This window comes from Leguminivora glycinivorella, chromosome Z, assembly GCF_023078275.1.
Source record: "Leguminivora glycinivorella isolate SPB_JAAS2020 chromosome Z, LegGlyc_1.1, whole genome shotgun sequence".
NCBI lineage: Eukaryota > Metazoa > Arthropoda > Insecta > Lepidoptera > Tortricidae > Leguminivora > Leguminivora glycinivorella.
The window spans coordinates 7,374,549-7,446,637 of record NC_062998.1 but is presented as its reverse complement, the minus strand read 5'-3'; the positions used below and the strand labels follow the sequence as shown (position 1 = coordinate 7,446,637).

The following is a 72,089-nucleotide window of genomic DNA, read 5'->3' as shown; positions in this document are numbered from 1 at the left end:
TTTATAAACAATTAAATATGCCGTCGTACTCAGTTGCCCTCACTAAAGAAGATAAAAAAATGTAACGTGCGTACCGAGCTGCTGGGTTGTAAAGGATCGGGGATCATATTATTATGGTCTTCTATAGAGCAACTAGTATTTTGCGGCATTTCACAATTGACACTTGTTGAAGTAGTCGTCAATAATATTACTATCAACATTAATTTCAGCGATCTGTACTTCTTTTGTCAAGATTTTTGTATAGATAAGTGTCTACAAATTTGTAATGTTAAAGAGACATAAATAAAACGTAGTAGAGTAAATAATGTGTTTTTTTTTGTAACCCAAACAAAATACTTGTAGATACGAGTGCGGAAAAGAGGAAAATCGATACGAGTAGCGATAAATTAATACACGAACGAAGGGAGTGTTTTAAATCGACACGAGTTGTGAATGTCCTTTTCGCACGTGTATCGTATGACGATTTTCAGTACCTAAATCTGAGCTAAGAGTTTCGGCCAGACAAGAAATGAATCATTGCTTGATTTGCTCCCACTACTGCGTGTAAAAAGCAGCATCTGTACTGAAAAAACTATCATTGCGCAACAGAAATTCTATTAATATCACAGTAAATACTCTATTTCATTTGATTCCTACTTTTATTGTGTAAAGCAACACTGCACTTCATTTTTATCAATAAGAATTAAAAATTATATATTTAATACATTAAGTAACTATAAAGTGCTTATCTATTTGTATTATCATTCTGCACTTTTCTTAACTTTCCCACATTTCTATAAAATGTCGAAGAGTGCTTAAATGGTCGTCGTCGTTTATTATTATTTAATTCGCTCATATTTAAATGATTCAAAGCAACCAGTCCACAACTTCACAAGAAAGTTTGAGAAACCTTCGTATTTCAGATTGTCATTTGCGGTTACAGTGGTTTAGGAGCAGTTCGGTAATCAGACCTACACATGTGTGTACAAATTCTGTCAATGTCACTGTCAGAAACCGTTCTGACAGTGACAATGACAGCCACAAATTCGTCCACATGTTGTTACCGTTATGTGTGCAAACGTCGACTAATAAAGTGTCGTTAAAAGTCATTCTGACAGTGACATTGACAGCCACAAATTCGTACACATTTTGTTACCGTAACGAGTGCACACGACGACTACATTTTGTTATTGTAACAATACGGTCGCATTGTTTGCACGACGTTACCACGCGTTATGTCACATTTGACAGTTAGTTACTGATTTGAAGATTTTGCGACTGAAATGGTTGTATGGGAAACTATCCTAAGATTGTTAAAGTTTGGTTTGAAAGAAAATATTTGTGGAAGTTTATACTTCAGCACGGGAAGCGTGCTCGCGCGATAGACGATAAAATATCAGGCCGTCCCTATCGCACTTACAAATAGTGCGACAGTGGACGGCCTGCTATTTTATCGTCTATCGCGCGACCATGCTTCCCGTGCTGGGGTCGACTAAATTATGTAAGTAGTATGTAGGTATAGGCAGCTATCTTTTGAAACGATAAAATGGCTATTTTATGTTTTTTTTTTCATTTGAAGATTCTGAGCTTAGTTTTTATACACATCTTTGTGCTTAAACTAATATAAATTACAGTCTGTTCGGAAAGAAAAGAGTCGTGGAATGTATGGGTCCTAGAAACACTGTGGCTCTTTCCGCACGGATAATAATTAAGTTAGGTTACAACATGGTTAATTATGACAATGTTAAAGTTATGGTAGGGCTAATGCTAATGGTTACCCTGAAGCAAAATGGCAAAGCTTGGAGGAGGCCTTTACCCTATCAAAGTAAATGAAAAGTAAAGAAGAAGTTATAAATGTGGGACAAGGCTAAATAAATCAATAATGGTTACCCTTGAAATTTTCATTGGCCTTTATTTTCCTAATACACACAAAATTAGGCAACCCTGTCATAAAGAACCCTAATTCAAAGCACAATATCGTCAAAATTACTTAAATTCAGCACCTTTCGCCGTCGCTGCAGTCATTCATTCGGTTCAATGAGTGAACTAAATTAAACCATTCATTCGTTCAAGATGGCGGGCACAATCGTCCTGTGGCGGAATGGACAAATTAAATTTCGCCCTACTCAGATCCACGGGGTGTGATACTTACGTAATGTTGGATATTCAAAAAGGGCTTTCAAAAATTATTAGGCAATATAGGTAAAGCACAGCGGGGCAAATCCCGACTGGGTAGGCTTGTGCCGTTACGTTCGTTGATCGGAGCGCTCCGATCTCGTTCAATCGCTCTCACGAACTAGTTCGCTCTTTTAGGTCTTTTGCTCATTTTGTTCAGACAGACCAGAGTGACCACTGCGGTCGGAAAGATCAGAATGAATGGGACTAAATAGTGTCAAAATGATATGAATAATTGAATAGTCAACAGATAGTAACATTCCGGGCCGAAAGGTTGTAAGTAACCGAAGTTTAATATGAAAACTTGACTTTTTTGTTGCTCTGCTAAGTAGCTCTCGCTCGCGGTCGGCGCAGTCACACACTCGTTCTTGATCCAAACCGCTCGCGTTCGCCGATCCTATACTGAACTAAATGAGCAAAGACCGATTCTCAGAGCACGGAAAGATTCAGTTCATTTCGGTCATTGATGGGATTTTATTCCTAACAGTTCATAGTTCGTGAACGACACAAGCCTACGACTGGGGGCCAAATGCAACTGATACATTTTTTCCCTGTTTTACAATGGTTGCATTATTAAATAGAGTGTCCACCAGTTATATATGGTAGGCGTGTTCAGTGGATACATGTAGAACTCAACATCATAGTGTAATAGTGGAAAAAATGGATTAGTTACAATTGTCCCCTAATAATAGTACATTACATCAGAGGCCGGGAAAATGAGGATTTCCGGCCAAGTGGGTATATACCGGGTATATATGCCTTCTCAAACATACAATGAAATAAAAAAAATGCTCTAATAAAGGACAATATTTTATAAAAAAAAGTTACTTTGCAGGCCTAGGCCTAAAAAATAATATGAAATCCCTTTACAGTCCTCTCGAGTTGTTGCGCCCAAAAAGCGATACTTCCCAGCCCATTTTAAGGAACGTAAAGACAATATTTCATTGCATGTTTGAGAAAAATATTTTTTTGCACTTTTTATTCTTGCACTTTGTCGGCGTGACTGATATTATATACATATTGGTACCAAATTTCAGTTTTCTAGTCCTAACGGTCACTGAGATTATCCGCGAACGAACGGACAGACAGACATGGCGAAACTATAAGGGTTCCTAGTTGACTACGGAACCCTAAAAACAGTGGAATACAAATTATGCAAAAGCACGAAATACTTATTTGATGACTTCAGTTAAACCAAAGAGGATCGAGTATTATAGAGAGTTACAGTCAAAGTAAAATGTGTAATCACAGTGCATAGACTGCCATCTCTCGACACAGGCTTAAAACTTTTGAACCTCAGTTTTGACAATTTGGCCCCATATTCTTAGCTTGATATGTGTTAAAATGTCAAATATTAATATTAGCACCATCTAGCTGAGCGTACCCCAAAGGTGTAGGCCGCCGTTCCTTTTTCTGTATGGAACTGAGGTACGTTTTTTTCTTAGACTTTATCTGGCTATACGGAGTTATATATGTCTTTGGTTAAACTTAACAAAACTTCTAGAAAAAGACACAACCTTGGAAGAACTAAATTCTCCGGGGTATCTGTTCGTAGGTACGGATACTTATACTTATACCTAGAATGTAGACACGTTTCTTTGATTGCGTCCCCTCTCATGAGGCCCTTACATAGTAACGACCGCGCAAGGACCCTTAAAGTCCCACTGACCTCGAAGTCAAAAGGCAGATTTGCAGAAAAAGATTCTATGCCTAAGCAAATTATTTTTCACCACACCAACTGGTAAAGATCAATTTTGCTATTCGAAAACGGATAGCAAAATTGCATTTTATCCACAAGAGTGCAAAGTAATTTCATACAAATTTTAACTTGATGCCTTGAGCTGGCTGGTAGAATTTACCTAAAAATAATTATTTTGAATCATAAATATTGAATAGATTGCTAGATTTGATTTAAATTGATGTTTTATAGTCAGTATTTTGATCGTGTTGGTGTGCTGAAAAATGTTGTGTTTCACTCGGCGGCAAAGTTTGTTTAACCTACGTGCCTTGAGACCCTCGCAATGCTCAAGATTCCACTTTTTGAACCTCTCGCTACGCTCGCGGTTCAATATTGGAATCTTTCGCTTGCTCGGGTATCAATATTGGCACGTGCGGTTAAACAACAACTTTGCCCCCTTGTAAAACAAATAACTATTTAATTGGCGCGTCTAGAAGTTTAAAATGTAGTTTTAACCATACATATCTTGTAACGATTGTATCTATGTATGTAAGTACCTACCTACTTATTTTAAGGGTTAGAGCGGTTTCCGTTTCACATTACGTCCGGTCTGAATCCGTGTAAATATTACTTTAGGTAGGTAGTTTACGCACTATACCAGGGGCGGCTCACTCCGCGATTCCATCGCCGCGCTACAAGTACATGCTGGCGGCCGCGAGTTCGCGGCCTAGTCAGGGGTGGCGCGCGTTCTCACGGAACGCACGTTCGCACTTTCTATTGTTACTTTACGTCGCGAGATTTTTTAAAGTTTTATATGCGGTGTCGGCGTGTGAATGGCTAATAGTGCTTAGTTAAATAGACATCATGAATAAAATAGGACAATCTTACACAGATCTACTATTGCTTAAGTCCCACGGAAAAGTTCAATAAGGCTTGTGATGTTGGAGCTTAAACAAAAATATATAAATACCTACTGTATAACTATATACCTACAAATTACACAAGACTGGAGTATAATAGTGTAACATTTTATCTGAGTATTAATTCGTTTTAATCCATAGGCAACCCTATCGTCCGACGCTGCGCACGTGCGGCTCGTTTCTTTGTTAGAATTTTGTAGGCATTTAAAAGGCGGCATTTCGTGAACATCAAAGCAGTGGGCCTTCTGTACTTGTACTATTATATATTCTGTGACTATACCCAAAGAATGACGAAAAGAAATCGGACGGAGATCGGATGTAGTGCGATCTGCAATTGTGTCGCGGGTAAATCCATTCTGCTATAAAGTTGATTGTTTTTCAGATTATATAATATTTTTATACATAATCAACCTTAAAGTAGAATGGATTTACCAAGTTTGAAGTTAAGCGACACAATTCAGTGTTAGCATCATCATCATCATCAACATTTCAACCGTTAATCGCCCACTGCTCGCGGCCTCTCTTCGTTTATGCCACTTCATCTAGCTGTAGCTCTAATTTAGTTTAATATGTAGGTACTTAATGATTGCCATGAAAACCTTGAATCAACATTCAAAAATACCCACTGAATAAAATTTTAATACACAGTATAGACTGCAAACTATAAAAGCAGACTTATATACGTATTTAGATAAAAAAAACTCTTATAAATACAAAAAACAAAAAAAATACTTAATTTCTGGCCAGGATTCTAAACCCTGACTGACACCTGCGATCTGTCTGCGAACATTAGACCGACCTCGTACGACTGAGCTATGCGGAACCGAGACGCACAGTCGGGGAAATTAACGACCATATTTTACGTTTACTAACGCGAAAGAAAAACGCATGAAAACTCGAAAATTCGCGTTTTCCGGGATCTAAGGCTATGCTAAATCGATTTTTCACCCCCGAAAACCCCCACATAACAAATTTCAGCGAAATCGTTAGAACGGTTTCCGAGATATAAATAAATAAATATACAAGAATCGCTAATTTAAAGGTATAAAATTAGTGCGCCATTCTTCATTATGATTCTATTCTAGATTCAATTTGCAAAGCGTATAAATTCATCACGTTTTAAAACAATTTGAGACAAAGACGTGAATTTAATAACGTTGGATTCAATTACTGAGTATCTATTGAAGATAAGTTTTATTATTGGCTTAGAAAAAAAAAACTGTCATGACCTCGAACCCAAGGACTTAATTGATTGGATGTTTCCTCCCGTTTGTTAAATTGTAGGAGAGATTTTTGTTTTTGGATTTTGATTTTTGACGATTTTTGATTTCCGTCTCGTCTGGCCTAGCGCGTCGTGACTCTGCCTGCTAAGCCGCGGTCCCGGGTTCGAATCCCGGTAAGGGCATGTATTTGTGTAATGAGCACAAATATTTGTTCCCGAGTCATGGATGTTTTCTAAGTATATAAGTATTTGTGTGTATTATATACATCGTTGTCTGAGTACCCACAACACAAGCCTTCTTGAACTTACCGTGGGATGACCGTGGGACTCAGTCAATCTGTGTAAGAATGTCCTATAATTTAATATTTATTTATTATTTTGTATTCCACGTACAGCTACAAATACTAGAAATAAAATAGTGGCAACGTAGTCATGTCATCCCTTTCTTACCAATACGTGCGATAAAACGAGACGACACGATGATGTTGCCATCTTTTAATTTCCACTCTTTTTTGGCAGGCTGTAATCTGTAGTATCCGCTTACTTTTACTATTAGGCAGGTCTTGTAACATGATTGTTTGATGTGCTATTTAAAACAATCGTACTGAGTTAAAACCGAAATAAATTACACATGTGAAAGAAAAAGTGACCAAGTCCTCCAGTGCCTGAGGCTGGAATCGAACCAGCGTACTTTCCAATCGCGGGAAATGCCTCTTTATCCGCTCGGCCACCCAGGTCACAGCTGTCGAGGTCGAAATTATCTCTCATATGAGTAATCTATACAAGGACTCGTAGCGCCCTCTGTCCATCCCTAGGGCACCAGAGGACTTGGTCACTTTTTCTTTCATATGTGTAATTTATTTCGGTTTTAATTTATATACATAGTAGTGTGACTACTTTAAGACAGCACAAGTTAAAATATTTTCAATAGATTATAATTTAACTTGTGTTCATTAGAATCGTACTGAGATCTTTATAATTCAGTAAGCAAAAAAACTTGCTTGATTTTTGCGGCTAACGATATAAAATCGAAACTTGAGAGGATTCGAGATAATAGCAAAAACGTAGTATGCAAGTAAGGTACTTACTTGCCTCGTGCTGGGAATGGACGAGTATGCTTAATAAACCTTCTTTCTCGCTCATACAGCCGACGTGAACATCTCAGTCAAAATCTCGTGGTAGTCGTACAGGGCGAAGCTCGAAGGTGCAGGAGGAGCGGGGACACCACATTACATTTCAGTACAGATGGTTTTTTTACGCACTAGTGCGAGAAGTGGTTCATTATTTGTCAGGTCGAAACTTCGGAGGGCCATCAACGTGCGTAGCCGAATGCACAAACGCTCACGAAACGCAACGCTCGTAGATATCTATCTCTATCGCTCTTGCGTATTGGCGCGACAAAGCTGAAAAGCGTCGTACGATACACGTAATTACATACGTGCGAAAAGCTTATTCGTAACTCGTGTCGGTTCAAAACACTCCCTTCGGTCGTGTTTTAATTTATCGCCACTCGTTTCGAAATTCCTTTTTTCGCACTTGAATCGTAATGTACTATTTTACACTGATACTATAACAATATATACCAATCAGGTACCGACCAAAATATTTAAATTACGTCACCGATAAAATCATAGGTTTAGCGCATGATGGCCGCGAGAGTATGTCGCCGCGAGCACAGTATAATAAAGAGTACTATCGTACAGTATAGCCACTCCCGCTCCCCGCTGAAAGTGCTGCCCACCCCCTCTCGGTTACCTCACAGTTACCGCCTGTTAAAAACGCAAACAGTCGACCTGTCATATTTCACTCATACAAGCATAGTACGCGTTCACTTACACGAGCTTAGACTGTCTGCTAGGAACGCGCCTCTTTCATATATTTGATCGCCATTAATACAGTCAGAAGAAGAAGTGTGATCTATCTCCCGGCGACATACTCCCGCGGCAATCATGTGCTAGGCCTACTGATCATAACTAAGTCGATAATACTCTTTTCCCCTCACTAGCTCGGAAACACGTGTTTTGTCCTTTAATACCATCGGGTAAAAACGCGTTTTATCCACTAGTGGATAAAGTAATATGACCTTAAATAAGTCAAATTAACTGTAACCCTTTACCAGGCCCCAAAGAACTAGCGTGTCTTCATACGTACTACTGTATATACTGTTACAACCGTATTGAACGCCTTGTAAAAAATGCATTTACGAAAGTCGGAGATGTTCCTTTAAACCAGAAATAAAAATGTGGGTTACGTTACGGTTATCCCATCGCCTGGCCAAGTAACTAACTGTCATACTCGATTTTGTCTTATTATATTCTTTACCAGGCGAAGGTATGTATTCCTCCCACACCTTATATCGGTTACCGTAGTCAGGTTTTAACTCCAAACCTCCTACAAAATATTTTGCGAATCCCTGAAAATAGTATTTTATGATCTACATTCACAACACGCTTCTAAATCGCATAATATATCTTTGGCAGTCGTTTAAATTCACTTGACCAGTGATGTTAGTGGTTTGTTTACATATCCGAACACTATACTGAATTTAAGAATAACACAAGGAGATATATCGAATCATTTTTTGGTATTTTCATGATCTTAATGATTTTCAGGTAATATAATCAAAATCATATATTTTGCTAAATACTCCTGCGTCCTTGTGATATGACCAGAATTAGGATGTGGGATGACTCTATCCCATTGCCTGGCTGGAATTTACCTGTGTGGGAACTATTATTATTAACTATTATATATATATATATGTAACACAGTCTCACACCTAGACAGGCAATGGGATAAATACTTACCTCATTATTTTTTGGTTAAAAGCAACACAATTATTAAATTTTATGATACTATCTTCAAGAAGAAATTTTTCAGGGAAAGTCTTTAAAAGGAGATTTTATAGCTAGGTACATGAATTCACTCTAGGTTGAACACAAAAACAGTTTTATTACTAATGTGAGTTTTTATGACATGACAAGACAATTTACTGGGCCATGGGAAGAATAGCTCCCACACAGTTAAACTCTAATAAGGTCATGGGATAATGTCAACCCACATCCTAATTCTGGTCATACACAATAATGCGTAAATATTTAGCAATGTTTACGATTACATTACCTTTCAACACTCAAAATCTACAAAATGTCAAAAAATTGTTCGACCTATGTACTTCTGTTTCATAGAAATTAAGGAAAGTGTTCGAATTTCTCCGTAGTTTACTGAAATTAGCGTTCAAGTGAATTTAAACGACTGCCAAAGATATATTACGCGATTTAGAAGCGTGTTGTGAATGTAGATCATAAAATACTATTTTCAGGGATTCACAAAATATTTTGTAGGAGGTTTGGAGTTAAAACCTGACTACGGTAACCGATATAAGGTGTGGGAGGAATACATACCTTCGCCTGGTAAAGGGTTAAAATTGATAGAAGTAGGTGAATCTAGTAATAAAGATGATTTACCACCTGTGGAACTACTGGAAGCAGTGATAAAAGCGTTTTTTGCGTTGTAGTTTCCTCGCTATAGTGAGGGGAAAAGTTTTGTGTTACACTCGGGTACAAAGTGCAAATGTATTTTACTTCTCGTGTGTTTAAAAAACTCGCAAGTTCGTGGTTCAACTATAGAAACCTTTCACTTGCTCGTTTTTCAATTCCACACTCGGCTTTAAAATACAACTTTGCCCCCTTGTATAACAAATAACTATTTCAGTACAGATGGTGTTTTTTTACGCACTAGTGCGAGAAGTGGTTCATTATACGTCAGGTCGAAACTTCGGAGGGCCATCTGTACTGAAAAACGTCGTACGATACACGTACGTGCGTACTTTTTTACGCACTTGTATCGTAATGTACTATTATTATAGTTTCTTTGACCAAGTATTGCTTCTAGAACACTATTTATTTACTTTAATCGTAAATGACACAGGCAAACATGGTCGCGCGATAAACGATATAACGTCAGGCCGTCCTTTTCGCACTATTTGTAAGTGCGAAATGGACGCACCGATGCGATAAAGTTTATCCAACCGTGCTATGCCCGCAGTTCGTGTTTTTTACTTTTTAGGTATTAATCGTCCTCACAAGTCTCACAACTACACGAACAAAGAGAAAGAGACTTTATTATTAACCCGTTCCAGTGTATTTTCCAATAGTTACAGGGTAGTGATTGTGAAACATTTTGATATTTTTGATGGCTACCCTTTCGGCTGGGTACACCAAAATCCCTTCGCCTTTTCATCGCGAAGCTTTAGTTTTTTTTTCTTAGGAATCGTTAGGCTAACGATGTTTATGCAAGAGTGTGTATGTGCCAATTAGTCGGGAACTAACTCGACTAACGTTACCACGTTTCGAAACAACAGGAAGGGTAAGTAGAAAATGCGCAAACGCTTACGATAATATGTTCATCGCAGCTAGGCTGTCTCTCTCGCTCTTCGGTATTGACGCGACAGAGCAACGGCTTTTCGATAACACCTTAAGGCCGTTTTCACATTATCCGATCCGACGATATCGGATGTCGGAAGGATTTCAATAGAAAAAAATCCAAGATGGCGCCTGTAACGTATGGGATAATTGGGATATCGGTCCGACATCTGATATCGGATCGGATAATGTGAAAACGCACTAACGGCCCGGCCACGACATTGGTCTAAGCGCGATAGCGGTGAGCGGCATCCATACGTGCGAATGAAAAGTCCCATCGCTGTGTCTCGCTCTAATGTATGGCCGTCGCTAACTGCTGTCGCGCTTAGACCAATGTCGTGGCTCAGCCGTAACGCCGAGATCGCGGAGTGAGCCACCCCTGACTGTAGGCACACCCCGAACAAAGGCGATCAAATATGTGACATTATCTGGGTAAAGGGACCTCATTGTCGATGGCGCTTACGGCGTTATGAGCGATGTTCGTGTAAAAATACGACGCCGCGGGACGTAAGCGCCATCGACAATAAGGTTCCTTTACCCAGATAATGTCACATATAAGAAAGACGCGCGTTCCTGGCTTCCTGCGCACACAGTCAAGCTCGTGTAGGCGAAAGCGTACCATGCAATGTATGAGTGAGATAAAGACTTAAGACAGGTCGACTGGTCACGTTCTTAACAGGCGGTAACTGTGAGGTAACCGAGAACGTAGGTTAGGACTGGCAGAATACACATGTCGACGAGTTTTCGAAGTAACAGTGAAAGGTTTCGACACGGCGGTCGACTTCTTTGTCTTGCTTGTTAAAGCTGCTGCTAGGAAGACAAACTGTTTTCCCAGGGAATAATAAACACATTTTTTCTACAAACACTTATTTTTACAAATAGTAATACAACAATTATCGCAACTTAAACTTAACATAAGGTTTACTTAGATAAATGGCTACCATGAGCTCATAATACGTTACTCTATATATTATAGCGATAAAGTCACGGAAACTGTAATTTTCAGTTCTAGCAAAGACATATTATTAACTCGGTATAGACTAGAGATGGGCCGAATATTCGGTAAATATTCGGTATTCGGCAAGTTTTTCAATGTTCGTATTCGGCCGAATAGTTCGGTTATATTGCCGAATATTAACCGAATAAACAAAGTAAATAAATAGCGTAAGTTGTTTCGTAATTCATCGGATAATGACATCCTATTTCATTCTAAGGAACCACCCAAGGGGGTTATAAATGCGTTAAAATATAAGTACCTACAATAATTAACTCGGTATAGACTAGAGATGGGCCGAATATTCGGTAAATATTCGGTATTCGGCAAGTTTTTCAATGTTCGTATTCGGCCGAATAGTTCGGTTATATTGCCGAATATTAACCGAATAAACAAAGTAAATAAATAGCGTAAGTTGTTTCGTAATTCATCGGATAATGACATCCTATTTCATTCTAAGGAACCACCCAAGGGGGTTATAAATGCGTTAAAATATAAGTACCTACAATAATTAACTCGGTATAGACTAGAGATGGGCCGAATATTCGGTAAATATTCGGTATTCGGCAAGTTTTTCAATGTTCGTATTCGGCCGAATAGTTCGGTTATATTGCCGAATATTAACCGAATAAACAAAGTAAATAAATAGCGTAAGTTGTTTCGTAATTCATCGGATAATGACATCCTATTTCATTCTAAGGAACCACCCAAGGGGGTTATAAATGCGTTAAAATATAAGTACCTACAATAATTATGTAAAAAAGTAAAAATAACGTAGCTTAAGAAACAAAACCGTCTAAGAAAAAAACGTACTACGGAACCATCAAGAACAATGTATGGTCTTCTAGATGGCGCTACACCTTTTGGTTGATTCTCGGCTCAAAACTGAGGTTCAAAAGTTTTAAGCCTGTGTCGAGAGCCGATACACGTTTTACTTAGGAAATTCTCTATTATGTTCGATCCTCTTTTTTAACCCCCGACGCAAAAACGACGGGGTGTTATAAGTTGGACGTGTCTGTCTGTGTGTGTGTCTGTCTGTCTGTGTGTGTGTGTCTGTCTGTGGCATCGTAGCTCCCGAACGGATGAACCGATTTCGATTTAGTTTTTTTTTTTGTTTGAAAGCTGAGTTAGTCGGGAGTGTTCTTAGCCATGTTTCATGAAAATCGGTCCACTATGTCGGGTTTTTTTGTGGTTAGGTTATTTCTAGTTAGTATCCGTTTGCGGTTTTCCTTTCTACATTTTCCGTGACGTTCTCGCTATCGAGTCGCGTTTTCTGAACACATGGTAGCTACACTTATATTTATTTTAAATCTTAAATATTAAGCAAACATTTAGTCTTAGTATCCTTATATAACACAAATAGTTCGGTATTTCTGCTTTGATTGCAGTTTTGCAAATTAATCAAACAATTATTTATCAATCTTATCATTTTCTTGTCAAAGATCAATTTTGTAGTTTTTTTAGACTTTAATGAAACATGATACACATATTTACGAAATATATTGGTACGAATTTTCAAGAGTATAACAATTAAATTGTTTTTATCGATTTATAAAAGAGCTCTTCAGGCCGAGTTGATGAAATAGTTTTGGATTTTCAGTAATATGCATATTGCATAGGGTACGGGACTTTATGGCCTGTGTACGTCTTACGGTCGTGTATAGGTACAGTCAACCAATTGGAACCCTAGGCCACTGTAGAACTATGTCACAGTGACGTTATAAATCAGATTGTTAGAAATCTCTTACTGCTTGTCATTTTGACATGGTTGTAGAGTGGCCTAGGGTTCCAATTGGTTGACTGTACATATTTTTGGTACTTTGGCTATAGCCATGTCTTTGTAATGGCTGCAAGTGTAAACATACGGACACTAATGAAAAAGTACCTATATTTTGTGGAGGAGCTCGGACGCGGTACTTAAAAACACAACAAAATATTTAAAAGATAATTAGATTTGTTCCCAGCCTTGTTTCATGTTTAAACACGTAGTTTGCAGGTAACCAATATCAGTAACATCTTGTAATGTGATCCTTAGTGTTAAAATATAAAGTAATATTTTGAACGGCGTTTCAGGATAGTTTCTGTTAGCAGACTTATTCTGCTCTTGAATAATTTTTACGCCCTGTTGCACAAATATAATTGCGTCCGCCGCAATCTAGTAAGATTGCGAAAAAACCACTTACTATCTGAACTCGACTCTATAAAAGTTATTTCAGTGCTTGACATTCAAAGTTAGGAAGATTGAAGGGTTATTCTTAAGGGGTGAGATGAAAAATGTTCCGTAGAAAAACCCTTTAATCTTTACCCCACCTTAACTTATTTCAAGTTTATTATTTACATGGTGTTTATGTGATTTTCCATAAAACTTATGATTCAATTGTCTTCAAAGTCTTTTTAATCTGAAATATCAACATATATTCTGATTAAAACAGTCTTTATTACACGTGACGCATAAAACCCTTCTCTCTTGGAAAGCCACATATGATATACACACACTCCATCTAAGCTGACTCTGTCATTTTTATACAACTAGGTATGAGGATGTCAGTATAAACGCCACATTTTCATACAAATGTGATTTTTATGACGACTTTCCCACACTTTGTTATTACAAATATCGTGCAGAATTAGCTTAGTCCGTGACTAATATTAGTTTTGTGAAGAAACTACCTATTTTTTGAAAACCGACATTTATAGGGAGGAAAAATTTAAAGCTCGAAAAATGTAGTACAGTGTAGTGCAAAATGGTTTTCCATCGTAATTTTACGGAAACGTGTCATGCTATTTCAGTCAGTCTCAGTACAAGACGTACTGACGCTGTCTGAACTAGCATGACAAATACGAACGTTTCCGGAAAAATACGAAGGAAAAGCTTTTCGCACTACATCTGTACTAAGTGTTACGCCAAAGCGTAGTTGGGCGAATCAACTTTTTGACCGACTCAAATCTGTCCGCACATTCTTAACATAGTTGTGAAATTTCAGCCTTAAATAATGAATTTTATTGGTATTTTTCACTGTACCCTGTATATTAAAACATAACCCTAACTGTGAAATCCAATAAACTGAAACTTTGTTCATTAGAAGTTCGATTTCTTGGTAACTCCAGAGACATTTTGAGTAACGCCAGAGACACCAAAAATGTCGGTCAAAAAGTTGATTCGCCCAGTTACGAGTGAAATATACGGCATGAGATCTGCCATTTATCTACAGAAAATTAAAAGAACAGATTAACACATACATTTACCACCATATTATTAAACGTTCACTAAAGTTATCAAGCCGATAAAGTTTGTTTGTCCCTTTCCGACGTATTGGTGTTAAAGAAAGAGACAAAACGAACTTTATTGGCTTAATAGTTTTAGTGAACGCTTATGAATAAGGGGGTTAGGATTTTCTAGCTAGACAAACGAGATAATTATACATATTTAAATATACTTAATTATAGGAAATTTTGTGTTTATTTTAACATGGCAATGAATACAATAATGTAAAATTGTATTTATCTAAAATTCAAGGATTTTAAGCGTGTAAACATCTGTGACCCAACCCGAATCAGCATGCGATGTGATTGCAGCCTAGGTGGCCCTCAGTACGATAGTACTTTTTATTATACTGTGCCCTACGAGTGAGAGTATGGCATGGTATTCTGTGCACCCCTATGATATGATCCACAGCATGTTGAGCCGGGCCGAGGTGCACCCGGTGTAACGTGCGTCACGCAAGCCGCTATATAAGGTTGTTTCTACCACAACATACTTGTAAGTATCTATACACACAATGCGAGTTTTTGATTGGTGTGATAGTATCACATCTATGACCCAATCCAGATCACTAAACAATTTGATATGATTATCTAAGCCTACGAGTGTGAGTAACTGAGTATGGCATGGTATTATGTGCACGCCTACGATATTATCCACAGCATGTTGAGGCCGGCTGGGCCGAGATGCACTCGGTGAAGCGCGGGTGGGGTGCGTCGCGCACAAGCAGCGATGAGCAGCAGTATTGTGTGAAGGAGGTTATTTCGACCGCGACATACCTGAAAGTAATTTATATTTATAATAGAACAGAAAACATTTATTTAACGCCACATCAAAGTAGAATAGACCCTTTAGCACAACTTGCCTCGTCGCGCGCGACAAGGCAAGTTGTGTTAAAGGGGCACTGTCAGTTTTGTGACGATTATTAAGCATGAAATTTCAATAAAAATATTGTTCTTGTGTTAATTACATAAACTTTAAGCGATAATCTGCATTCAAAATGTGAAAAAAGTAAATTTTTAAGATTTTATGCTTAATTATCGTCACAAAACTGACAGCAAGTTCATTTTTGTTAACAACTTTTGCTAATTGGGGGAACCCAAATTCTAAATAATTATTCCCATTTACATTTTATGAATAAAAGTCTCAAAATTCCATGCACATTTCCTGTGCGAATTAATGAAACAAATTGATAGGAAATCTTATCACATACAGGATGTTTATTAGTCACTTGTAGAAATATACAGCTTCGTTGAGTTTTGGAATTGCCATGATAAATCAAAAACGTAGAACAGGGACTCTGATCTAACTACTAACTTCAAGTCTATAACAGACTATTCAAGCAGTGTCAGGTGGGGCGACAACGTTTTTCGAAGCTGTATACCAATAGAAATTGGCAAACCGACCACAACTCTGGCACTGGCTGATAAAGCTTGGCACGCTTACATTCAAGTGCCTTAAACCAAGCGTCGCCATGGATTTGACGTCCTTCGAATACCGGTTTACACCACTTGTTTGTCCTCGGCAAGCTCTTCAGATTTGTGGACCGGGATGTTGAAGACTAACCTAACTACGTATAAGCAAAGACATATATAACTTCGTATAGACAGATAAAGTCTAAGAAAAAAGCGTATCTCAGTACCATATAGATAAAGGTACGGTGGCCTAGATGGCATTACACCTTTGAGGTACGCTCAGCTAGATGGCGCTAATATTAATATTTGACATTTTAACACATCAAGCTAAGATTATGAGCCAAAATTGTCAAAACTGAGGTTCAAAAGTTTTAAGCTTGTGTCAAGAGATGGCAGTCTATGCACTGTGATTACACATTTTACTTTGACAGTAACTCTCTATAATACTCGATTCTCTTTGGTATAAGGGACATAAATATACAACTCACCTCAATAGTATCATCTTCTAACGCTAGTACGTAGTGCGGCGGCCGACTGGTAACTTTGTGTATAGACAACGCACCGGCGCCGCGCGGCGGTGGTGAAGGCGCGCTAGATATGTGGCCCTCTGTGAACGCCTACAACAAGAACATAAATATGTACTATCAAAAGATGAAAACAATATTCTGGACACATGCAAGTGGCCCTTACGCTAATAATAAGGACCCTCTGGGTTGGAAAGTAGCATAGCAATTGTGCTAAGCATTCTGTTAGCCAACGATTACCTTTTTTTCGAGCTAGGTTAATCTACAAGTGATATATTATATAAAGTAAAGAGATTTCTGCTTCCGCAAATGTAAAACAATATTCAGGATAAAATACTGTGAGTTACAAAAAAAAATTAAAAACTAGTTCAGCTGTTTAAGAAGTATAGCCGTTGCAAAGAGCTGTATTTTTTCCACTATCAAAATTCATTCTAAATCTTAATATCATAGATAGAAGATGTTTCTTCTTGAACTAGTAAAGTAACGCATTAAAGCTGGGAAAAAAGATAAGTCCGTTAGAACATTTCCTTTCCACTTCCAGAATTTAAAAACATTACTTTTTCTACAGCAAAACTAGCACAACTAAAAGAGTATATCTTAGTTTCAGCTGCATATACCTTACGGGGGACGTCAGGTAGTTGTCCGTCGAAGTAGGTGGCTAGTAAATGTAGCACTATCTCTGCATCTGTGGGCTTGCTGTCTTCGTAGTCTGCCGCCGCCGTTCCATTTGTAGTTGCTAACAACCGACTGCCAGTTCTGAAGTACCTTACGAAATGTTTTACCTTACGGCCGACGTCAGGTAGTTGTCCGTCGAGGTAGGTGGCTAGTAAATGTAGCATTATCTCTGCATCTGTGGGCTTGCTGTCTTCGTAGTCGCTGCCGCCGCCGTTCCATTTATAGTTGCTAACAACCGACTGCCAGTTCTGAAGTACCTTACGAAATGTTTTACCTTAGCCGCCACCGTTCCATTTATAGTTGCTAACAACCGACTGCCAGTTCTGAAGTACCTTACGAAATGTTTTACCTTACGGCCGACGTCAGGTAGTTGTCCGTCGAGGTAGGTGGCTAGTAAATGTAGCACTATCTCTGCATCTGTGGGCTTGCTGTCTTCGTAGTCGCTGCCGCCGCCGTTCCATTTATAGTTGCTAACAACCGACTGCCAGTTCTGAAGTACCTTACGAAATGTTTTACCTTACGGCCGACGTCAGGTAGTTGTCCGTCGAGGTAGGTGGCTAGTAAATGTAGCACTATCTCTGCATCTGTGGGCTTGCTGTCATCGTAGTCGCTGCCGCCGCCGTTCCATTTGTAGTTGCTAACAACCGACTGCCAGTTCTGAAGTACCTTACGAAATGTTTTACCTTACGGCCGACGTCAGGTAGTTGTCCGTCGAGGTAGGTGGCTAGTAAATGTAGCACTATCTCTGCATCTGTGGGCTTGCTGTCATCGTAGTCTGTACCTTACGGCCGACGTCAGGTAGTTGTCCGTCGAGGTAAGTGGCTAGTAAATGTAGCACTATCTCTGCATCTGTGGGCTTGCTGTCATCATAGTCTGCCGCCGCCGTTCCATTTGTAGTTGCTAACAACCGACTGCCAGTTCTGAAGTACCTTACGAAATGTTTTACCTTACGGCCGACGTCAGGTAACTGTCCGTCGAGGTAGGTGGCTAGTAAATGTAGCACTATCTCTGCATCTGTTGGTTTGTTGTCATCATAGTCGCTGCCGCCGCCGTTCCATTTGTAGTTGCTAAGGCAACCACCAACTGCCAGTTCTGAAAGGAAGGTGTTAGAATAAAGATTACGACTATGATTTACCGCCAGAGTGCTGCACGATTGTGCAGCGCACAGAATCATAAAGTAAGTTATACATACTTCGCTAGGCAACAGTTTTTTTTTTAAGTTTTCACTGTGACATTTATGCATCAGGCGGTTTATTTTAGGGTCTACCTCTAAACACGTTCAACGTATTGCTTTCCTGTCACACAATACGAAAATGCGACAAATCTGTTGCAAAATTACAAGTGCGTCAAACGGGCAACACAATTAACACATCGAATAAAGTTCGCGGTAGTGCTAAACAATTTAACCCCTAAATGCATGACCTTGACGAAGAATTATACAAATTTGAATTTTGACATGCTGTCATTAGAGTTAAAAATAGATGATGCATATATAAGGTCCTAATTTATTAGTTGCAGATATTTTAACACATGATACTTTACATTAAAATAATTAACTTTGAATATAAATTAAGAAATCTTTTCATGTAACTTTTTTGATTTCATTTTCCTAACAAAAAAATTAATTATAATTTCGTCTAAAAAAAATCATCATGTGCATTATCACATGTCACAATAACACTGTCTGTCATGTCAACAATTGTTTCATAATTGTTTGTTGTAAATGTCGTAAAGGTTCGGCGGGAAAACTGCACATGTCATTGAAGTGGCCAGTTACAGTTAAGTGGTACGTAAAAGAGGTACTAGAATCTGTTCAATGAGTTTTCATTTAATAATCACATAAACAGGGTGTTTTTACGTAGCAAATTTGTTTTTCCGTTTTCTCCAAAAAAACATCGTAAAAGCTATAATGTTTCACGGTTTAATATACTCCAGAGACCGAGTACTATCAGCTGTAAAAATATCTGCATCTAATAAATTAGGACCTTATAATATCTCGCAGGGAAATGGCCAAAACAGAGATTTGATCAAATCTCTAAGGGATATGATCAAATCACGCAGGATGTCAAAATGGCGAATCCATTTCATCATTTCTCTAGAAAATTTCAGTCATTTGACTAAATCCCTGACTCTGTTTAGTGAAATCACAAAATCGACCAATAGATATGGCACGTTTTGTCATTTCACTAGATTTGTTTAGCGATTTGATAAAATCCTTGAACCACAACAGTAAGTTGACAAAACGAGGTTATAAAGTCAACTTGTTTTATCATTTCGCGACGAAACCTGTCCATAAATTTGATCGAATCACCATATTTATTATATCATATTTCAGTTAAGACTATCATTTCCCTAAATTCGTTTAGCGAAATGTTAAAAGAAATTGACTTTTTGAGTTCGTTTCGTTTTCTTATCAAATCCCTAAACAAATCTATTGAAATGACGAAACGTGGCGTGTCTATTGGCCGATTTTGTGATTTCACTAAACAGAGTCAGGGATTTAGTCAAATGACTGAAATTTTCTAGAGAAATGTTGAAATGGATTCGCCATTTTGACATCCTGAGTGATTTGATCATATCCCTTAGAGATTTGATCAAATCTCTGTATTGGCCATTTCCCTGCGACATATACATCACTATGCATTTAAGGGTTTTAGCTCGAAAACTAAAGTATATACGCGCCCTCCGAGCAAAGTTTTGCGACATATCCCTTATTTACGTAATCGATGAAGAGCATAATATCGCTTCGCTGCCTTATTTATTTATTTATTAAAAAAGAACGGTTATACCAATTACACTGGCTATTTACTATACTAAAAAATACATTTAACAATTTAGTTACTACATATATTCAATTATTCAGTCATTAATGTAATGTAACACTATTCGCTTAGCAGGCAACGTATATTAACGAGTTCGCGATCTTGGGTTTCGCTTCTTGACTACATGTATTCGCTTAGCATCTTTGAAATCTGCGAATACAATTTCAAAATTCGAATGGCTGAAGTCCTTAGAGAAATGCCTCAAATTTGCAACTATATTCTCACCGCATATGTAGGCGCTACTACTTTTCAAAAGCTGATCTCTTTGGGCTTACCGCAGTTTGAGGTAAATATAATAATGTGTAGACGTCACATACCTTTAATCCTTTGCACGAGGTACTTCTGGTCAGGAAAAGCCTCGAGGAAAGGCAGGACGGCAGCCAGGGATCCGCAGCCAACGGTTTTTGCACTCTGTCTAAGACGCTCCACAGATACCTGACAAGGTACAATAAGTACTTTATGACAACCATACAGGACCGAAAGTATGGCTTAGTGAATTTTCCCTATGAAAGGAGGCCATTTTTTTTTGTAACATGGGTATTTTTGCACGATTCATAGTCAGAATCGCGAGGTCTTTCAATCCTGATAGAAGAAAAATAATGTCCCTTCTATACATTTTTCAAACCTTTCATTCCGTTACCGCCATACAAAATGTATGAAAAAATGGTAACGGAATGGGAAAAATACCTTGGGAGACTTGTTTTCTCCTATTAAGATTGAAATACCTCGCGATTCTGAGTGGAAACCACGTAAAAAAATCAAAAAGTAAAAAAAGTGGGGCGGACAACTTTAAAAATAATGGCTCTTATACAGACATATATCATACGGAGGGAAATATCCAGGGATCGGCACATCGCCCAATTATACCGTTCGGTATTTTAGTAAAAGTATAGTAAGCTCACTCAAATCTGCACACTGCCGTGTATAAATAAATAAATACTACAGGAATAAAGATTACAACAATACATTCTGAATACGTTGTGCAAAGGATTTTGTAGTGAAGTGCAAATGTGTCCATAAAAATATGACGATCGTTGTTCATAGTATGTGTTACTACCCTCTCGTACAGTCGACTACAAAGAGATGTATCAATTTTTTTCACCATATTACAATGCAGTTAGGTGAAAAACTGGATACATGTCTTTGTAGTCGACTGTACATAACTCCCTCTCTCTACACAACTGAATACGTTTTACTTACATGTCCCAATTTGACGTCGTGCAGACCTATTCTGGATAGCGCTTCGTCCACGGCCGCCATTTCTCGCACTAGACGCTCCAAAATCGTTACATGGAGCCACTGTAAAAAAAAAATAATAGGAGATATAACACACTGAACATATCTCAAATATATCCATGCCTATCCATTTTGCAGCCTTAGTACAGTATAAATCTTCTGATATGTTTTTTGCTTTTGTCGTAATCTGTTAAACAAAAGCCTTTGTTTCTATTATTCACGGCGTCTAGCTCCCGTCTCCACGGCACGCGCTAAAGTCTCAATGTAGTTAAAAAGGACTATCATGATAGTAATAAGGTTCAAATCCATAAAAGGCCCACTCGGAGATAACCCGTTTTGGCATCTTCAAAAAAGTTACCTGCATAACTGTTTCTTCAATTTGAACCTTATTGCTATCATGACAGTTGCTTTTTAACTACACTGAGACATTAGCGCGTGCCGTGGAGACGGGAGCTAGCCGCCGAGAATAATAGAAACAAAGGCTTTTGTTTAACACCTTCGCTGCGGCAATTAACGTAACTCGCAAAAAAAAAATCAAAATAATTCCAAATACTTACACGTCACAGTACATAGTATCTAAAGACTAAAGGGCACCGCAGTGAACGTTGACATTAATTTTCAAATTTTACTGCATATATTGAATAACAGGTGTTTTTAAAGCTTCCGAAAAATATTTAAAAAAAATCTAGATTTATTCGTTTTGGAAAAAAAGTATGTCCGCCACAGCGGACTCTGCCAAATATTGGGATACATTGATATGTCCGCCTCAGCGGACATTGCCAAACATACGGTCATTTAAAATAAACAAGTATTTCATAACATATATTTATTTTAAAAATTCACGGATATAATAATTTTGAATGAAAATCAAATTGATACCTATTTAATGTCACTAATAAGTCAAATATCATTATTTTGCCTTTTTCCGACTTTTCCGCCAGTTTTCACTGGCCGTGGTCACGAAAACTGATGTGACAGTGATGTCTCAGCAAAATGTCGCCGAAGATGTAAACAACACAAAACTACCCAATATTACTTTATATATTAATGTTCGGGGTAGACAAAAAAATTATAAATTTTCATCTACCCATTTTTGTTTAATGTTTATTGCCCACCGCACGACACGTAACATTCACGATATCCGCGCACTACTTATACCTATAAGTGACTAAATTTTAACTGCTTGGTCCAGCAAAACACGCTGTTGGATTAAATAAAAAATCTAAGCATACAAGGCACCAAAAACTAAAATTAATGAAGAAAATAAAATAATAATTGGTCAGAACACGTGTCACCACAACATTGGCAAATTCCGCCACGGCGGACAAATCGTATTTAGTATATATTTGGCACTGTCCGGTGCGGAGGACAACTTGTTTAGATGATGATTATGAGTATTAGAAATAGAGAAATACATTGAAAACATAACCACATGCCACTATTATGTAATGTATTTTATTATTTATACAACAGAAATACCCCGTCCCTACAAAAAACAAAAGAAAAACGCATAAATACTTTGCTAAAAACAATTGACTTCTGATGCGGTGTCACCTTGACGAGCAACTGTCAAACGAGTGTTGACAGTGCTCAAATAGTATTTTTCTGCGCGACAGCGGTGAGCGGCGGCCATACTTTGAAGCGAGACACAGCGATGGGACTTTTCATTCGCACGTATGGCTGCCGCTCACCGCTGTCGCGCTTAGACCAATGTCGTGGCTGGGCTGTAAGGGTTAACAGATTACGGCAAAAGCAAAAAACCATCTCAGAAGATTCATACTATAATAGAAGTATATTTCTAGTTTTTCTAGTCAACCCCCATGAGCGTTTGAGAGTGTAAGGTAAGTGCTGTACGATTTGTTTCATGGCTGTACCAGTCTCAAATTGAGGTTCCAATCGGTGAGCCTCTGAGGGTCGAGTTGAAGGCGCCACCACACTTGAGGAGCTCCGCTAAGTCCGCTGCGGTCATTGGCGCCAGAGTCTTCTAGTTTACTTTCTGTAAAATAATGTAGTAAGTAGTGGAAATTGTGCTGATAATATATATTACTAGCTTTTTTCTGCGGCTTAGCTTGCGTTAGAAAGAGACAAAAAGTAGCCTATGTCACTCTCATTCCCTTCAACTATCTCTACTTAAAAAATCGCGACAATTCGTCGCTCCGTTTTGCCGTGAAAGACGGACAAACAAACAAACAGACACACTTTCCCATTTATAATATTAGTATGGATTTGCAAGCGAATGATAAGTATTTCTACACGACCGAAACACAAGCTATCAGACTAAAGACAAATCGCATGCGTTGTGGTCGCTGCGGTAGAATGTTCGCGATCCCAGGTCGCCGCCTAAAATGGTATATTCTGGTCAAATCTTGTGTGGCTTTAGTGGATACGAGTAAGCTTAAAGCATAAAAAATTTAAATTTAAAATTCAGATAAATTTAAATTTTCTAAAATACTTTTGTCGTTCAATCAAGCTCAGGAGATTGTTGAGTAACTGCATTAAGGGCCGGTTGCATCAAACCGTCTGTCACCGTTAAAGTGTTTGTTAAAAAAAATTGTATGGGAAATTCCATAGACGTCTGCTGTCTGACGATGATGTGTTTGTTAAATTTGGTTGATGCAACTGGCCCTTAGTCTTTTTTTTAGCCTATGTATTTTGGCAACCTGCAGCTTGGCAGAGGTCTCCCCTTGCTTTTTCCACACAACTCTTTTGTTTGCACATTTCCGTCAATCCGGAGATAATCTCTAAGTCTCTTTTTCAACTAAATACTTTAAAAATATTTCAAGGGACTGTTTACCTATATCTAAGGTGGCTAGTTGGTAGTGCGGCGGGGGCATGGGCGTAGGGCTGCTAGTGCTGACGTTAAGGGAAGACTCCAGGATGCTGCGCTCTTCATATTGTCTGTGGACAATCACGTCAGCTTAGATGTTGCAGTGTTAATTTATAATAATTATAATATACAATGTAGCGTGTATTTTTTTTTTCAAGATAATTTGTTAAAATGCTCCTTGTCCTTGAGGAAATCATACCAATAGCCCCAGTAGTAAATTGTTTAACTGAAATTTACTTGAAGACTAGACTTAAAAAGTAGTACAGCTTTATATAAGGTATACCTATGTAGGATCATAAACAATGGTGGCCACGTAGAAGAGACCAAACTCTTACTGACATTGCAAAGAGGTATTCAATGCTGGCGGGGTCAAGTCTCTTTAGCTTACTGAAGACTGACCAGCTTTCTGATGATACTAAAAGCTTGGCAAACAACAAACATGAACGTGAGATGTTTTCCTGTTCCTTTCGATGCTTGCTTTGCTAATGATACAGGTGTCACTTTTTTTTTCACGAAAGAGGTGTTCGCCAAACAAACACATTCCCTAAGCGTGGGGATGCCGTGTTTGTGTTCAATGATGTTTGTCCATAGAACTAGATTTAGATATAAGAAACAAGATCATCTATTTGTATAGGGGCCAAGCGTGTTAGATTTTGCACTGAAGTTGTTACTTGCCTGTGATTCAGCAGCGGCTGGTCCATACAAGCCGATTCCCATCGGCTTGCCTAAAATTGATTACTAGTAAAGTACCTATTAATGTTAAGGTAGGTTTCTTTTTGCTCAGTGTTACCTAGCAGAAATTTTCACCATCCGCCACTACTGTGATTTTAAATATGTTCATAATTGTTGTGTTGTTGCTATTAAATACCACGTAACCAGGCATTTTTAATGTTTTTCTTGACTTCAACTTACAAAAATTGACGCCCGAAAGCTGCAAGCTGCGATTAAAGACGGACAACTCAGTGGATTTTACTGAGTTCATTTGACACGCTGACACGTGTCTGTGGTAAACAAGCGTGAGTATCCGCTATCAGAGGCATCAAACTCACTTGAGATAGTGGTCGAGCTCGGAGTAGTCAGAGATGAAGCAATCGGGAGTGGTGTCGGCGCGCGGCGGCTCCGGCGGCGACGCCGACGCGGAGCGACTGCCGGCGTCGGCGTTACGGCGCCACCGCGGAGACAGTGACGCCGAGAGCGAAGAAACGTCCGGCGAGATTGAGTGGGAGGACAGAGATTGCTGCTCGATTATGCGGAATGATGTGTCTGTTGAAAATAAAATGCTTATAAACTAAGTTTAGTCCAATCAGGGGCGGCTCACTCCGCGATTCTATCGCCGCGCTACAAGTACACGCCGGGAGCCGCGAGTTCGCGGCCCATTCAGTGATGACGACTATCTTGCGGCGCAATAGAATTCAATGTCGGCGGCTCGGAAGCGGTCCGTTTGTTAATGTAGGTAAGAATTTAGAATGGCGGCATTTTGTGAATATCAAAGGAGTGAGCCTTCTGTACTTGTACTATTATATATTCTGTGTTCCAACGGCGGGCAAACATTTTTCATTGAGGGCCAAAATATAATAGGAATTTTTGATGGGGGCCAGATTTACACCATTAAGTCCATAAAGTGGAGATGGGCGAATGTGTGTCATGAATGTTTAAGGTTTTGTGAGTCGATGGATGACAGGTTGTCTAGTATTTTTGTTTAATTTTTGTTTTGTTATATTTTTTTTTATATTGTGTACAGCGAATATGTATAATCTTATACTTTTAAACGAGCAATTCTTGTATATTTATTTATTTATTTATATATATATTTATTTACACTGACGATCTCGGAAACCGCTCTAACGATTTCGCAGAAATTTGTTATGTGGGGGTTTTTGGGGGTGAAAAATCGGTCTAACTTATCCTTAGGTCCCGGAAAACGCGAATTTTCGAGTTTTCATGCGTTTTTCTTCGCGCGCCATCTCGTGTGCAGTAGTTGTACTGTTAAGACAGAATTCTTTCGGTCGATGTAAGTACTATTTATTGCAAACACTAGATGGCGACACAGGTCAAGGCTAAAACGAATAGAAAAATACACTATTTGAGTTTTTGTGGCGAAATGCGCGCCATCTCGTGTGGAGTAGTTGTGTTGTTAAGGCTGAGAATTCTTTCGCTCGATGTAGGTACTATTCATTTTTGAACTAGATGGCGACACATGTCAAGGATACGAAACAGAACCGAGCGAAGCTCGGTTGCCCAGATATTATTCTATTTCTCGGTGTATTGGCTTGTCTGTAATGCCATGTAAATATATTGTTATTAATAAATAAATAAATAAATAACAAAATGACACGAGGCAATATTTCGCGGCGCGGCGGCGTTCTTTAGGCGTCTCTTGTACATAGTGTGGTGCGGTGTCAGCACCGTGTACTGGCGCCCTTACACTACATTAAAACATGTTTATGAGTCTACGAAAATGATTCCATTTTGTAATCATACCTGCATCACCGACTCCAAGCAAATCGCGCTGCCTTGGTGTGATGGCCAACGGTGGGCTCCGCTTGAACAGCTGGTAGCCATGCTGTATCAAACTTATGCCCAACACTGTAGCCAAGGCATACTCTGCGTAGTGGAACGCCGAAGTGTAGTTTGGGCATTTGCAAGATCTGTTGAGTAGATGAGCCAGTGTTTTTATTGATTATTGAGTAGATATTCTTTGTATCTGTTTATGTATAGTTATGAATGCTATGATTATAAGAACAAATGAGTAACTAACAGGTAAGAGTGCAAAACGGTTATGCATTGATTTTTATGTTTGGTCTATGTTAGTACTTCTTGAACTGAACCTGACTGAAATAGCAAGACAAATGTGTGAGTTTCCCTAAAATATGAAGTGAAACCTTTTAGCACTAAATCTGTACTTAAATGTCTCAAATGATTCTTCACTACTACTGTTTTTTAGCTAAGGGTATATTCCAGTATCGCGTTTGAGTGACGGCCTCAAGGAGGGAAGCGAGCTTGCAAACGCCCTGTACACACCTGGAGGTGGAGCATTGAGAATGAGCTGAGGGAATATGGACGGAGCTGGAACGAGGCCAAGGCGGTGGCTCAAGATAGAGGTGTGGAAGGATCTTGTGGAGGCCTTGTGCACCTATGGGGTGCCTTAGGACATTCAACAACAACAACAACATATTCCTACTGCCTTATAGCTATTCTGACAGTACACAAAATTCACGCTGCAATATTTATTTCTCACATTCGCTTTTGCATCATAAATAATTGATTAAATATTCTATTAACTCTCAGATTCTAAAACAGTTACCCAAAAATTAAATATTACCTAAGTTAAAGCCATACAACTCATAGAAGACAAATGTATTTCTTATTGTCTAAATGGTAAAAAAAAACTTATAAATTAGGACAAAATTAAGGACGGGTAAAATAATCAATATTTAATGCCTCCTGCCAAAACAGCATTAACATCAAATAATGTACTGATAATACCTAAATGGCGCCAAAATAACTATACAGTTTTATACAAATAACAGGACACTGATTTTTGAGACGTGAAGAATAAGACCACGCTGCAGTTTGTAATAAAATAGTATAAATTAGAGAAGTACGACATAGAATTCTGACTGTGGAACTTACAAATCGTAAACGAAGACGACGAACAGAAAGCCATTTATCATACTCCATTTTAAGGAATAAGAGCGCTTTTTATTCTCGTACTGCAGATCTATGGTGCGTTGCAACAAACTTGAATTTAAGCTAGCGTTCCTGCAAAAACATTGGCAAAATTAAATAACATACCACATAACCTCAACTTAAATATTACAGACGCCTTTTTACTTACATGGTGATATGACGGAGTATTCAAATGTTATAATTCTTAAACACTTGCTTCTATAAACTGATTGAAAACACCACAGTTTTAAAATAAAGCTTTACATAAATAATTCATTTTAAATATCTAAACACGAAACCGGCGACAGCGACAGTCAGTATAGTGAAGTGAAGCTAACTAATCAATTTAGCCAACATAACAAAAAACCTCTAGTGTTGGCTCGCTTACGATCACATTATGGTACGTGTACCAAAACTTTAATCTCTCTCTGCAAACTTGCAATGGTCTAATTAAAATTATAATCCCTTTCCTGTTTACGCAAACGTTAATATGATTAAAGCTAGGAACATACTACGCGGACGTCCGTCGTAAATCGACCGCGGACGGGAATCTGGACAATGGAAATACACATAACCGTGCAAACTATCGGTCGACGGACGTGGACGTGGCCTTGAGCGCATGGACGTCCGATCGAAATCTGGCTCGCTGGATGTTTTGTTCCGTGCACACTGATCGGTCGCGGTCGCGGTCGATTTACGACGGACGTCCGCGTAGTATGTTCCTAGCTTAATTATGTCATATTCATATCTATGAATATATTGGTGGTACTAAGTTTTCAAATCAACAAAACAAGGATCGATTTGACTATCGATTACATTTTCACAATGGTAATATAGTTAATACGTGCAGCTCGGTGCCAAAGTTGGCAACGTGCACACTAGCGCTCCTAGCGGCATGAGTTGATCAAAATAGTTTAGTTTCATACAGCATAAAATTAAAAAAAATTACAAATTCTTATTTTTTTGTTTTATTCCGTCTAAAAATGTTAAAGTAGATCAAGTAATAGCATTTTCAATTTTAATTTACTCTAATAAAAGTCTGAACAACTACTTTGATCAACTCGAAAAAGTATTTGGTAATATGTTAGCAATGTGTGTCGCCACCCTTCTCCTAGCCGCCTACGGTACATTTACGAGTCCGTAAAGGAGAAGGATGGCAACTTATTTGTGTGTGTGTGGTCAATATATATAATGACCACCAAACAGAATGCATGGTATACATACCTGACTTCTCTGTAGATGATTCCTCATCCACGCTCACGCTGTCCCAACCTTCTCGGGGCCAGGTGAGCCTCTAATCTGCTTCGCTTGCTTTTATGTTACGGCGGCTGATTGTCACTCCGTGATCTGTGGGTTTTAAGTACTCATGAATATGGTATTCTCCTAACAACCATCCCTAGAACATACATCATCGTCATACTACTCATACTAAGGATTGATCTTATTCAACCAGACAGGGTACACCAAATACAAAGTCCTCGGACGCCTACACGCCCAAGTGGATAGTCGAGACGTACCGCTACACTACGGCACGTCTGTCTGGAGCTCGGCGGGTGTGAGGACGTGCTGAACTGTCAACACCCTCGTACCTATCATACCGACTACTCTGGAGAACTCGTCTTCCAGGATTGAGAACAGTGAGGGCCGTCGGCGTACCTCTCGACCCCCGGCGACCTCGTCTTTCCGGGCTGAGCTAGGTACGCTGCCGACGTGCCCCTCGACCCCCGGCGACCTCGTCTCTCCGGGCTGAGCTGAGCACGCCGCGGACTTGCACCTCACCCTCTGGCGATCTAGTCTTACCAGGATTGAGAACAGTGAGCCGTCGACGTACCTCTCGACCCCCGGCGACCTCGTCTTTCCGGGCTGAGCTAGGTACGCCGCCGACGTGCCCCTCGACCCCCGGCGACCTCGTCTCTCCGGGCTGAGCTGAGCACGCCGCGGTCTCACCAGGATTGAGCATGCATGCTTATTCTAAGTGTGTCTACCTGTCACTTACCGGCACCTTTAGCGTGCCTTATCTGCTTGCGCCTCTGGAGAACTAGTCTTCCAGGATTGAGTACCATACTTACTATTTAGATAGACAACTTGGCACCTAGTGGCACCTTTAGTGCGCCTTGTCTGTTACTAAGATAATCGAGGTAATAGCCTTTAGTTAGATATGGAAACAATTGTAAGAGATACCATTACACCACTGCGAGCCACCAAGTATAAATAAATACTTAGCTTTAGTCGTCTCTGCAATATCTGGATAGCACGTGGATCACTTCACTGTGTGTTACACTTTTAAGTACCCGCGCGTTTCTCGCGCCTCGTGGAATGTCTACGTGGCACGTAGTTTGACAACTTTGAGATACTTACTATGGCTCCACCCAGAGGGCGCCGCCAGTGTTGCCGCAGGGGAATATTCTTGGGCTCTACAGTTTCGCGTTGGTCGCGACACTCCCCACTACAGGCAGCAAAACTGCGACTAAGTTGCTGGTCCACTCCTTAATCTTCTCAAGAGCACGAAGCGCCGCTGCTCTCTTAGGTCTGGACTCGTCGTGATGTTCAGTCGACGTGATGTTCTCTAGGTGGTGCGTTTCAGGATCAGTGTTCTCGCAGAACGTCATGTCTTTGACTGCGAGTGGGTCTGGTTCGGGTATGGACTTAGGCTCAGGCTCGTGTAACTGACTAGATGCAGGCTCTAATAATGCTGAATCAGACGGTATTTCTTCTGACTCGTTTAATTTTGTTAATTGATAAGATTTCTGCTCAGAAGTCTTGAGAACGTCGTTAGTGGATTCTTTCGTCACGTCGTCCCTTCTTGTTGGATGTGGGACGTCAGGAACCTGTACAGATTCTTCTACGCTTTCTTCGTGTGATGTTTGTTTACACTGTTCCTCTCCATCTTCGATCTCTAACGGGTAGAGATGCGCGATAGATCTTGTACTAGTTTTTTAAAGGTGCGCGGGGCCCGAGGGCCCCGCGGTGTTCTTTGTTTGTTTTGCTTTTGTGCTTTGCTTATGCTTTTTGTTTTTTTGCTTTGCTTTATTGTTTTTTGCTTTGCTTTATGTTTTTTTGCTTTGCTTGTTTGATTTATTGCTTTGCTTGTTTGCTTTTTTGTTTTAGCCTTTGCGTGCTTGGGAGCACTCTCTGCCCGCAGCTCGGCCTGCGGCCTCGCGTGCTTGGGAGCCTGTCAGACACGCTCCGGGCCTTCGGCCCTCCGCGTAGTTACTGTGGGGGTTGTAGGGAAGTTGGAGCTTAAACACGACCCAATAGTAAAAGTGTCTTGAGAAGCTCACGACGGGCCTGCGGCCTGCGGCCTCCGGCCCGTCGTTTCGCTTCTCTAAGACACTTTTACTATTGGGTCGTGTTTAAGCTCCAACTTCCCGGTCCGCCGGCGAGCCGATCAGGGACGCTCCGGGCCTTCGGCCCTACGCGGAGCTCGGCCTTCGGCCTTCGCTGGGTTTCGAAGCTCCGCGTCGGGCCTTCGGCCCGCCGCTTCGCTTGTTAAGATACTTTTTGTTATTGTTTCGCTTGGGAGCACAGTCTGTACGCGGCTCGGCCTGCGGCCTTCGCGTGCTTGGGAGCACTCTCTGCCCGCAGCTCGGCCTGCGGCCTTCGCGTGCTTGGGAGTCTCTCAGACACGCTCCGGGCCTTCGGCCCTCCGCGTAGTTACTGTGGGGGTTGTGGGGAAGTTGGAGCTTAAACACGCCCCAATAGTAAAAGTGTCTTGAGAAGCTCACGACGGGCCTGCGGCCTGCGGCCTCCGGCCCGTCGTTTCGCTTCTCTAAGACACTTTTACTATTGGGTCGTGTTTAAACTCCAAATTCCCGGTCCGCCGGCGAGCCGATCAGGGACGCTCCGGGCCTTCGGCCCTACGCGGAGCTCGGCCTTCGGCCTTCGCTGGGTTTCGAAGCTCCGCGTCGGGCCTTTGGCCCGCCGCTTCGCTTATTTAGATACTTTTTGTTATTGTTTTCTTGGGAGCACAGTCTGCACGCAGCTCGGCCTGCGGCCTTCGCGTGCTTGGGAGCACTCTGCCCGCAGCTCGGCCTGCGGCCTTCGCGTACTTGGGAGCCTGTCAGACACGCTCCGGGCCTTCGGCCCTCCGCGTAGTTACTGTGGGGATTGTAGGATTTGTAGGGAAGTTGGACCTCCGGCCTGCGTCCTCCGGCCCGCCGCGTCGCTTTTTAGACACTTTTACTTATATTTTCTTGCTTGGGAGCACTGTCTGTACCCAGCTCGGAACTTGGACCGGAGCAATGACCGTCGGGCTGTAGAACGCTCCCTCAGGCTGGTAGGGAAATTTGACTTTGTCCCCTCTCGCCGCCGTTTTTGACTTTTCCAAAAATGTTTTTTCTCATTTCTATTTTTGGCCCCCGTTCTTACCACGTGCCAAATTTGAACGCGCTCGGACCGAAAATAAAAAAAAAAAATTTCAAAGTCGGCCATTTTGAAATTTTGTAAATGCCATTCGATGGACCTTAGAGAACTGTACAACATTAGTTTAAGCACTATTAACCTTTTTCCTACCGTTACGGAGCTATGGGGATTTAAAAAAAAACCTCCATACAAACTGGTAGGGAAATTTGACTTTGTCCCCTCTCGCCACCGTTTTTGACTTTTCCAAATTTTTTTTTTCTCATTTCTATTTTTGGCCCCCGTTCTTACCACGTGCCAAATTTGAACGCGCTCGGACCGAAAATAAAAAAAAAAATTTCAAAGTCGGCCATTTTGAAATTTGGTAAATGCCATTCGATGGACCTCAGATAACTGTACAACATTAGTTCAAGCACTATTAACCATTTCCCTACCGTTACGGAGCTATGGGGATTTAAAGAAAGGACCTCCATACAAATTTCAATTGGCCTTCAAAGGGCGCCATTTTGAATTTTTCAAAATTTTCTTTTTGTATACTAATCTTGGGGTGGCTGTCTACCCGTGTGCAAAATTTCAGCGCGCTCGGACCATTTTGAAATTTTTCAAAAAAAAAAGTCGGCCATTTTGATTTTTTTTTAATGCCATTCGATGGAACTCGGGTGACGGTATAACATTTGTTCGAGCACTTTTCACTTCTTTGTACCGTTACGGAGCTATGGTAATTAAAAGAAAAACCTCCACTCAAATTTCAATTAGCCCTCAAAGGCCGCCATTTTGAATTTTTCAAAATTTTCTTTTTGAATATAAATCTTGGGGCCACCTTCCACCCGTGTGCCAAATCTCAGCGCGCTAGGACCATTTTGAAATTTTTCAAAAAAAAAGTCGGCCATTTTGATTTTTTTTTAATGCAACTTTTTTCTACTCGGATACCTGTATGACATTTGGTCGAGCACCCCCCGGCTATCTCTTACGGTTTAAAAGTTGCCATACAAAATAAAAGTGGCCAGTTTTCCCACATTTGTAGCATTTTTCAAATTTTTTTTATTTCATTCGAATCAAGGCCGCTTGGAGATTCTACGACCAAAATTTGAGCACTCCACGATAAATTTGAAAAATTGTCAAAAAAAAAAGTCGGCCATTTTGAAAAAAAAATGGCGGCGTCAAAAACTGCCCAGGGTCCTCTATGACATTTGATCGAACACTCCCCGGCTAACTCCAGCCGTTTGGCCAGGCCGTCCAACATTTTTTTACCCGGAACCGGTAGACCGACGGTCTGATCCATCCGGGGTCGCAGGACCAAACTCTATACGACCACACCAAACACTGCCACCTGCAAAAACTCCTTCTGCCCATTTTTTGAAAAATGTCAGTCGGGTTGTAGCTTTATATTATATAGACTAGTTTTTTAAAGGTGCGCGGGGCCCGAGGGCCCCGCGGTCTTTCTTGTTGCTTTTTTGTTTTTTTTTTTGCTTTGCTTGTTTGTTTTTTTGCTTTGCTTTTTTGCTTTTTTGTTTCTTTGCTTAGCTTGTTTGTTTTTTTGCTTTACTTGTTTGCTTTTTTGCTTTAGCCTTTGTGTGCTTGGAAGCACTCTCTGCCCGCAGCTCGGCCTGCGGCCTTCGCGTGCTTGGGGGCCTGTCAGACACGCTCCGGGCCTTCGGCCCTCCGCGTAGTTACTGTAGGGGTTGTAGGGAAGTTGGAGCTTAAACACGATCCAATAGTTAAAGTGTCTTGAGAAGCTCACGACGGGCCTGCGGCCTGCGGCCTCCGGCCCGTCGTTTCGCTTCTCTAAGACACTTTTACTATTGGGTCGTGTTTAAACTCAAACTTCCAGGACCGCCGGCGAGTCGATCAGGGACGCTCCGGGCCTTCGGCCCTACGCGGAGCTCGGCCTTCGGCCTTCGCTGGATTTCGAAGCTCCGCGTCGGGCCTTCGGCCCGCCGCTACGCTTATTATGACACTTTTAATTATTGTTCTGCTTGGTAGCACAGTCTGTACGCAGCTCGGCCTACGGCCTTCGCGTGCTTGGGAGCACTCTGCCCGCAGCTCGGCCTGCGGCCTTCGCGTGCTTGGGAGCCTCTCAGACACGCTCCGGGCCTTCGGCCCTCCGCGTAGTTACTATGGGGGTTGTGGGGAAGTTGGAGCTTAAACATGACCCAATAGTAAAAGTGTCTTGAGAAGCTCACGACGGGCCTACGGCCTGCGGCCTCCGGCCCATCGTTTCGCTTCTCTAAGACACTTTTACTATTGGGTCGTGTTTAAGCTCCAACTTCCCGGACCGCCGGCGAGCCGATCAGGGACGCTCGGGCCTTCGGCCCTACGCGGAGCTCGGCCTTCGGCCTTCGCTGGGTTTCGAAGCTCCGCGTCGGGCCTTCGGCCCGCCGCTACGCTTATTATGACACTTTTAATTATTGTTCTGCTTGGGAGCACAGTCTGTACGCAGCTCGGCCTGCGGCCTTCGCGTGCTTGGGAGCACTCTGCCCGCAGCTCGGCCTGCGGCCTTCGCGTGCTTGGGAGTCTCTCAGACACGCTCCGGGCCTTCGGCCCTCCGCGTAGTTACTGGGGGTTGTAGGGAACTTGGCGCCCCTCTCAGGGACGCTCCGGGCCTTCGACCCTACGCGGAGCTCGGCCTTCGGCCTTCGCTTGGTTTCGAAGCTCCGCGTCGGGTCTCCGGCCCGCCGCGTCGCTTTTTAGACACTTTCATTATTGTTCTTCTCACGGCCTGCGGCCTCCGGCCCATCGTTTCGCTTCTCTAAGACACTTTTACTATTGGGTCGTGTTTAAACTCCAACTTCCCGGTCCGCCGGCGAGCCGATCAGGGACGCTCCGGGCCTTCGGCCCTACGCGGAGCTCGGCCTTCGGCCTTCGCTGGGTTTCGAAGCTCCGCGTCGGGCCTTTGGCCCGCCGCTTCGCTTATTTAGATACTTTTTGTTATTGTTTTCTTGGGAGCACAGTCTGCACGCAGCTCGGCCTGCGGCCTTCGCGTGCTTGGGAGCACTCTGCCCGCAGCTCGGCCTGCGGCCTTCGCGTACTTGGGAGCCTGTCAGACACGCTCCGGGCCTTCGGCCCTCCGCGTAGTTACTGTGGGGATTGTAGGATTTGTAGGGAAGTTGGACCTCCGGCCTGCGGCCTCCGGCCCGCCGCGTCGCTTTTTAGACACTTTTACTTATATTTTCTTGCTTGGGAGCACTGTCTGTACGCAGCTCGGAACTTGGACCGGAGCAATGACCGTCGGGCTGTAGAACGCTCCCTCAGGCTGGTAGGGAAATTTGACTTTGTCCCCTCTCGCCGCCGTTTTTGAATTTTCCAAAAATTTTTTTTTTTTCATTTCTATTTTTGGCCCCCGTTCTTACCCCGTGCCAAATTTGAACGCGCTCGGACGGAAAATAAAAAAAAAATTTCAAAGTCGGCCATTTTGAAATTTTGTAAATGCCATTCGATGGAGCTCAGATAACTGTACAACATTAGTTCAAGCACTTTTAACCTTTTTCCTACCGTTACGGAGCTATGGGGATTTAAAAAAAAACCTCCATACAAACTGGTAGGGAAATTTGACTTTGTCCCCTCTCGCCACCGTTTTTGACTTTTCCAAAATTTTTTTTTCTCATTTCTATTTTTGGCCCCCGTTCTTATCCCGTGCCAAATTTGAACGCGCTCGGACCGAAAAAAAAAAAAAAAAATTTCAAAGTCGGCCATTTTGAAATTTTGTAAATGCCATTCGATGGAACTCAGATAATTGTACAACATTAGTTCAAGCACTTTTAACCTTTTCCCTACCGTTACGGAGCTATGGGGATTTAAAAAAAAGACCTCCATACAAATTTCAATTGGCCTTCAAAGGGCGCCATTTTGAATTTTTCAAAATTTTCTTTTTGTATACTAATCTTGGGGTGGCTGTCTACCCGTGTGCAAAATTTCAGCGCGCTCGGACCATTTTGAAATTTTTCAAAAAAAAAGTCGGCCATTTTGATTTTTTTTTAATGCCATTCGATGGACCTCGGGTGACTGTATAACATTTGTTTGAGCACTTTTCACTTCTTTGTACCGTTACGGAGCTATGGTAATTAAAAGAAAAACCTCCATTCAAATTTCAATTGGCCCTCAAAGGCCGCCATTTTGAATTTTTCAAAATTTTCTTTTTGAATACAAATCTTGGGGCCACCTTCCACCCGTGTGCCAAATCTCAGCGCGCTAGGACCATTTTGAAATTTTTCAAAAAAAAAAGTCGGCCATTTTGATTTTTTTTTAATGCAACTTTTTTCTACTCGGATACCTGTATGACATTTGGTCGAGCACCCCCGGCTATCTCTTACGGTTTAAAAGTTGCCATACAAAATAAAAGTGGCCAGTTTTCCCACATTTGTAGCATTTTTCAATTTTTTCTATTTCATTCGAATCAAGGCCGCTTGGAGATTCTACGACCAAAATTTGAGCTCTCTACGATAAATTTGAAAAATTGACAAAAAAAAAAGTCGGCCATTTTGAAAAAAAAATGGCGGCGTCAAAAACTGCCCAGGGTCCTCTATGACATTTGGTCGAACACTCCCCGGCTAACTCCAGCCGTTTGGCCAGGCCGTCCAACATTTTTTTACCCGGAACCGGTAGACCGACCGTCTGGTCTATCCGGGGTCGCAGGACCAAACTCTATACGACCACACCAAACACTGCCACCTTCAAATCCCCCTTCTGCCTATTTTTTGAAAAATGTCAGTCGGGTTGTAGCTTTATATTATATAGATAGATATATTGTATCTCCTACTTGGACCGTGGCTACTCTACATAAACCATCGGCGCCTTCCTTTAAAGATACTATTTTCCCAACTTTCCAATTGATCCTATTCTTCGTGTCGCCTTTTATTTGCACTATCTGACCTATTTTTGGCGTTAATTTTGAAGTCACTCTAGGCTCCTTAGGATGATGGGAGTATCTTTCTCTCAAATTTAGGAGATACCTGTTCTCAAACATCTCTTTGAATTCTCGTAGAATGATGAGCGCTTTCTTCCAACCTTTAATTAGATTGTCTTTGGTTACTGTCCCGTGTGACGTACTAGGATCCATGCTCGACGTTTCCATTACGATACATTTACCCATGGTAAGAAAGTCTGAGGGTTTTAATACGTGGTCAGGTTCTGAATCCACGTAGGTTAAAGGTCTTGTGTTAAGTACTGCTTCTATTTCCTTAACTGTTGTTACCAGCTGGCTGTCATTCAATAAGTGTTTTTGTAAGGTTTTCTTCATACAATTCTTGGTTAAGCCAATCAACCTTTCGTAAAATCCTCCATGCCATGGGGCTAGTTGTGGTATGAATTTCCATTTAATCTCCTTTTCTATGCAATATGGGTCTTGAAGAATTTCAGAAAGTAACTTGTAATGAGCTGCGTTGTCAGATGTAATTAAGGTAGGCACGCCTCTCGCTGATATCATCCTTTTTAAGGCCAGAAGACCTTCTTCCGCTGTTAGATCCTTTACCACTTCCAGGTGAATGGCTCTTACCGCTAAACAAGTAAACATGTATAAAGGCTAATCCATCTTTTACAACTGCCATTCCCGTTGTTAACTAGAAGTGGTCCCAGGTAGTCTGTTCCAACGTACGTAAAAGGAGAGCTGTAATTGACTCTCTCTTTAGGAAGAGCAGGGGTTTCTGGTAGTCTATAAGGCCCTCCATCATGTTTCATACATTCAGGGCATCCCTTTAATATCCGTTGGACTTTACTTCTTCCTTGAGGAATCCAATATTTTTCTCTTATTTTATCAAGCGTGTGGCTGACACCTACATGTTTGTTCTCTTGATGAGTTTTCATTATAATTTCCTTCGTGAAATCTGACTCTTTTGGTATGAGTATAGGGTATCGTTTGTCGAACGACCAGTTTGCGTTTTTCATACGACCTTTGCATCTCAATAAGTCATCAATGTCCTTGAATACTCCTAAGTTTCGACTTAGATTGGTTTCTTTTCCTTCTACCTCTAGAGGAAAATATTTAGCTTGAATTTCTTTTATTTTATTTATTTTTTATTTTATTTATTTGGGTCATCAACAGCAATACAAAAATAAATTTAAGACACAAGGAACCATTAACATAGCCAATAACAGATGTCCACAAGTACTATACAAAAAACATGCAAAAGCTAAGTGGTAACAAAAGAAAAATACAAATTTAGTAGGTATAAGGAATGAAGACAAAAAAAAAAAACAAAAACAAAAAGCGGTGCTGCTTATGAAGTAGGCACTTAGGCAATACTAAAGTACATTAATGTAGGTATGGCTTGCATAATGTAATGTGTGTGAGTGTGTGCGCGTGTGCGTGTGCGTGTGTAAAGTGTATGTAGTGTATGTGCATGTGCGGTTGTGTCTATCTGTTATGTTCATATGTGTGTTTTATTTGTCAATTGTCGCAGTTTTTAGCATTCAGTAAAAATGACCGAATACGTGTTTTTAAGGTTGATTTAGTGCAGTCAAACAGGTCTATACTATTAAACTGTTTATTATAAAGTTTTAAAATACGATTGATGGGAGAATTTTGAGCGTAGTTGGTGTGAACTCTGGATAGACTAAACAGGGAACGCACAGAATTACGAGTTCTAATTGACGGCACTGAAAACTTGATCTCCGAGAGCAAATGGGAACTGTCAATGCGCCCTGAGATTATGTCATACAGTAAAGAGATGTCTAATAAGATTCTTCTATTCTGTAGGCTCAATAAGCGGTGACGAATACACCTAGACTCATAATCGGTATCCCATTGTTTGGTACGAAAGCCCAGGTATCGCAAAAAGGAGCGTTGAATTTTCTCTATTTTATCTCTGTGTATTACGTATTGGGAGACCAAACGCTACTAGCATATTCAAGGACGCTTCGAACATATGCATAGTATACAACTTTGATGCTGCCAACATCTTCAAATTCACCACAAACACGAAATACAAAACCCAAATTCTTATAAGCGCGGTTCACAATATCGTCTATATGTTGAACATACGTTAGTTTTGAATCAAGGGTCACACCAAGGTCCTTTACCGAGCTTACTCGTTCTATAGCTTCACCTCCAATACTATATTGATATTTGATTGGACTAGGGCTGCGAGTAAAGGAGATCTGGACACATTTTGATATGTTAACAGTTATTCGGTTGTTGTTGTAATACAGAAATAAACGGTCCAGATCCCTCTGTAGCTGTTGACAATGGCTTAAACTGCTAACTTCAGTAAAAATTTTTTTGTCATCAGCATACATTAGGAACCCCGATGATTGAAATACTGAGTAAATATCAAATAGATAAGCGTTGTAGAGCAAAGGACCGAGATGCGAACCCTGAGGAACACCAGAGGGGACATTCACAAAGTTTGACCGGCATCCACCGAGGACAACCGCTTGCCTCCTGTTCGAAACGTATGACGTGACCCATCTAAAGACATCACCGCGGAGACCCAGCCAGTGGAGCTTGCGTAGCAGGATGACGTGATCCACTCTATCAAAAGCTTTTTCAAAATCTGTATAGATCACGTCAACCTGCTTTCTCTTGTCCATATTTTTTACTACGAAATTTGTAAAATCTACCAAATTAGATATTGTTGACCGATTTTTGAGGAACCCATGTTGCTGTGGAGGAATACCTTTGTTAATTACATCGTAAACATTATTTAATATTATTTTCTCGAAAGATTTAGCGAACTGGTTTAAAATAGATATAGGGCGATAATTTGTTATTTTGGATTTAGGTCCTTTTTTGTGAATAGGGACAATTAAAGCCTCTTTCCATTTTTCAGGAAATAAACCCTCTGACAAAGACTTTTTAAATAAAATAGTTAAAGGATAACTAAGGCTTGATGCACACTGTTTTATAAAGAACGGGGGATCCCATCGCTTCCAGCTCCACCGTTAGGATTTAATTTAGATAATAAATTTTCTATTTGTACAGGTGAAATATTTATAGTCGAGACAGTCTGATGACTATTACAAAAAGGTGGCGCAAAATGCGTTTCAGGGTAAACTGAAAGAGGCAAGCTAAAAACGGAGTAAAAGAAATTATTAAAGCCATCACAAATCTGAGTATTATCACTTAAAGTCTGGCCTTGGTATTCAAAGGATTTAGGGTATGCAGAACCGCCTCGGCGAGCTTTTACAAAAGACCAGAGCTGCTTCGGATTGCTTTTTATCCCTTCTTGGACTGTGTGCAGATAGTGTTTCCAACACAATTCTTGTAGCCGTTTTTGCCGTTTACGTAATAGTGAAAAAATATCGTAATCCGAAGGATTGTTATATTTTTTCCATTTCAAATGCATGTTATTCTTTTCCTTAATAACCTTAATTAAGGCAAGTGCTGTACCAAATAGGATACTTACGTTTATTAAAGCGGGTATCTAATGGAATATACTTAGCAATTATCTCATTAAGCACATTATAAAACTTCGTCAGTCCTTGCTCCACTGAAACCGAGGAAAGATACGAGTGCCAATCAATGTTATTGAGGCTGTTATTAATAAGTGTGTAATTACCCTTACGAAATTTAAATTTTGGTACAGGAGTATCTTTCAAAGAGCCGCAAAAAATGTCACTTATAGTTATTTCAAGAGGGGGATGGTATTTATCAGCAGTAACTAAAGGACGATCGGAAATTAAAACTTCAGCCGAGAAATTAGCGAAAACTAAATCTAAAGTATTACTACTACAATTTTGTGTGAAATTTTGTTGTTCTAAGTTTGCAAACAGAAGGCTCTCGATCAATAAGGACGCCGCATTTTGAACTTCTACAGCTCCTCGTCTTTCAAATACTGGCAGAGCATCGCTACTCCATTTAATATGTGGCAAGTTAAAGTCACCTACTACAAGTAGATACGCGTTGGGGGATTCAGAGATAACCTTTTCATACAAATCGTTTAAGTTAGTAATATTGCTTGCCAGTGAATGGCCCGGAGGCGCGTAAGTTGAACACAGGTGAAGATCGCGGCAAGAATGTAAAGTGGAGTCGTTAGTATGCGATCGCAACGAATTAGCTGGAATAGTGACCCATAAACATTCCATGCCAGCGCGCAACCACTCGGGGCGAGCGCGAGCACCCAAAGATCGAAGCACCAAGATCATAACCCCTCCACCATCGGCTTTACCGCTCAACACTCTGTCCCTGTCCAATCTAAAAACATCATAGCGCTGGTCACATAGTTCCGCGTCCAAAACACCGTCACTCAACCAACTCTCGGTAATAATAATAATATCGTAATTATGAGATAACACATTTCTGTGGAATTGAAGCGTTTTGGTACGTAGCCCACGTGTATTCTGATAGAATACTTTTAAGTTATTTAGAGGTGACGACGACGTCTCGGCATGCATGGCAAATACCGATAAAACGTGTACGATTTATATTTAATTTTTTGAAGCTTGTCGTCTGTTGACTGGTTATTTCCTATCACCTCATTTGCTGTTATAATTTCCTCCGTTTCCATCGGATTGACATTAACAACTGGATCTTCTTTATAGACCATCTCTATGTCTTCTTGGAACCCAAGACCCTCCCCTGTCAGAAGAGAACTGGTTGGCTTACTGCCGGATGTAGTTGGCCATTTCTGTGGATCTTCTGTTATAAACTGCGGACCATTCAGCCATTTCTCCTTATCCTCCTCTGCACGAAGGGGTCTTGTGCCTACATCTGCTGGTAGATATCTTATCTCCAGGTCTTTGTTTGTCTTGATTTCTTCTACTCGTCTGGCAACGAAGGGAGGAAGTAGTTTGTTAGACTTACACCATTCGATGACAATCTGACTATCGGTCCATAAGACTTGTCTTACTATTTTCTGTTGCAGAAACTTAAGGACGAACTTCATCAGTCTACAGCCTATCAGTACTCCCAGAAGTTCTAGACGGGGTATCTTGAGGTTATCTTGATCCTTGGTTGGTATCAGACGGGATTTACCCATGATAAAGCTTTTCTTCGAGCCACAGACTAGAAACACCGATGCTGCGTAGGCTTGTAGTGAAGCATCTGTGAAGCAGTGCAGCTGGTAGTCCGCTTCCGTTGGTGTCTTCATGTAACATCTATCCACCGATACCTTTCCTATGACTTCTAGGTTCTGTCGGATGATGTTCCACTCTTCTGTTAGCTCGCTTGATAATGGTGAGTCCCAAGATACTCCGGCCTTCCAAAGTCCTTGCAGAAAAAGTTTAGCTGATAATGTATGAGGTGCCGCGTAACCGCACGGGTCATAAATTGATGCGATAGTCTTCAGTATTCCTCTTTTTGTGACTGCTTCCTCTTGGAGGTTGGGCTTCAGCTGGAGGGTGTCCTTTTTTATGTCCCACTCTAAGCCAAGTACTTTTACCTTGTCCTCTTTACATGTATCAGGGACCATCTTCATGAATTCTTCGGAGTTAGAACTCCAATCCCTGAGTGACATTGAAATATCTTGAAAAGATCCTTTTAAACTTTTGTAAAGCTCTATTGCTTCAGCTGTTGTACTACAGCCTGAAACAAAGTTGTCTACGTATATGTCATTCGCTTTCTGCCTGACATGCTGATCTTCTGCATTATTTAAATGTTCTTTAATAGTCGCATTCAGTAGAAACGGTGAAGATATCACGCCGAATGGAACTCTGCAGAATCTAAGGTAAAGTAGGTTATCCTGAGATACTGGTTTAGAGGTATCTTTAAGCCATAAGAATCTGGTAACGTCACGATCCTTCTCGTGTAATGCCATCTGTAAAAACGCCTTTTCTATGTCGGACGTCAATCCTATGTGATGTGTCCTGAATTTGATGAGTAACCCTGTAAGGTCTTCAAGCATGAGTGGTCCTCTGTATAAGCACTCGTTCAGACTAATAAATACTTAGCTTTAGTCGTCTCTGCAATATCTGGATAGCACGTGGATCACTTCACTGTGTGTTACACTTTTAAGTACCCGCGCGTTTCTCGCGCCTCGTGGAATGTCTACGTGGCACGTAGTTTGACAACTTTGAGATACTTACTATGGCTCCACCCAGAGGGCGCCGCCAGTGTTGCCGCAGGGGAATATTCTTGGGCTCTACAGTTTCGCGTTGGTCGCGACAATGTGTACCATACCATTCACTATACTCTATGGCAATGTGTTATCTGTCATCGAAAAAAAAAAACTGTCATCGCATTACTGTCATCAATCCAAAATACAGGCAAAATGAAATACGAAAACGTGGGATAAAAATCTGTCAAATTATATTTTTATTCATCTTTTATTGAACTTGTTAGTATTTCAAGATGGATTTTATTGTGGATACAGTGGGAGACAATGAGCTCCACTTGGCCTCAGAGCTCGAGGATGAAAGAGAAAAACCGATATTTGAAGGTTAGTACGATGTTTTGATAATATTTCATATTAATTTTACCTTCATAGTTTGGTATCTTATTATTTTGAAGCGCAATATTATGTTTAGTATATACTTATTCTGAGTCATAAATTTGTTGATATTACACATTACTTGCAATGTTTTTTTGCCATGTCTTCTAGGTTCCACAAATGCACATGCCATCAGGTTGATTGCGTTTGCCGGACAAGTAATAGTTCAAAAACTCCAGACAAAATTAAATCACGTTAAACACGTGATTGAATGCAATGAAATGAATTCAATGAATGCAATGAAAACTTATCTATTATTTACACATTTCACACAGTGCTTCCAGATTATATATCCTTATTTCAATTTTAGGCTACTTTATTTAGTCTATGTGCATTCTAATCGATATACATCATAGATATAATTATGTTATAAATTGTTTCATTGATAAATTCAGCTCTTATTATACTGGTAAAGATAGGGACATGTGGAAATCAATGGAGGAGGCCTTCACCCAAAAAGGGTCTAATGCACCAGCATAATTAAATAAAATTTATTGTAAAAAAAATTGTAATAATGCAGTTAGAATAAAAGGCTTTTTTTTTTATTTTATTATACTGGTATTGAAGGTTATACTTGACAAATCGGGGAATATCTCTAACCTATATTGAGTAACCTGTTAATTTATGGCAGCCTGACATTTCATTTCCATTTCCAGACAAATCAGCCAGATTTGAGAGCATCCTAGCCCTGTGTCAGTGCAAGAAAGAAGAAATGGACGCCATCATTTCCAAAAAAGAGGAAGTCCAGAAGAAGTTATGCCCTAAAACGGACGCCATGTTTGAAAACTTCTTTGAAGAAATGAACTGGACAAGTGTAATTAAGAAAAAGAAGAAATCATTGAGATTCCATTTTGAACAGCTAGATTTAGAAACAGGTAAGATATAAACACATTCACTGCCAGTATCGCTCATGGACTTTGCTCAGATGTTGTACAATCCGCCAAGCAGGTGGTCTCTATACAATACAATTAGTCATAGGGCTTACGGCGAAATTATGGTCAAAAGCTGCACTTTATGCAGAAAGCAAGCCACTTTTCACAGTGATACTAGGGACCAATACAAATGATTTCATCCGAGGAAACACGATTTTCATCCACTTGAATTCAAGATGGCGGACATTTTCCAAAATGGCGGCCTCATATTTTTAAAAATTATATAATCACAACGGCTGCACCGATTTTGATGGTTGGGGTGTCTATCAGTTCGTATTGAAGCTTTTATTAATATAAAAAATTAAAAACATAAAAAAATTTAAGATGGCGGTCGAATAATAAGAAAAATATGAAATTTTCAAACTTTTTTTTTCATTCTCGTGAAATTTACCAATAAATTTTCTATGATATGGCCACATTTGTATATACATAAATTAAACCTGATAATATTATCTACATAATAAAATAAAAATCATGAAAATCCGTTGAGTAGTTTTTGAACTATACCCATTTCAAATGGAGCGCGCCGATTTGAAAGACGTTTTTGCACGTGATGTAAAAAAATTTGGAATCATAACGGCTGCACCGATTTTAATGGTTGGGATGGCTATCAGTTTGTATTAAAACATTTATTTATATAAAAATTAAAATCATTAAAAAATTAAAGATGGCGGCCGAATAATAAGAAAAATATAAAATTTTCAATTTTTTTTTATTCTCACGAAATTTACAAATAGTTTTTCTACGATATGGTCACATTTTTATTTATTGAAATAAAATCTGATAATATCATCTGCAAAATAAAACAAAAAACGTTAAAATCCGTTCAGTAGTTTTTGAACTATACGCATTGCAAATGAAGCGCGCGGGTTTGAAAGAAGTCTCGTACCGCTATACACGCAAGACTGATTATTTATTTTGGTCACCACTTACTATATTACTATTCAGAATCAATGTTTTTAGTATTTATATACATTATTAGTTTTTTATTCCGAGTTTAGGTATATTTAGATAACCCCCGTAAACGTTGATGGTCATAATTTTTATTTTAATACGTAATTGAACTTAAATAGGTACACATAACATTTGCATCACTTCTCCTTTTCAAGGCTAGAGATAATCTCCGACAACTTCTGTAGGGGGCTTACGGAAACATATATTAATACAAACTTATTTTTTGCTTCTCTTCTAGGTTATACTGAAAGATATAAGAGTGATTCAAAATAATATCAAAATAGAAGGAAATAATGAATAAATAATAATTTATAATATCATTTTTGCAAACTACTTTTTATTTTGGCAGCTACCTGTGCAAATGTTACATTGCATTATTTGCATTGCGCAGGGTAGACCCACAACACGTACAGTGTATTGTTTCGCAGCCTGTTTCACAACCGCAATTGTCCAAGTATTCCCATTCATACCATATCTCCCTGTTTTCAGACCACTGCAGTACCCAACTATCATTGTACGTCTTCCAACCCCAGGATGATGGCATAGGCACAGAAGTAATATCCAGAATATGGGGCGTTGTTATACGACACGGAGCGCAAGTGCTGCCGATGTTGGTTACTAATTTATTTTTGGTGGTAAACAGTTTCTTGCTCACCAAGTTCAGGTGAACTTTTCAAGCATGGCGATTATTCCTCCAGGAAGACTTTGTAGTTACTGCGATGTTTCTATCAAAGCTGGTATAACTTCAGGGTGTGCAAACAATGTTTTAGAACATGATTTTTTTTTTTATTATTATTTAAAGACGTGAAAACCACGAAGAGCAGTCGGTCTTCCAGGATCCAAAGTGTTGGCTATTTTATAACTTATACTCTGGCAGGTTATTCTCATTTAAAATATTAAGAAAATATACTAGATAAGACATGGAAATTTCCTAATATAATTAGCTCCATAGATCCCATGCTTAAATGCCAAATTGGGACCGTTCTTAACACATATTTTAGTGAGCAAGCATGGACTCAGGCCTGTTTTCCGGTATGGTTTGGCGGCTTAGGCACTCGTAAAGTGTCGTTTTGCCGACATTCCTGCCTCCATTTACATCACGTCCGATCTCGCAAGTAACATCTTGGAAGCCTCCACGGCTACAAACTGCGAGATAAACTCAAACAACAAAGGGCATGGGACACTAGTACCCGTTACCACCCCGAACTCACTCGAGGCCTCTTCATGAGGCAAAGACCTTTCGGGCTCTAAGCTAGGTCCAAACCCGAATCTGGCCACTGACTTTGCGTCTATCCTTCACCCGTACTTCAGACTCCAGTAGTTTTTATTTAAATACCAAGACATTTGTATCGGAAGATCTGATGATACGCGTGAGTCCCTGTTCCGTCATATCTTTTGCGCGAGGTACAATGAGGCTATCAGCTTCTTCCGGTTACGTTCCTATGGTTTACCCTGAAATAGCAGAGCAAATGTTCTCTGAGGAAGTAAATTGTTTAGAAAAATAAATCACCACACTAATAACATCAACAGGCTACAGTTTCTGGAACAAGCCTTGTTGGTTGTCATACTAACATAACAGTGTCTTCCTGGAGGAATAATGGCCAAGCTTGAAAAGTTCACTTGCGGCCTATATATGATCCGCAGACTCCACATTTATCGGTGAACTTGGTGCGCAAGGAACTGTTTCCAACCAAAATTAATAACCAGCATCCCACCAACATCGTCAGCACTACAAAACATACGCTCCTTTTCGTATAACAAGCAAACCATCTCGAAAAGTAGACGAGAAGCAGAAAATAAGTTATTTTATACATAGATATTTCTGTAACCCCCTACAGAAGTTGTCGAAAATTATCTCTGGAGTCCTCGGAAAGGACAATTGCTATTAATACAAATGTTATGTTATGTGCATTTAAGTTATTTTACGTATTAAAATAAAAATTATGACCATCAAAGTTTACGGGGGTTATCTAAATATACCTAAACTCGGAATAAAATACTAATAATGTATATAAATACTAAAAACATTGATTCTGAATAGTAATATAGTAAGTTGTGGCCAAAATAAATAATCAGTCTTGCGTGTATAGCGGTACGAGACTTCTTTCAAACCCGCGCGGTTCATTTGCAATGCGTATAGTTCAAAAACTACTGAACGGATTTTAACGTTTTTTGTTTTATTTTGCAGATGATATTATCAGATTTTATTTCAATAAATAAAAATGTGACCATATCGTAGAAAAACTATTTGTTAATTTCGTGAGAATAAAAAAAATGAAAATTTCATATTTTTCTTATTATTCGGCCGCCATCTTTAATTTTTTTAAATGATTTTAATTTTTATATGAATAAATGTTTTAATACAAACTGATAGCCACCCCAACCATTAAAATCGGTGCAGCCGTTATGATTCCAATTTTTTTTACATCATGTGCGAAAACGTCTTTCAAATCGGCGCGCTCCCTTTGAAATGGGTATAGTTCAAAAACTACTCAACGGATTTTCATGATTTTTATTTTATTGTGTAGATAATATTATCAGGTTTAATTTAAATACATACAAATGTGGCCATATCATAGAAAATTTATTGGTAAATTTCACGAGAATAAAAAAAAAGTTTGAAAATTTCATATTTTTCTTATTATTCGGCCGCCATCTTATTTTTTTTATGACTTTATTTTTTTATATTAATAAGCGCTTCAATACGAACTGACAAACACCCCAACCATCAAAATCGGTGCAGCCGTTATGATTCTATAAATTTTTAAAAATATGCAGCCGCCATTTTGGAAAATGTCCGCCATCTTGAATTCTCGTGGATGAAAATCGTGTTTCCTCGGATGAAATCATTTGTATTGGTCCCTAGTATCACTGTGCAAAGTGGCTTGCTTTCTGCATAAAATGCAGTTTTTTTCCGTAAGCCCTATGACTAAATAGTTTAAAATAATGAATAGTTTTTATTATATATCGGGCAGTGAATGTGTTAACTGTAACCGACATATTTGCATGTGCATTACTGTTTGTCATATTTGTATTAACAAGGTATATAGAAAGTTGATGTTATCAAATATTTTCATATCAGAATCATGGCAATACTAATGCTACTGGGGCCCGTTTCTCGAAAGGTACAAGCCTTGTATTACAAGTGTGTTTCCATGACAACCCATACGATTTGACAGTTTGCGCACTTGTAATACAAGCTTGTACCTTTCGAGAAACGGGCCCCAGGTATATGCACGAGAAAATTGTTGTTTTATTTTCATATTTCTTAACTTCTCGTATGCTGGAACGCCGATCCGCATACCATATGAAAAAAATAACTGCGGCATATGAGAGGTTAAGCTGGCTTCCTACAGATAAATTAATTTCCTAATATATTTAGTATCTATCAATGGACAATAAAGTTATTTCTAGGTCCCGGTAACTAATCTAGAATTGTTCTGTTACTCAACAGGTAAACTGAAGTCTCAGCTGAGTGTGGTGGATATAGATAAGGAGATGAAAAAGTCAGTGCTGAAAGCCGGCCTAGAGCAGCAGCACCGGCTCCCGAAATACACCGTCAGCGCTAAGAAGTTGAGGCTCATACGGAAGGTTTGCTTTATCATTAATTTAGTTTCATGAATCCACACTTAGCGAATGATGTAGGGAGTGTAGTGTGCAACTCGGCAAATAACAATTGTCCCTAAATATTTTTTACTTTTTCCACTGTTGATCGTATTTGACAGGCACTAATTTATTCTTTCAGAGTACTTTGGACACTGATCAGACTACAGTATTTAAAAAATCAAACATTCGTATTTAAAATAATCAAAAATAAAGAAATTTATGGTCCATTAACAAAACTGCTAGCGGTTGGACCAAACCGTCCATTGCCAAATTTAGTGCTTACAAGATTTTTTGTGTGGGAATTTCCAGACTTGCTACGTGATCTTGATATATCTGTGGTTGATACAACTGGACCTTAGAGTAACACAGGCCCCTAAGGTTAAGGGTCTGGTCTGGTGGGTCTGTGGTACTTAATATAATTATAAAATACTTAACCACATTCATGACATTCACATTACAGAAGGAAAGAGCCAAGACTAAGGGCCCCGGCTGGTTTGACCTCCCCGCTCCGGAGGTGACAGAAGAGTTGAAGAATGACCTGCAGGTCTTGAAGATGAGATCTGTGCTGGACCCCAAGCACTTCTACAAGAAGAATGACATGGAAGTCCTGCCCAAATACTTCCAGGTTAGTAGAAAATAGTTTTACTTAGAACTGGCTACCGGTCTGGCTCAGTCGGTAGTGACCCTGCCTGCTAAGGTTCAAATCCCGGTAAGGGCATTTGTGTAATAAGCACAGATATTTTTTCCTGAGTCATGGATGTTTTCTATGTATATATGTATGTATTTATCTATTTAAGTAAGTTATATCGTCGCTTAGCACCCATAGTACAAGCTTTTCTTAGTTTGGGGCTAAGTTGATTTGTGTCTGTTTATTTGTCCGTCTTTCATGGCAAAACGGAGCGACAAATTGACGAGATTTTTTAAATGGAGATAGTTGAAAAGATGGAGAGTGACATAGGCTACTTTTTGTCTCTTTTTGACCTAAAATGGGTGGGTGTAAGTTTGTATGAGCATTCAGTAATTTTCAAATTTAACGCGAGCGAAGGCGCGGGCAAAAGCTAGTCTTGAATAAATAGAATAGAATAGAATAGAATAGAATATTTTTTTATTCGTAAGCACTTAACAACGACGATAACAATATAATATACACAAACATTAACGACACACAAACAAGTAACCATACACACAAAGGCTAACAAACAAAAGTGCCACGAAATGGTCTCATCTCAGCATGTTGCTGGCGACTTCCAGCGCTGGTCTTCCGATGAGGCCATTTGGTGAAAACAATCACGACAGGTAACAATTTATGAATACAACACTAATAAAAATAAAAAAATATCAAAAAAGAAAGTATGCAAAAGACAACAAAGATTTATAACAGACATTACATTATTACACAATATTATCGGGTCGGACTCGTCATAGCCGTACATTAAAATAATTATGACTACATCTAGCGCCATCCGGCCATTACGGGAACTAAAATGACATAACAAAAAGCACGAGTACAAGGACAAACAAAAATTGGCAATGCAAACTTAAATTATTAATTAATAACAATAAAAGGCTAAGAATATTTCAGAATGTAGTGTGCCATGGCAATACAGATGGAACATAAACTATGTGGTAAGTAAAAACAGAGACTACAGGCAACTTGTATCATGTAATATATACTTATAATAAATACTTTTAAAGGTAGAATTTCGCATCTAAGCTGAGGACAGATTTATCAATCTAAAAATCAATCCAGTCAGACAGGGCTCATCCATAAATTACGTCACACGTTAAGGGGGAAGGACGGGATCGATGTAGTGTGACAAGGGGGTGGAAGGGGTCCTAAATTTCGTGAAGTCACGTTTCAAAATCTATCAATTATATCATAATCTAAGGGTTAAAACACGAACTTGAAATTGTTACTTTATGAAAACCTCAACAAACATACAAATACAGGATGTTCGGTAACCGGATTAAAAGCCGAAACAAGATGATAGTCTAAACTCTAAGCCATTTAGAACAGTCATTAGCTAAATGTCTTGGACAAAATTTGATACGTCTTTTTTTTTTAACTTCTCGGTGAAAACTCCAAAATTTCAGACTAAATCGATAAGTAGGTAGGTGATGTGACGTCACACTAGGGAGGGGGGAGTCTAACAAATGTGACCAGCTGTGACAAGGAGGGGGGAGGGGTCAAAAATCATGGTTTTTAGTGTGACGTAATATATGGATGATCCCACAGATATAGATGGATACCACTTTATTTACCGTCTACTCATTCCAGGTTGGCACAGTCATGGATTCTTCACTAGACCACGTAAACGAGCGTCTCACGCGCAAACAGCGCAAGCGCACCATGGTGGACGAGCTGCTCGCAGACTCAGAGTTCCAGAAATACAACAAGAGGAAATATAAAGAGATCATCGTCGAGAAACGGAAGTCCGAGTACAAAACTTTCATGAAGGATAAGAGGCAGAAAAACAAAGCGGAGCTTAAGAATAATAAAGTTAAAGGGAAGAAGAGTAAGAATTGAATTAATGTAAGTGCTAAATAAAATATTATAAATATATTGTAGTTTGCTTAGAATAAATGAGAACCCACGGCCTCTGGATCGATAATCCAGCGCTCTGCCAACTGAGCCACCATGAATTCAACCAAGCGAGCGAAATTTTTGACCTCAGTTCAATAGGACCCGTAGCGACATGTCCTGTAAGCGTATTAAACTTCTTTAATACTATTGTAGTTTGGGTATACACCTATTAACACTTTCGCTACCAAGAACCCGACTGTACACCGCTCGTAGAAGCGTAGCCTATGGGTTTCCCCGTATAATATGTCGTATAGCCCGGTTTCGAAAGTGTTAATACATAATTTCAGGCATTTTTTGTTTTTATATTTATTTGTAACATATGTTACCTAATGTATGTTGTTGAGGAAACCGTTGCATCGACATAACGTCATTCGCCCAAGAGTTGTTTGGTTTGACCAAGTGATAGATTTGCTAAATTTAGAAACAGCTTTGTAGCGCCATCTATGTGTGGTGTAGTTTATGCGCGTTCTTAGGCAGTCGCATTTTAATGTATGGGATGGTATGATCTTATATTTAATCTATAGAAAAACAGCAAAAATAAACCTACCTTACCATTAAGGTACTTTACTATACTCCTGTTTGTAAAATAGTATAATCCTTTTTTATAAAAACACACGCCAAGATAAATTATTTATTATTTATTTCAATCCTTTGATTTATATATTTAATAGTCTTTTATTATTTACATAAATACTAGGACGCTCGATTTTTTTCTTTTTTTTCCGTGATTTTTAGTTGTAAAGTTGGTATTGCGCTTGTATCACTTCAGGTATCAATAACATTTGGTGCTATATTTTGCGGTATAGAACAAACTATTGATGATATAGATATTGTGACCAATTTTTTATACATATATTTTACAATTAGCTAATCAGCGAAATAGTGTATAGTGGGCTTTATGGTTGCCACGGCCGCCATTGTTTTGGAAGCGGCCATGACACCATGGTCTTTCAAACTGTATTTGAATTTATTATTATGTATGATACACAGATATACAGACTACATCTCTGATATATGATAGACAGACGTTAATATGCAAGTAGCGCTTTATTGACAACCGACACTTATGAACCTTTTAGATAAAAAATGGCACATGTAATGATCTATTGTTTTACCTTAAAGAGAGTATGTAAGTAAGTTTGAGTAATGTTCTTCAAATTATGGTTCCAAATCTCCTGAGGAGTCTCAGAGATACATTGGGCACTCGTTCAATACGCTAAGGAAATACCTTTCGTGAGCCCCTGACTTCGCCACGCGCCATTCTGAGAGCCAGTTCAGGTGCTACCCTTCAGCAATAACATTCTAATATTGGTAATGGGTTGTTAGACTCCAATGACTAATTTAATAAACATTGGCGAAAATTGCACCTGACTGAGATAGGGCAGCTTTAGTACATACATTTGTCTGGTTTAAGTTTTATTATTATATGTAATATAATGCGAATTACCAACATTTATCATTAGTGGCGACCGGTGGAACTAATTTGACGTATGAGAATTAAAACAAAAAAACTAAAACGAATTTTCTTCACAATTTTATCATCAAGTATTCTTGGATTTCTTACGTGCCAAATAAAAAATGTAGAGGGTTGGCGAAACCTGAAAAGTATTTTGACAGTGACATAAGTGACATTCACAGCTGTGACATTGACGTATCTGTCGTAGTTTTTTTGGACTCGAATTAGCAATTGGAGTATAGTGATCAATTTTAGGCAAGCCGGTGGGAATCGGCTTGTATGGACCAGCCGCTGCTGCCAACTTCTAATGCATTGTAGAGGTCTCTCGCACAGTAGTCGGTATCCCTCGACCGTAGGATTCTCGCTCCTCGTCAGTTACTGTTTCTACTCCTTCCTCGGACCTAAAATTAAATCTTACAAAATATCCATCACCATGCTTGTTGACAATTCGAAACGCTTGTACTTACAGCGAATACGTCCATCTTTCTATAACCGTTCTGTAATCCAAAATCAGAGGGTGTGTATAGAAATTCGTAGAGAGGGTCAACTGTTCTGCTTATAAAGTCTAAGAGCATGTTAGGATCCACGAAATTAGTTTTTGGGTTCCTTTTCCCGGCGTGGATGAGCCTCGGGAACTCCGCCGGCGATCGGTAAGGGAAAATTGGGGGGGATCGACAGAATAAATCTAAGTTGCCGTGATTGGTATAAAATTTAAAAGCTAGCCCAGCAGCTTCTCTAACTAAGTCAGATCCGCTTTTACTTTGAGATGTGCGGGAGAAACGGGCATGTATGGGTAAAACGTCATCTCAACTGATATATAATAAGAAAGAGGTCCACAGAGGTCAAATTGTTTTTTTTTTCAACATGTTAATACATAATAGTATTTTATGCAACAGGCGTTTAAAGGAGGTCAAAAAGACGAGTGGCGTGGGTAACAATTTGAGGCGAAGCCGAAAATTGTTATTAAGACGCCACGAGTATTTTTTGACTCAGTTAAACACCGTTGCATACAATACTTTATCTACGACCATGCACTTACTTTTGAATAGTTTTCTAGAATAACTTTCGTGAAATTCGCACTGTTTCCTATATTTTGACTTGTCGGCCTCCCCTCTGTTCCTGCCTCACCCTGTCGCTCGCACTCCCCCGCGCCGCCGCCGCCGCCAGCCCCCGGCGCCCCGCGCATCCGCTATATCTATTAAAGGCTTCCTAACAATGCTTTAACAGCTATAACGTATGCGAGGGTGCGCAGGGCGCCGAACCCATCTTTTATGTAGGGTTTTAAGAGCTATGCACGACACTGTAAATGACGAATAATACTACGGGAGTAGAAAAAAATAAACAAAAGAAGAAACAAATGCCAAACACCATTTTAATATTCCTAAACATATTATCATTCTGCTTATAAATAAAGTTCCCGAAATATACACATTTAAGTAGATACAGTGTTACAAAATATCTGCCAATATATAAAACATTCAAAAATATCTTATCAATGATTATTGACTAGTTAGGCTATTTGAGCTTGAAATGTTTAGCTAAGCGTCTATACAACGCCGTCAATGATTTATATAAAAATACACAGATTTAAAGCTGGGGATACACTAAAAGACTTCTTTCGAAGCCTATGATGTCGTGAGAAGTAGCCAATATAATAGAACTAAAGCCCAGAGCCGCTAAACCTTCCTGATTTTCGCAAAGATTTATGGGATAATGTAGAGTTAGTATCGACGTTTAATGTCTGTAATTCTGCATGTTTGCTAATTGCCCATGGCCATTTTTTGGTACAATGATTTAAAAAATCTAGTCTCCACTAATTTTTATGAAGGTGTAGGTATGTATAAGAAACTACTGTTAATAATTGATAATCATAATTTCCAGATCTTTTCCGCAGTTGTTTCCTAGTGTACCCCTGGCTTTAAAAAGCAATGTTCAGTTGATAATCTTCATTTGTTCTATAACAATGATATGGACTAGAATAAATTACAACTCTGCGTAGTAAAAATATAAAACACGTTTTAAGATTAATTATTATCTTAAAGGCACTTTTATAATAATAATAATTGTGAACAAAGCAATATTTTTGAACCAATATACATATACACTTATCCTCTTATTCATAAACGTCACTAAAGTTATCAAGCCGATAAAGTTCGTTTGCCCCTTTCAGGCGTATTGGTGTGATAGAAAGGGACAAACGAAATTTATCGGCTTGATTACAACAAACTAATCTGGTTATTTATAGATGACAGCACCAGTTATAAAAGGCTAGTTGCTAAAGGAAATATTCGGATGGAGGTTACATAATAGACTTTTTCTTCTACCCCCTTTCGAATGATCTGTGGCACATTTTTAATTTGTTTTAACAATAATATACATTGGAAGTTAAATATTGCAAACTAGAGTGACGGCTTGCCGGAGTGATTTAGACTCGAGTTTGCGGTCCCATAACAAAATTGTTCATTATGACCTGGTCCATTTTATTTCACCCTGTATATAAACGATCGTCTTTAGCGATGGAAGGGTTAGAAGGTTCTAGAAACCGCCCGTAACGTCGACGGCTGCGCCGGTGACGAAAGAGCTCTTGTCGGAGCTCAGGAATGTTATCACCTCCGCTATTTCTGTAAATGATATGGGAGAAGAGTTAAGGTGAGATTACACACAGCTAGAAAATTATTTAAGGTCAACTGGGGTATCTGCGTCTGGTAGATACATTCTAAACGAAACATTTTAGAATTATTGCAACTTTCAAAGTATGACCACGAAATTACAATTCTGAAAAAACCTCCGACCGCGACATAGTGGACCGATTTTTTCAACACTCCCGACTAATTCAGCTTTCAAACAAAAAAATACTAAATCTAAAACGGTTCATCCATTCGGGAGCTATGATGCCACAGACAGGCACACACACAGACAGACAGACACGTCAAACTTATTCAAGTACTCAGTCAAATTATATTCTGTCGAAAATATTTCAACTTGTGCTATCTTAAAGTAGTCACACTACTATATACAAATACACATATAAATTAAAACCGAAATAAATTACAGTGTACATATGAAAGAAAAAGTGACCAAAACCTCCAGGGCTTCTGAGTTTGGTTCACATGGGGAGCAAGAACCATACCGCTCTATAACACTTTAAGTTCTCGCGCTTTGTACACATATTTAAAGTCACACGCACAGGTCGAACGCGATTAATTAACATTATTTTACCGTACCATACCGTTCTACCCTAGGGATGGTCAGAGGGCGCTACGAGTCCTAGTATAGATTACTCATATGAGAGATAATTTCGACCTCAGCAGCTGTGACCTGTGTGGCCGAACGGAAACAGGCATCTGCCGCGATTGCAAAGTACGCTGGTTCGTTTCCAGCCTCAGGCACTGGAGGCCTTGGTCACTTTTTCTTTCATATGTGTAATTTATTTCGGTTTTTATGTATCAAACTGTGTACATACCGCTAGGCTGGCCCATTCTCCCCAAAGGAATCATCTTTATCATTTGATGCATTACTTTTTCAGGGACGGTCTCCACGATAGGAGTCTCTGTGAAACCGGGTAGGACTGCGTTCACTCTGTAAGCAATAGTAAATTTAATATGTGGCATTATCTGGGTAAAGGGATTTTATTGTCGATGGCGCTTACGGCGTTATGAGCGATGTTCGTGTACAAATACGACGCCGCGGGACGTAAGCGCCATCGACAATAAGGTCCCTTTACTCAGATTACGTCACATATTTAGAATAGCAATTGTAATTTACTTTAAGAGGGGGTCGTACGAAATCCTCGAAAAGTGCATTCGGCGTTTAACAAATGCTGCTCACATTTCTAAATGAAATGAAATAAAATAAATGTAGTTATTATCTTAAAGAGTGTGTCTACAACTTTTGACTATTCACAATCTCCAATTATTAACGGTGTAATAACTAAACCCACACAAAGTTGACCTAAAATGAGAAAAACGTATGTCGCCGTTTAGTAAACTTTGTTAAAAAAATTCAATACTTTAGTTATAACATTAAGTGATTCTAAAAGCCAGATAAATGGACTACAGGTTTTGAGGTTTTTTATATTTTTCCTCTCAAAGGCAACAAAGAAATTTTACCTTAAATTTAAACTATCGTAAAATTTCCATACATTCCATTGCTGTCAGAATTCTCGTTTCGATTAGACGCCCTGAGCGGCTCATCGGAGGCAGACGTGTCGCCGGTCGCTCCGCGTTGACGTTTAAATTTGACAAATATTTTGACAGAAAATAGTGTACGTACACGAAAAACCATACCAGTGTAAAACTGTGCTCAAAATAAATAGGGTAAATCAATAATGTCAGGTAGAGATCCAATCTCATTTAAAGTTTAAAGGTGCATGGCTTGTGCATAAAAAATAAATAAAAATATATCACATTATTAAAGAAAATAACGAACACAACCGAATGAGTATAAATGATTTCATTCTAGTTCGGTTAAATTGAAAAAAGTTTCATGTTTTCTTTTACTCATCGGAATACATTTTCATTACGCTGGTATTAACAGTACGTCATTTTAAAAATATATATGACAGCACCTACGTCAAATTTTGTCAACCAAACTTCACAGGTTGTATGTAAACAATTACAATTTAATTTATTCATACATATATTTAGATACTTATTAATTGATTCTTACTTAGAATAGAAAAAAGGGGAATGCGAGCGGGTATAGGTTTAGTGCTTCTAGTTCAAATTTAATTGTATATATAAAAAAATGTCTCAATTTCATTAAAGATTTACTCTGTGCATACCACGAACACGTAACCGTAAGTTGAAAACAATAATAATTATAAAGTACCTAAATATATTGTTGTTTAGAAAGTTAACGCTCGTTTTGAATGGCACTTCTCCACTCAACTAGACTAGACCAAATATTCATGGAACAGTCACTAGCATATATGACTATGAACGGCCGTGCAAAAATATCTAATTTTCTATAGGGAACCATAAGTATATGACGACATATTCCCGGCGTAAATTTGTGATGCTCCGTGACCGGCAAAAACATCGTCTCTCTTTCTAGCGTCTCGCGAGCGTAGCGTCAGGCCAACTGTATGGAAAAAGACGCCGTGTCGGCGCGGCTTAGCCATACCAGTTGGCCCGACGCTACGATTGCTAGACGGCAGATGTGGGGAGTGTCCTTATCCGCAGAAATATCTGATCGGGTAGCTTAAAAATATTTGATTCCTTATAAATAAAAATCTATATTACACTCTCACTCGCATAAATATCTATCCATTGTTAAAGCAAATATATATCTTACGGGCTAGAAATCATTAATATGTAATTAAAGTGCAATAACAAACCCTACCTTAGTTGCCTTAGAGCGGTAAATTGTATGAGGTGATTTGACATCAGACTCACGAAACACGTACAGTATTGTCAGTGCATATGTCTGTCTCATCTGTTGTTAAACTATGACAAGTAAATTTATTACAAATCTGATATCAGAAGCCTTTTTACAAGCTTTTATTCAACTTGCCTTGTTAGTATATCTTAGTTTGGGCCAAAACGTAGAAGCTAAATTTGACCCGCTTTCCGATTTGCGATTGAGCTGAAATTTTGCACACTTATGTAAATCACGTGACAATGCAATATTCTGGTATCATGGAGGTGATCTGATGATGGAGCAGAAAGATGGTCAGAGGAACTCTGTTATGAAACGTCGTATCCCCATTGAGTAAGGGGTATTTAGAAACATCTCGGAGAGCAATAGATGATTTTTGAAAGAAAGGTACAGTCGGCTAAGGTAAAGCCTGTGCCAAAAATGATTTTTTATATTATCTCTACATATCATTAAGAAGAAAAACCGGCCAAGAGCGCATCGGACCACGGTCAGTGTAGGGTTCCGTTCCGAAGTTTCCGACATTTTACATATTGACAATTTAATAAATACCGTAATTTGGGGTGAATAGGGTTCCCGGGGTATATAATGCTATTATATTTAAATAATATATTTTATGATTTATGTAAATAATATATTTACAGACATGAAAATTTCTGTCAAACTACAGGCATTCAAATTTATTGGATTTTTTACTCATTTTAACTTCTTTTTTGTGTGAAATTTTGCTAAGAATTTGTTCATTATCCTTTTGAATGTAGTGTATACCTACACTTCTAAAGTTTATGTTTAACAGAAAATCATAAGACATATTTTCATTTTTATAATGGTTTTCATGAAGAAAGCGATGCAACTGTGTTGGGGAACTTTTACGGGATGAACAAATATCCGCGGCCTGAGGGGTGAATAGGATCAATAATGGGGGAAACGGGTCGCAAAGGGGGTGAATAGGTTTACGAAGGGGTGATTAGGGTCGGAAGAGGGGTGAATTGGGATGTGTAGTCAATGGTTGTCAAATTGTATAAAAGATATATAACTTACCTAAAGTGATGTTTTTATGAATGACCTCTATGTATATGGACGCAATTTATACGTCAATGTATTGCTTCGTAGTTAGACTAGATACAATAAATTAACATTTAGAAATGTTAATCACACTTCTGTCAACCACAAGTCAACGTTTCTACTTAAGTCCACAAAAATCACCCATGGTTGCTATAATATAAACGGATTACTTTAAAATAAAAATCATAAGTATGAAACTATACATCTAGGGAAGAAATAAAATTATTTTATTGAATAATTTTTGATTTGTTATTTTCAAGTTTATATAAATAATAAATTCTCAATTCGCTCAAAGGTTGGAAGAGATCCCTTATAGGTATAAGTTCGCCTTTGTACACCATAACTATACTGTATTTTTATGTCCTAACTTGTCTTATGTACAATAAAGTGTTCACATACATACATACATAAATTGAAATAGATATCATACACGAAAGAAAAAACGACAAGGCCCACTGGTGGCCGAGCCGGGAATCGAACCCGGGTCTTCAGCTGACGCAGCTAACGTCATTACCACTAGGCCACCCGCCCGCCGTGTGGTACCCGACGAAATTTCTCTAGTGTATGTTATCTCTGATAGGCACATTTTGACCACCTCGTATATGAATCTTTAAGGCCCTTTTGCACCAACCACTTAACTCAGGGTTAGTGGGCTGTCAACTGTCAAATTCCATGTAAAATGGTGGGTTAACCCTCAAGTTAACCCTCCATATTCGTAGGTGCAAGTGGCACTTAGAGGATTAGGGTATAGCGAGAGAGATGGCGGGTTCGATTCCCGGCTCAGCCACCAGGAGGCCTTGTCGTTCTTACTTTCGTGCGTGATATCTATTTCAATGCATAAGTATGAAAACGGTTATGACTTTATTTTCAAGTAAGTAATTTTTGCTGATAAACTTTTTTTTCGGCATTCAATTTTGTAAGGTATGCTCCCAGCCGAAGATCAGCGCTGATGAAGAGGCACCAAAGAAAACACGTCCGTTCCATACAAGATTTATTAGCAGAGAGCGAAAATATAACCTACCCACAATCAATCGGCGCCTAATTACTAAACTACCCACATTTGTCACAAATTTATTTCAAAAATACTTAAGTCATTATCAGTTTGCCGTTAATATTTGTGGGATATTAAATTGGACCAGGAGTGATATTTAAAAAAAACTATACATTTATAACCTTTTGAATTTTGGAATTCGGTTAAAAAATCCGGCCAAATGAGAATCTATTTTCGCACAATTGTAAAACTAAATTATCTTTACTAGTTACCTCCAAAATACTAAATGAAATGACATCTATTGCGACTTAAGTAGTTTGCATAAATTAGTAACCCAATTCACCTAGAGATGGCGCTGTACTTTGGGCTACTTAGTACATCGTTTTATTATTTATTATTTATTTAAACTTTATTGCACAATTGGAAAAAAAAAGTACAAATGGCGGACTTAATGCCTTGAGGCATTCTCTACCAGTCAACCATAGGGCCAAACAGAAATTCGCGAATGTGGGTGCAGTGAGAAAAATAAATTTAGAAAGCATGACAACTATTGACAAGTATAGCAATATTATTTACATACAATCAATATAATACATAAATAATACATTCATATCATTACACGTATACTTATACACAAATATAAATACAAATATACATACAAATAATATATTATAAACATTATGCATATGGGCGAAGGAGAACTAATAACGTTTTCTGAAGATTTTGGGTTCATGGGGTCGGAACGGGTATGAACTAACTTAATTTGTGGTGAATAGGGCCAAAACCGACTTTTGAACGTCGATAGCAGTTTTTTTATATGTGCCATGCTAATTTTTTACACAAAAAATCTTCCAGCGGTGTGAACTTCGGGTTGTCTTTGAAAATATGTCGTTTTATTTAGTAATTTTCGCTCACCCTAACGTTGGGGTGAATAGGGTCGGGAAGGGGGTGAATAGGGAAAGTGCTAGGGTTGATTTTTTTGGATTACGAACAAAACCTGACCTGTCACGAGCATATTATATTTATTTTATTAAAAAATAAGGAACTAATATGTTATGAGTAGTCGGTAATGTATTAATAAAATAAATTTATCGAAATCTAGACATATGATAACCCTAAACCAACCTTTATAGTTATATGGTGCTCTGACGCAGTGAACAAGTAAGTATGGTCGTGGGCAATTCGGATAACGTGTCAAAATATAAGCATAGTTTGTTGCTATTCTTCATGTTTAAATAAACTTCTAAACTAACGTAGTGGATATTAAAGTAAAAGGTTCACAGTGAATATTAGCTTGCCATACATGTGTTTAGCTATACCATTGTATTGAGTGTTGTATCATAAAGTCAAACTAGGCATTTATTACTAATTATTTACTATGTGGGGTGTCTTTGATCACTTGCATGGGGTAACATTGACCATAATGACATATAGTTGATTATTGTCTGATTATGTCACGGTACTTGTTGAGACTGATAATTTGATCTCTTCTTGTGATAAATATTGAAACAATTGCAAATAAAGGTGGTTTTTCGAAGATGGTAATTTTTATTTTTAATCAAAGTAACCCCAAAATAGCGTTAAAGAGTTGTAATATTTGACTCTGCGAACCGTTTTTTATATTTTCTTGAGATAAAATACTTTTGTAAGGGATTACATTCGATTACCATTAAAAAAATACATAGGGTATCAAAGTAACCCCAATGTCAGTTTAAGTTTGATAACATCGTTTTTTTTGCGTACATTATTTTGTTACCTTTCTAGATTTTTAGCAGGAAAAGACTAAAAAAGTTGATGGTCCCATTTTTTTCTTTCTTTGTTACGTTACATTGACCAATTATGGAATTTATACTTCTCTAACTTCTACATTTAATGGGTAAAAATACCCATTAAATGTAGAAAGCTAGAGAAGTTTAAATTCCCAAATTGGTCAATGTAACCCCAGTTTACGGCAGACACCGTGAACCTTTTCTAATAATTCTCTTTTTATTTGAAAGAAAAATCGTTACGATACTAAAATATGCAATCTGAGATAAAAAAATGCTTTTCATATAGTTACAAACTTAGTTCAGAATTTTTTTCTGTAAAACTTTTATAAATTGTTCTACCTATCAAGTTCAAAATAATTTTCCTAGAAAGTCTTAATAAAGTTCTGCTTTTGAGATTTTTTCATATTTGAGAAAACAGCCCTTATTGCCTGAAATACGGCGACATTGATATTTGCTTTTTCGTATTTTGATGGTCTTTTGACTGCACTGTTGTATTTTTTGCCATGCTAATTTGAACCTTATCTCTGAGCGATGTTTTTTAATATTCAGTCACGTCACAGATGTTTATGACATAACATCTAGGTATTTAGCCATTTAAAAGAAACTACAAGTGGCTTTACAGACGTGGCGACTGCAACTGGTACAGGGCCTAAGCCATAATTTAAAATTATATTGTGATGTTTATATGTATTTGTGTTTTATTTAATGCTAAGTATGAGTTTCAACGTTTTCAACTCAAGAAACTGAAATTAAGAGAAGAGACTAGGAAATTGGGTAAGATCAAGAGTCTGATGCAGATAGCGATGGCGGTATTGGATATGATAAGATATGCGTCGATATTCCCTGTCTTCCTTTGGGTCTCTGACTTGACTGCTGCTAGCTGTACTCTATTCATTAGGTTTTTATTTTATACACATACTTTATTTTGTATCAAACTAAATGATAAAAAAACCTAACGACAAGAAGAATAAAGAAAATATCTGATAGTCTTTAATACAACCCGCATATACGTAATGCACATCACAGGCCTCTGAAGACCTGCAGGGCAATCATAGTCGCGCGATAAATGATAAAACATCGGACCGTCCCTATTGCACTTACAAATAGTGCGATAGGGCTGAATGTTTTATCATTTATCACGCGACCATAATTGTCTGCCTGGAGGTATCGGCCTTCACACACGACTTTGAATAATGTTTGCAGGGATAGGCAGGCTGACGATTTTTAATCTAAGTATAGAAAAGATACGCAAAATGAAGTGCAAAGTAATTTGAAATACACCTAGATACACAATCAACTGAGTAAGGAACGTTATCTACATATTTAGGTAAATTTAAGTCACATGAGACATGAACAGAGAAGGAAAGCTAGATGATGCGTATTTTATTCTATGTCTTCTTGTATGCTACCTTTTTTACAGTTTAATTTCTCAAAGGAGGTCAGTTTAACACTTTCGCAATCAACGACTCGTGAACTTTGCTCAGATGCCGAAGAACTCGCTGGGCGGGTTCTCACCATACAAGCGAGCGGTTATAAATTACGACGGTTTCTGATCTAGTGTGCCATTTTTTGTCTGGTACTGCACCGGTAGCATGCTCGCGCGCTAAACGATAAAACATCGGACCGCCCCTATCGCACTTACAAATAGTGATGTTTCATCATTTACCGCACGACCTTGTTTATTGTCCCGGATTTGTAAGTTCACATTTTTGACACATTTGTTTTGAAGTATGTTGCGATGTGGCTAAGACGTATCGTTTGCCAAATCTAACGATTAATTTCGAATTGGTTGAATCGATTAGGCCCTATGTACAAGGAGGTGCTTAAACAAATATACGATTTCTGTCAACTTATGAAATGTCATTTGAATAGAAATGACAGACTCTGCCACAGCACTAGTTTAAAAATAATAATGATTGATAAATGACATAATAAGTAAATCCTGCGTGATAAATTAATGTCGTAAAATACTCACTAACGAAGATCCGCAAAAATGTAACATGTGTTAGATTATGTTTAAAGTAAGCGAAATATTGTTTTTAAGTACTTGATTTTTTTAAATATTATCACAGGATTTTATTTAAAATTTCATTAGGTTGCGCGAGTTTACGTTTTGTGGACGCTGTCATGTGTCAAAAAGAGGTTCTTACAGCTCTGGGATAATAGCCTGTATTGAATTTGTTTAATTAAAAAGCAAGATATGTAAGTTACCTAATATTGAATTTGCCCAATTCTTTAGCTGCCGACTGAGTCATGGCGATCACTCCTGCTTTGCTGCTTGCGTAGTTAGTTTGACCTGTAAATGTATGTATGTACATGTAAGAAGAATTAGTCTATTAGGACCCATTTAGACGGTACTTCGGTACGAGAACTTCGTATACGAGTTTCAATAGATTGCGTATTTTATTGGTGCGCTGAGTTGTTTGTAACATCAACGTCAACCGTAAGTAATGTAATCTGAAATCGCCTGCAAGTTCGCATGCCGTCTAAGGCCGATAGTCCACTATCATATTTTTCATAAAAATATGATAATAACACTGATTATTTTTAAAATCGGGACTTAATCGCGTATGACTACATATTAAACTGACCTCCAACGTTATACGTATAGGTCTGTGCCTCCCTTTTTCTCCAACGTGAAGAAAAAGGATATTGCCTATGATCATATATTTCTATGATAAACATATGATAGTGGACTATCGGCCTAATTGAGCCGTGTCTGAAATGTCATACGAAATTGTGGACGATTTAAAGCGACAAGGTACACTTATGCCTGTGCCACACGTCGCACATACGGCCCAGCCACGACATTGGTCTAAGCGCGACAGCGGTGAGCGACAGCCATACGTGCGAATGAAAAGTCCCATCGCTGTGTCTCGCTCCAATGTATGGCCGCCGCTCACCGCTGTCGCGCTTAGACCAATGTCGTGGCTGAGCCGTTAGAGAGGATTTTCTGTCTATGTCTAATTTCTTCGATCGTTCAGACTGGAATATGCCATATTATTTGTTCACACTTACCAATATTGCCATACTTCGCGACTATACTGGATATGTTTACAATGGACCCAGGCTTGCCCTTATCAGCCATAGCCTGCGCGAATGCTTGCATCACTAGAAATGTACCCTGTAACCAACAAATAAGTGATAAATAGAGTAGTTGTAGCATTTAAAATTATTTTACACCAAGCATGAATTAAAGCAACTGCAGACCTAGCCAAAGTGACCATCGTTACGTGGCAATATAAATGAAGTCTGGCTCGATCGCGCCACTACAGAAGAGCGATAGGAAGACTTACAGTACCTACGCTTACAAAGTGTAAGCGATTGCGGCTTTGGCTAGGTTCTGTAATTAAATTGTTTACCACAGCGCAAGATAAAGGACTTCAGAGAGCTACCCAATCTACAATCTACCCATGAGATGAGCCTCATCATCAAACACGAGATGGTCGAGCAGCTCTTGAATAGCTAAAGGATCTTAGGATAGTAGGGGGTAATTGCACAAAAGATCCCTATGGGTCGAAGTGTATTCGTAAGGGCCCCCGCAGACATAAGATAATGAGTGAGAATCGTACCTTAAGGTTGACATCTAGCACTTTGCTATAGTCCTCAGACAATTTCAGTATCCAGCAGTGGCGGAGCGTGTAAAGCCGGAGGGGTTTTCGGAATCTGTTTTGTATGGACTTCTACAGATATTAAATAATTTTAGTGAACCCGTTGGGAATCGAGTTGTATCGACGCTCCGCCACTGGTATCCAGTTGTCTTGCGTGATGCCAGCGCAGTTTACTACTATAGTAGCAGGAGCCTTATATTGCTTTAAAAATACTTTTGATACTAAATATCATATGTTGGGTAACTATATGTTGAGAATCGTACCTTGAGATTGACATCCAGCACCTTGCTATAGTCCTCTTCAGAAAGTTTCAGCAACCAGTTGTCTCTTGTAATGCCCGCGCAGTTCACTACTATAGTAGCCGGCGCCTTATATTGCTCTAAAGTTTTCTGGACGGCGTGTTTCACTGATTTAGAGTCTGATACGTCAAGTTCGAGAGCCGAATGGTCTCCTGCGTCTGGAAGATATGAAAACTACGACTTAGTATCCAGGGCTTGAACCATCTTTGTAGAATAAGCGCCGAATGGCTCAGCCGACTTTTATATAATACCCCTAATGATTTATCCTGTTCCTTAACCCCTGTGTCTTGTGCCTTGATCCTTTCGAAAACCGCTTAAGCGAAGGGGTAACTCCTTACGGCCCAGCTACGACATTGGTCTAAGCGCGGCAGCGGCGAGCAGCAGCCATACGTGTGAATGAAAAGTCCCATCACTGTGTCTCGCTTCAATGTATGGCTGCCGCTCGCCGCTGTCGCGCTTAGACCAATGTCGTGGCTGAGCCGTTAGGGTCATCTGTCAAATTCCATATAAAATGGTGCTCCATTTTCGTTGGTGCAAGTGGGCCTTAGTTGAATAAAACATGACACCGTCCTGTCGACGCGATTCAAAACTGGAGTCTACAGATTTTACAATTAATTTTCTGTTGTTTTGTTTTTTAGGTTCGGAAACCTATTTTAAACCTTTATTATTTTTAATACATTGATTATTTTATTCTAAATCTTTAAATTCTAATTAACACAAGTTAAATTATAATATATTGAAAATATTTCAACTTGTGCTACCTTAAGGTAGTCACACCACTATATACAGCGTGTGGATTCCATACGGGCGAATAATGTATCCAGTTATAGTATCTAATCATACGAATCATATAGGATAATCATTTTATTAAAAAGTGTTATTAATTAAGAGTAATTATTTTTTTAAATCTGACCAAGCAGCAATGTACGCCGTCCATATTAACTTGACATGACATAAACGTCATGTCGTAATGACGTTTAGGTAGGTACGCTAATTGATGTGGACGTAATACATTGCGTGCTGAATTATTATGTATGAAAAAAAATATCTCATCTATTCAATAAAAAAACCATGTAGTTAGGCTCCTTAGGTCCAATACTAATCGTTATTCAAATATTCGCCCGTATGGAATACACACGCTGTATATAAATTAAAACCGAAATAAATTACACATATGAAAGAAAAAGTGACCAAGGCCTCTCGTGCTTGGTCACTTTTTCTTTCATATGTGTAATTTATTTCGTTTTTAATCTAAATCTTTATATTTATTATCCATTCACTTCTATTCATATTATCGCAATAAAACAACTACCTTATCATTTTCAGTGACATAATTTATGGCAATATCAAAGGCGTTGGAATGTTAACTTATGACCATAGAGGAATAAGTATGGGAAGCGTTGTAACTCCATACATCAGTAAATGAGTCATCATCTTCGTCATCAATTGACGAAAAATATCATCATTCAAGTTAAAATTAATGTTAATAGCGTCGTTCACCGTTATATCAACATCTAATTATCTAGCAACCAATTGTTTGTAATAACCGTCTCTGATTGGTCGATAACGCGATAGATAAAAGAAATGTGTTTCACACAGATGTCATATATACTATAGATCAAGCAAACGTATCTACTTAGCGTGTCAAATGAACTCAGTGAAATCCACTGAGTTGTCCGTCTTTACTCGCAGCTTGCAGCTTTCGGGCGTCAATTTTTGTAAGTTGAAGTCAACCAAAACATAAAAAATGCCTCGTTACATGATATTCAATTGCAACAACACAAAAATTATGAACAATCAAGAGCCTGAGACATATTTAAAATTACAGGCAAGAATCAACTTCAGTACAAAATTTGACACGCTCGGCCCCTATACAAATATATGAATTTGTTTCTTCTATCTAAATTAAGTTCTGTGGTGTTTCAGATGCAGAAAAATGTGCCAGGTATCGTAAATGAGTATAGAGCTTGTATGAAGTTTTATTTTTGAATTTTTTTCAGTTAACTAAAGTGAAGTATAATGAAATATTATAGTTGACTGTGAAAGACTATCCAACACTGAAAAGTCAGCACGTATAGTTTAGTCAGTGGTGTCCTAATTGACAGATTAAAGTCGACGAGTAGAAAAAATATCATTATGCATATTATTCTTATTCACGTTTATCCAAAACCGCATGCATGTGTTGCGTACGTACACGACGCGCTTGTGTGCACCCCGCGCGGCGTACGTTTGTTGGAAGAGTTAGGAGATATAACCTTTTGTAGTGGTCTGAAATCTTGGTTCCAAACAGAGTTGTTTCTTGGACGTTTCCTTGGCGAAAACATGACGACTTTTCATACACCAATTTTAGTGTCCTATAAAATCTTTATGTAATGTCTAGATAAAGATATTTTTTATGACCTTACTTATCTAAAGCATGGGATTACAGATATCTAAAAATAAATGTACTTAGTAGGCAAGCATACTGTCTAAACTGAATAATTGACTTTTTTCTTTAAAACATAACATAAAGACAATATTTTTGAAATTCAAATTTTATCACCCCTATTTATTAATATCTACTGTCAATGTTATTCCTCATGTGGTGATGGATAAAGAATTTCACCACCCCTTCCTCCCATTCGTGTCATAGTAGTTGACTGTGGGATAAATATGTGATCATATAAATCATATTGCAGTATGGGTGAACCTGACAATGAAATTTACAAATTTTCTTTCATCCCCTCAGTTGCTATAGTAATTAGTGGCACAGAAACAAAAGTTTCATGAGTTCTGCCTACTTTTTGGGAATGTAAGCTTCTATGTTTAAAGTTTTTACTACCTACCATTAAACCCACTAGCAAGGGCTGCATGGTTTTTTATAGTCTGCTCAGCTGCGGCATAGTTCTTATCCGCTGCAATGACTGTTGCACCCTCTCGAGAAAGGACCTGGCATGTGGCACGCCCAATCCCAGATCCGGCACCTGAGAAAATAGGATACAGGTTAACATTGTATACAATGTAGTCTAGGGTATAGACAGTACTTAATTTATCCGAAGCTGTTATGTGGGAGATGTGTTTTTATAAAAAAAAAAAAATACTATGTGCTGAATGAAGAAAACAAATCATATCAATCTATTAAAAAACACAATTATTTTTCAGTCCAAATCTAAGTTTTACAAAAAACAATTTGAATGAACGGACTCAGTAGGCTAAGCCAATAAGAATGGACACAAGGGATTTCGTTATACATTTCGCTGAAGCTGTAGTAAGACTTTACAGAACACTATGCTCAACATCAGCTTTAATCACCTTTTAGTCTAAAGTAATCAAGAAAATATATAAAATTATAAAATCGTTTCTAAACACCTAATTTGCAAGCAAGCAATGGTAACCATACCCCCAATAGGTACTTATGTTTTACTACTAGTTTATTCAACAATATGTCTTTCTAGTTTCTAGGCTAGACAAATCATGCAAGACTTTGCTAAATCATAAAGGCAACCTTCAAGTGAACAGGCATCTTCTGGGCGAGCTCACTCCATCGTAGGCCACGTCTTTGCCTTTGGCTAGTCTGTGGCCAAGAGTAAGCCCATTTATTATTAAAAAAAAAAGCATCTTAGAAAATAAATAAAACAGGGACTTGTAGAAATAACCTAACAGCTGTTTCTGATACTCTTACCAGCACGATAATGAATTATCTTGTAAGAATTAACTATAATTCGTAATATGAATTACTCATAATTACTTTTAATCTACTATTTCATTATAATAATATTTTATTTTAAAGATTCCAAATTTAGTGAAAAAAGATCGTAAAACTTGTCGCAACTTTTGTTTTGTTTTCTCTTTTTTTTTAAACTAACCTGTTACAATAGCTAACCTGCCAGCAACGATTCCTGACACCATGTTGACGAAAAATTTAACTAAACAAAACAATAAAAGAGTAAAGTAACTGGCTTGTACACCGCTGTTTTTCTTTTTATACCACCTTCGGTCGACTTTGAACTATTCGTTATCATGGTTTGACAACTTTGACACTGGGTTGACGTGACATTGACATTGTGTAGGTTCTTATCAAGCGCGTTCGAATACTGTTTTATTTTACCTTAAAAAGTATTTTTATTATAAAGCAATGAATAGTAAGTGTCATTAAAACAAAGTTTAACACTATAGTACATTGTGCAACAAGGGGAGGAACTTGAATATTACTAACGAGAGTAAGTTAAATCGCGACGGCTTGCCGGAGCGATTTAAAGACTCGAGTTAGTAATATTCATACTCCCCAAGTTACACACATTGTTTTTCATCACACTTGCAATATAAAAATATGTAAAAAGATTAATAAAAGTTAAATACGGTACAAGAAAGAGCGTAGCCGTGTTTGCATAGAAAATCGGCCCTTTCGCCAAATGTTCACTGTAATTTTTTTTAAAGAGCTCTCGTGACAAATATTATTTACTGTAAGTTTGAGGTTTCTATCTTTTTTATTTTCTGAGATATGATTTTTTTATTAATTTACATAATATCCATTTTTTTCAACATTGGCTAATGCGATTCACTTGAACTTTTGGGACAATAATATACATGTAATGACTCACATGTTCTAGCAATAATATTTAATAGTGCCGAAAAAAATCTTGGCTTAAAGTAAGAAACAAATCTTCAGTATTTTTTCTCGCTTTTTAGAAAAGCGACACCTATAGTTCTTTGTCAAGTAATTGCTTATATAAAGGCCCGCAATATATATTTTTTTCAAAATAATCCAGGAGGTACTTCATACTAGAAAATGGAATAATAAAGGATACTACCCATACCGCAAACGAGCTACACAGTAAATAGGTGAATTTTAGTCGCAAACCTCTTTATTATTAACAATATTGGTACTGGAAGATTGCATTCATAAAGGTATTACGACTAAAATTCACCTATTTACTGTGTAGCTCGTTTGCGGTATGGGTAGTATCCTTTATTATTCCATTTTCTAGTATGAAGTACCTACTGGATTATTTTGAAAAAAAAATATATGTTGCAGGCCTTTATATAAGCAATTACTTGACAAAGAACTGTAGGTGTCGCTTTTCTAAAAAGCGAGAAAAAAATACTGAAGTTTTGTTTCCTACTTTAAGCCAAGATTTTTTTCGGCACTATTAAATATTATTGCTAGAACATGTGAGTCATTACATGTATATTATTGTCCCAAAAGTTCAAGTGAATCGCATTAGCCAATGTTGAAAAAAATGGATATTATGTAAATTAATAAAAAAATCATATCTCAGAAAATAAAAAAGATAGAAACCTCAAACTTACAGTAAATAATATTTGTCATGAGAGCTCTTTAAAAAAAAATTACAGTGAACATTTGGCGAAAGGGCCGATTTTCTATGCAAACACGGCTACGCTCTTTCATAACTCCCTTGGGAGAACGATTTTTCTATAACTCACGCTCCGCCTGCGTGCAAAATCACATTTAGTGTGCGAGTGTGATGAAAAATAGGTAACGCTTACACACATAATATAATACTCGGCATAAGCATGAGCTATTGTATACACAGACAGGCCCCCTTGGTCCGTAGAAAAAGGAGCAAAATTCAAATACTCAATGGGAACTCATATCATTGTGCTCTATTTTTTAAACCCAGCTTGTTTACTGACACCTATTTAGGAACACCTCATTAGGTACATCCATACTAATATTATAAATGGAAAAGTGTGTGTCTGTTTGTTTGTCCGTCCTTCATGGCAAAACGGAGCGACGAATTGGCGATAGTCGAAAGGATGGAGACTGGAGAGTGGCATAGGCTACTATTTGTCTCTTCTAATGCGAGCGAAGCCGCGGGCGAATGCTAGTATGTAATACAAGTGTACGTGTAGGTCTAGGTCGAGTATTATAGTCTTTGGTCTAGGGTACAATATGAACGTTTAT

General features: G+C 38.8%; 3 protein-coding genes across 5 annotated transcripts; 1 reads left to right on the top strand and 2 right to left on the bottom strand.

The window, feature by feature from the left end:
* Positions 1-14,928: 14,928 nt before the first annotated feature.
* Positions 14,929-30,529, bottom strand: LOC125241453 (transmembrane protein 209). 3 transcript variants are annotated; one of them, XM_048149957.1, is made up of 12 exons: positions 30,181-30,529; positions 29,047-29,169; positions 27,787-27,915; positions 26,635-26,801; positions 25,203-25,416; positions 24,121-24,224; positions 23,201-23,322; positions 21,291-21,389; positions 20,408-20,525; positions 18,215-18,360; positions 16,558-16,686; positions 14,929-15,433 (listed from the first exon to the last, which is right to left on the bottom strand). In XM_048149957.1, exons 3-12 carry the CDS (start codon positions 27,825-27,827, stop codon positions 15,299-15,301), a joined length of 1,275 nt encoding a protein of 424 aa, XP_048005914.1. In that variant the 5' UTR covers positions 27,828-27,915; positions 29,047-29,169; positions 30,181-30,529; the 3' UTR covers positions 14,929-15,298. The 3 variants fall into 3 exon arrangements, with proteins under 3 accessions (XP_048005914.1, XP_048005915.1, XP_048005913.1); XM_048149958.1 differs by lacking the exon at positions 30,181-30,529 and having other exon boundaries at positions 29,047-29,204; XM_048149956.1 differs by lacking the exons at positions 29,047-29,169; positions 30,181-30,529 and adding an exon at positions 27,992-28,135.
* Positions 30,530-43,303: 12,774 nt separating this feature from the next.
* On the top strand, positions 43,304-51,594 carry LOC125241137 (deoxynucleotidyltransferase terminal-interacting protein 2). The gene is made up of 5 exons (XM_048149470.1): positions 43,304-43,490; positions 44,198-44,416; positions 48,882-49,018; positions 49,494-49,658; positions 51,312-51,594. Exons 1-5 carry the CDS (start codon positions 43,403-43,405, stop codon positions 51,558-51,560), a joined length of 858 nt encoding a protein of 285 aa, XP_048005427.1. The 5' UTR covers positions 43,304-43,402; the 3' UTR covers positions 51,561-51,594.
* Positions 51,595-54,421: 2,827 nt separating this feature from the next.
* On the bottom strand, positions 54,422-70,174 carry LOC125241011 (estradiol 17-beta-dehydrogenase 8-like). Its single transcript, XM_048149279.1, has 7 exons — positions 70,030-70,174; positions 69,010-69,147; positions 66,149-66,342; positions 65,293-65,398; positions 64,486-64,570; positions 56,537-56,652; positions 54,422-55,694 (listed from the first exon to the last, which is right to left on the bottom strand). Exons 1-7 carry the CDS (start codon positions 70,070-70,072, stop codon positions 55,609-55,611), a joined length of 768 nt encoding a protein of 255 aa, XP_048005236.1. The 5' UTR covers positions 70,073-70,174; the 3' UTR covers positions 54,422-55,608.
* Positions 70,175-72,089: the final 1,915 nt, after the last annotated feature.

Bases quoted from the DNA above. Each gene is read 5' to 3' on its own strand.
- LOC125241453 (XM_048149956.1), bottom strand. The intron at 25,417-26,634 runs GTATGATTACAA...TATTTTCAACAG, and splicing joins GCTTGGAGTCGGTGATGCAG to ACACATCATTCCGCATAATC. The intron at 18,361-20,407 runs GTATGTGACGTC...CCTTCCTTTCAG, and splicing joins CCTCGTGCAAAGGATTAAAG to AACTGGCAGTTGGTGGTTGC.
- LOC125241137 (XM_048149470.1), top strand. From the start codon at position 43,403: ATGGATTTTATTGTGGATACAGTGGGAGACAATGAGCTCCACTTGGCC. The intron at 44,417-48,881 runs GTAAGATATAAA...GTTACTCAACAG, and splicing joins ACAGCTAGATTTAGAAACAG to GTAAACTGAAGTCTCAGCTG. The intron at 49,659-51,311 runs GTTAGTAGAAAA...TACTCATTCCAG, and splicing joins TCCTGCCCAAATACTTCCAG to GTTGGCACAGTCATGGATTC.
- LOC125241011 (XM_048149279.1), bottom strand. From the start codon at position 70,072: ATGGTGTCAGGAATCGTTGCTGGCAGGTTAGCTATTGTAACAG. The intron at 64,571-65,292 runs GTAAGTGTGAAC...ATACATTTACAG, and splicing joins CGCGAAGTATGGCAATATTG to GTCAAACTAACTACGCAAGC. The intron at 55,695-56,536 runs GTATGTACACAG...TATCATTTACAG, and splicing joins GAGAATGGGCCAGCCTAGCG to AAATAGCGGAGGTGATAACA.